At 33.4% G+C, this 72,089-nt stretch overlaps 2 protein-coding genes across 2 annotated transcripts; one reads left to right on the top strand and one right to left on the bottom strand.

Annotated features, from left to right (window-relative positions):
* Positions 1 to 49,094: 49,094 nt before the first annotated feature.
* Positions 49,095 to 51,277, bottom strand: LOC139901184 (uncharacterized). Its single transcript, XM_071883917.1, has 3 exons — positions 50,518 to 51,277; positions 50,035 to 50,433; positions 49,095 to 49,165 (listed from the first exon to the last, which is right to left on the bottom strand). Exons 1-3 carry the CDS (start codon positions 51,275 to 51,277, stop codon positions 49,095 to 49,097), a joined length of 1,230 nt encoding a protein of 409 aa, XP_071740018.1.
* Positions 51,278 to 58,594: 7,317 nt separating this feature from the next.
* Positions 58,595 to 61,420, top strand: LOC139901183 (uncharacterized). The gene is made up of 3 exons (XM_071883916.1): positions 58,595 to 59,258; positions 59,991 to 60,946; positions 61,203 to 61,420. The coding sequence occupies exons 1-3, from the start codon at positions 58,595 to 58,597 to the stop codon at positions 61,260 to 61,262; spliced, it is 1,680 nt and encodes a 559-aa protein (XP_071740017.1). The 3' UTR covers positions 61,263 to 61,420.
* Positions 61,421 to 72,089: the final 10,669 nt, after the last annotated feature.

Genomic DNA, 72,089 nt, shown 5'->3' with positions numbered 1-72,089 from the left:
AAAACGATTGTTAGGACTATCCACCCTCGCGGCGAATACTTGTATGACGTGAAGAGTCGCTCTCCATTGAGAATTTAGAATAAGGACCTCCTGAACCGGAAGTACGAGGGTGATGCAAGAGAAGTTTCCGCCCCGATGTGAGCATAACGAGTAAATTGTAGTTAGTCAATAAGACTGTGCGAGGACGAGCTAGTATACCCGTGTGACATACGGTTGAAGTCGAATGGAATCGGTAATTCATTCGGAAGCATAAATATAATTTGACAATAATTGAAGGTGTGTCCCCGGTATGGTTGTTATAAATATTCTCGGAGTTTTCGGATGTCCAACCATGAAAAGATGAAGTCATGCACATGGCACATGGTGGTGTTTAGGTTGATCGAGTCTAACCACCATCACGCGTCACTAGAAATTTGGTATGTCTTACCGTAATATAACCACGTTGATCGAGTGTCGTTATATTACGCTAACTCATACCTCCATTCCCACATCACTCCATAGATTCAAGTTCGTGTCATCGTGAAGACCTAAAATGAACAAAATGTAACGACGTCTCAAACGTGACTCATATTAAATCGAAAGAATTTCTGCAAATCTAAGGAAGCGTTTCCCCGTGGGAAGTGTATAAATGATTGTTCACGTCAAATCGGTTCGATTCAAACAATATTGTATTTAGGTATGAAAAGAGTAACGAGTCATGATAACAAGTAATACGCAACCGTAGCGATAAATGTTGATGACGATACTCACCTAGAGTAGTGATGGTAGTAACACCAAAAAGTAGATAGTAAGAAACACCAGTGGGAAACCGATAGTAAGTTGAAACGGTGGCAAATAACAATCCGGGAGACAGAGTTCTCGAACAAGTGTGACTAATGAAGTCGTCGTCATCCATACGTGTATGAATCATGAATTTACGTGTGTTACCAAAAAGTGGCGGAATACGAGTTCGTATGATGAAGGTTGGGTACCATTAAAAAGTTTGCCTAAGAATGATTCAAGTATAATGCACAAGTAGTCAAGTAAGTGCTATCTATAGCAAATGTATGTCAGAATGCAAATGCTAACTATCCGGTTGTAGTCTAGACTCACTAATGCGTCCTAACGACTCTGTTAGACACACTAATGCACGTCCTAGTTCCCTACAACCAACGCTCTGATACCACTTGTAACGACCCGACCAAAACCGTTATTGACGGCGCCGTTAACTTAGGTCCCGTTGCGTGGTCGTAGTCCCTATATGAGACTCGTTTGACCAAAATTATGTCGCGTTCATTTGAAAGGTACAAAGTTTAGTTTACAAAGTTATAAAGTATGAATGAAATAACTTGCGACATAATTAGTTTGAAACCACAGTTGCTATAAATAGCGTAAGTATGTAAACAATATGTTTGAATCCAAAGGTGCTATCACTAGCGTATGCACGTATGTATGCTTGACTCCAAGCATGAAATCAGAGTGTATGCATGTATGCTCGACTCCAAGCAAGTATGAGTGTACGCGGAAGCATGTATCAAATAGCCAAGTATGAACCTGAGAAACATATAGAAAACTGTCAACGAAAAACGTTGGTGAAATCATAGGTGTTTGTAATAAACGTTGTTTTTGAACCAAAAGATTTAGTATTCCCATAGTTGATTATCAAAATCGTTTGCATTCCAAAAGTATTGTTCGCGAGCACCCAATTATCAAGACTTAACGTTTCCTTCCATAGAACCCCATCACAATAGTGTTAGAACATACACTGTTTCCCGAAAATATATTTCATCCGTAGACGGTAGCGAACCGTCCGAAATGAGGGTTTGTCAAACCCGTATGGCCACACAATATAAGTTCTCGCTTACACCCTGCAAGTGTAACTAATGATAATCGAATTGAGGATTTTTGTTCTAACTCGCTGTGGAATGTTTGTTTTCCTTGTACTTGTGTTCAAAGTGTAAAAGCAAGTAGTACAAAATGTAACAAAGTATATGTTTCTCAGCCCACAATGTAAAAGTATAAAAAGTTGTTGAAAAGGTGGGACTATGATCTCACCTCGAGTGCACGAGTATAAAAGTACTTCACAAAGTAACGTATGCATGAAAGTTGCTTAGCCTTGACCTAAACAAGTAAGTTATATCAATTAACCGGTTACGACACAAAGTCGGGTGAAATGTGTTCAATTAGTCCTATGGCTCGTTACGACTCGATTAAGTATAGCATGTGAATCACGTTGTCAAGTTTCATACAAGAAACAAGTATAAAAGCATGTTAGAATGATTGTATAAAAGTTTGGTTAAGTTTGACTAAAAGTCAAACTTGGTCAAAGTCAACGAAAAAGTCAACACGTTCGGGTTCGGTCCCGAACTATTTTTCTGAGGTTTTTATTCATATATAAGCATATTAGAACAAGTTTCATGTGAATCGGAGGTCGGTAGCTAGTCAAACATTTCGCGTGAAATGTGACAAAGTGAGCAGAATCTGGCCAGGCGATTCTGCGCGCCGCGCGGGGATGTGGCGCGCCGCGCCACTACCTGGGCAGAGAATTCTGGTCAGTTTTTCCAAGTGTGCACGAACCAAAACCTTTTCCAACCCAATTCTTGACCCGCAAACACTTATAATGCCTATCATATATCGTCGAAAAGGTATTTTGACGAGAAATACAACTAACCACATATCATCAATCAAAAACATCATTTACCATAACCGAAAACTCGTCAATTGATCAAGAAAGGTTTATTTTCAAAGTTTCAAGTTCGTAAAACGTATTTTGAGTTCCGGGAATCCAATTCACACATATGATATGCCGTTTTGAAGGTAATGAAGCATACATTACTACTAAACACTAACAATTAACATTCCATGGCATTTAAGCATCCAAAAGTTCATGTCAAGAACTATCAAACCCTAGTCAAACATCACAAAATCATTAATCGGGTTTTTGAAGTTTTCTTAATCAACCTACACATCCAAATGTGGCTAATGATACTAGTAACACAATTAAAACATGCACTTTAACAATCTAACAACATTAACTCATCCAAAATCAAGGATTAAGCAAACCCATTTCAAAAACTCAAACTAGTTACTCCAAACCACAAATCGAGCAAACAAAACATATATTCATGTTACACACGAGCCATAGACACTAACTAACACAATTTCAAGTATATAAAACGAATTTAGAGAAATTTAGTGTTTTAGAAATGTTACCCAAATTGGATGAAATTGGTACCAAATCGAAGAGGATGATGAGAGGATCACGAATATGTAATTTGTTTTGAAGTTTGCTTCCCGATCCGAATTTAGATGATGAATTATGTTTGTGTTCTTGAGAGAAAAAAAGAAAAAAAGAGAGAGAGAGGGAGGGATTGAATGGTGGTGATTGGGGTGGACTAGTTGACCTAGTCAACTAGTTTGCCCCGTGTCAATTTTAGTCCCTCGAGTTTAGAAGCGGGTGCGGGATTTAACCAAACGAATATTTTAAAAACGCTCGAGTAGACGAGTGATGTTATAATTAAATAACGAGAATATTATAAACGTTAGTCAACGGAAATTGGGAATTTAAATAGCGAAAGATATTATTTAAAAAAAAAGACGGTGTTAAAAATAAATTTAACGGAAAAACGCGGGATGTTACACAGACGAGCCTTGTAGTTGATCAAATAAGTCGTCGATTCTCGGTAGTGGGTAGCGGTTCTTGATGGTAAGTTTGTTCAACTCTCGGTAGTCGATACACAACCTGAATGTACCATCTTTCTTCTTGATAAACAAAACAGGAGCTCCCCACGGTGATGTGCTTGGTCGAATGAAACCACGCTCTAAAAGTTCTTGTAATTGGCTTTGCAGTTCTTTCATCTCGCTGGGTGCGAGTCTGTAAGGAGCACGAGCTATTGGTGCAGCTCCTGGTACAAGATCTATTTGAAATTCAACGGATCGATGTGAGGGTAATCCCGGTAATTCTTTCGGAAATACATCGGGAAATTCTTTTGCAATGGGAACATCATTGATGCTCTTTTCTTCAGTTTGTACTTTCTCGACGTGTGCTAGAATAGCATAGCAACCTTTTCTTATTAGTTTTTGTGCCTTCAAATTACTAATAAGATGTAGCTTCGTGTTGCCCTTTTCTCCGTACACCATTAAGGGTTTTCCTTTTTCTCGTATAATGCGAATTGCATTTTTGTAACAAACGATCTCTGCTTTCACTTCTTTCAACCAGTCCATACCGATTATCACATCAAAACTCCCTAACTCTGCTGGTATCAAATCAATCTTAAATGTTTCGCTAACCAGTTTAATTTCTCGATTCCGACATATATTATCTGCTGAAATTAATTTACCATTTGCTAATTCGAGTAAAAATTTACTATCCAAAGGCGTCAATGGACAACTTAATTTAGCACAAAAATCTCTACTCATATAGCTTCTATCCGCACCCGAATCAAATAAAACGTAAGCAAATTTATTGTCAATAAGAAACGTACCCGTAACAAGCTCCGGGTCTTCCTGTGCCTCTGCCGCATTAATATTGAAAACTCTTCCGCGGCCTTGTCCATTCGTGTTCTCCTGGTTCGGGCAATTTCTAATAATGTGGCCCGGTTTTCCACATTTATAACAAACTACATTGGCATAACTTGCTCCGACACTACTTGCTCCGCCATTACTCGTTCTGACACCATTTGTTCCTTTCGTTCTGTTAACCCCTGGTCCGTAGACCTCACACTTCGCCGCGCTATGACCATTTCTTTTACACTTGTTGCAAAATTTGGTGCAGAACCCCCGAGTGATACTTCTCACATCTTTGGCATAGCTGCTTCTAATTGTTGTTGTTGTTGCGGTTATTATTGTTGTTGGGATGATTGTTGTAGTTGCTGTTGTTGTTATTGTTGTTGTTGTTGTTGTTGTTGTTGTTGTTGTTGTTGTTGTTGTTGTTGTTGTTGGGCCGTTTGTTGTAGTTGCGATTGATGTTGCGATTGTTGGGATAATTATTGCGATTATTGTTGTAATTGCTGTTGTTGTTGTATTGGTGATTCTTATCACCGTTTTCCTCCCACTTTCTTTTGACTTGCTTCACATTGGCCTCTTCAGCAGTCTGTTCTTTAATTCTTTCTTCAATCTGGTTCACTAGTTTGTGAGCCATTCTACATGCCTGTTGTATGGAGGCGGGCTCGTGTGAACTTATATCTTCTTGGATTCTTTCCGGTAATCCTTTCACAAACGCGTCGATCTTCTCTTCCTCATCTTCGAATGCTACCAGACACAATAGGCACAATTCTGTGAATTGTCTTTCGTACGTGGTAATATCAAATCCTTGGGTTTGTAACCCTCTAAGTTCTGTCTTGAGCTTATTGACCTCGGTTCTGGGACGGTACTTCTCGTTCATCAAGTGCTTGAATGCTGACCACGGTAGTGCGTACGCATCGTCTTGTCCCACTTGCTCTAGATAGGTATTCCACCATGTTAACGCAGAACCTGTGAAGGTATGCGTAGCGTACTTCACTTTGTCCTCTTCAGTACACTTACTTATGGCAAACACCGATTCGACCTTCTCGGTCCACCGTTTCAATCCGATCGGTCCTTCGGTTCCATCAAATTCCAAAGGTTTGCAGGCAGTGAATTCTTTATAGGTGCATCCTACACGATTTCCTGTACTGCTAGATCCAAGGTTATTGTTGGTATGTAGCGCAGCCTGTACTGCGGCTAAGTTTGAAGCTAGAAAAGTACGGAATTCCTCTTCATTCATATTCACGGTGTGTCGAGTAGTCGGTGCCATTTCCTTCAAAATAGTCAAATGGAACAAGTTAATCATACAGAATATTAAGAATAGTTAATAGTATTTCGTAGCATAATATGAACTCATTTATAAAAGCTTTTTCTTCATATTAGCGTTTTATAAGTTTAAATTCGGGTAGTACCTACCCGTTAAGTTCATACTTAGTAGCTAATATACAATTCAACTACTACAATTCTATATGAAAAACTGATTATAATTATATTTCGCGTTCAAACTTTTACACAATATTTTACAAACTTACAATACCGCTTATTTTACATATATCATGAAATATAGCACACAATAAATTTGATACAAGATGGTTGTGAAGATAATTCTAGCTAGTACACAAGTCGTTCAGCAAAGGCAATAAAGACACGTAATTCATACGTCCAGAAACAAGTCATGCATTTTGGTTTTACTAGGATTACTTCCCATCCTTGGTCTTGTGGAACATAACCGTTATGGCCGTTGATAAGATAGCGTGTTGTAACGTCGTCAAAGGGACGAGGGTTACGTAATGTCCAATAGTCCCGTAACAATCTAAAAACCTCATTTCTTACCCCAATTACCGACTCCGTCACTTGTGGAAACGTTTTGTTTAATAGTTGTAGCCCGATGTTCTTGTTCTCACTTTGGTGAGAAGCGAACATTACTAATCCGTAAGCATAACATGCTTCTTTATGTTGTATGTTAGCCGCTTTTTCTAAATCACGAAGTCCAATATTCGGATATATTGAGTCAAAATAATTTCTTAACCCATTGCGTAAAATAGCATTTGGGTTCCACGCAATATATGCGTCAAAGTAAACACATCGTAACTTATGGATTTCCCAATGTGATATCCCCCATCTTTCGAACGAAAGCCTTTTATAAACCAAGGCATTCTTGGAACGTTCTTCGAATGTCTTACAAACTGATCTCGCCTTAAATAGTTTTGCCGAAGAATTCTGACTGACTCTAGACAAGATTTCATCAATCATGTCTCCGGATAGGTCTCTTAAAATATTGGGTTGTCTATCCATTTTGTGTTTTTATACTGTAAAATAGACAAGAGTTAGATTCATAAAAAAAAAATACTTATTAATACAAGCAATTTTTACATATATCATAAAGCATAAGCACACTATATTACATATATTACACCACACGAATACAACTATCTTATTCCGACTCGCTTGTTTCTTCTTCTTCGGTTTTGGTTCGTTTTGCCAAGTTTCTAGGGATATATGATGTTCCCCTAATACGAGCCATAGTTTTCCACATTGGTTTAGAAAAACCTGGTGGTTTAGAGGTTCCCGGGTCATTGTTACAACTTAAGGACTTCGGGGGTTGACGATACATATAAAGTTCATCGGGGTTGGAATTAGATTTCTCTATTTTTATGCCCTTTCCCTTATTATTTTCTTTTGCCTTTTTAAATTCAGTTGGGGTAATTTCTATAACATCATCGGAATTCTCGTCGGAATCCGATTTATCGAAGAATTGGTAATCCTCCCAATATTTTGCTTCCTTGGCGGAAACACCATTGACCATAATTAACCTTGGTCGGTTGGTTGAGGATTTTCTTTTACTTAACCATTTTATTATTTCCCCCACCGGTTCTATTTCTTCATCCGGTTCCGATTCTTCTTCCGGTTCTGACTCTTCTTCCGGTTCCTCTTCGGGAACTTGTGAATCAGTCCACGAATCATTCCAATTTACATTTGACTCTTCATTATTATTAGGTGAGTCAATGGGACTTGTTCTAGAGGTAGACATCTATCACATAATTGATGGAATTCAATATAACAACATGTTCTTAATGTTAACATAATTACTAAACCAATTTAGTAAGATATATGGCAAGCGGAAGCATGATTTACAAAGAAAACAAGTGTATATATTTAACCATTTATTTGAATTCCAAGTGGATATCAAGTCTTGAAATATACTTACAAATAAGATTAAGGAAGAAGTAGTACCTCCTCAAGTAAATTGAGGGTAGTTTACTAGGTTGCAAGATGATGAAACAATGTGGTAAACCCTAAGCCTTTGATGCACCAACACCACCCTTAAATATGTTAGGATTTAAGACTCTTAATCACCTTAAACCAAGCTTGAAACACTCTCCTTTTGCACCCAAGAAATCTGGACAGCAGCTATGTCAAGAGATGATGATGAATGAAGCCTCAAAACTATGAAACCTCAAGTTGTTATACCCCAAACTTATCACCAACACCCTAGCCTTTAGTTAGGATTTAATGATACTTGAAAACAAGCTTGCAAAATAAGAAATGAACTCTCTTTTGCTGCTCTAAAACTCACGACAGAATGGACAGCAGGAAGCTGAATTTTCTGTTTTGTTTTAGCAGTTTTTGATATGTAAATTGCATATATTTTTCCCAAAGTGAGTCAAGATGCATGTTATAGGAATTGGGAAAGCATGGGCATCAAATGGAATCTCTAGCATGCTTCTTAAACTCCCAATGCCACTACAAGAATCATGTTATAATATACATAAAAAAAAACTGATTTTATAAAATCAGTTTTTATAAAACTTAATTTTATAAAACACATTATATAAACATGTATATTATTTGTTATGTATATTTATAAAACCAATTTTATAAAATGTAACATAACTTAATTATTTAACCTATAAATAATTAAATCCTTGTTGTATAAGTTATTCCATAACTTATATATAAACATATCAAGTAACATTATTTAAGAAACCGTTTCCTTAAAGTTCAAGTATCGTGTATTTAATCAACGATCCAACTGCTAAAATCAAATACGAATAAGGTGTCGGTAAGTTTGTTATTGGGTATGACCCGACTTGGATCAAAACATATTAGCCACGTTAATTTAATATGTCTCTCGGGCATACGAAATACTTTCAATCTCCCACTTGCACGAGAAACATAAGAAATTAATGCAAGTGATGGATACCACCTAACGACCGTCCATCACCCCTAATATGTTATGACTTAGTGCCATTCAATAACATCATCCCTTTCGAGTTCCCATCTCGAATATGATTAGGTGAATCTTTCAATATATCCTTTTGTCCTAGATGTCATGTTAAATCCAAGAGACATAGAATGATCACTCTCTTATAGATTTAACTTTATCAGGCCTTAGACATCTGACTCTCAACGAATAAGAGGGACAAATTCCATCTTGGCTACATACGTCCTAGACACTACACTTCGTACCATACCTGAAGCCTCCCTTAAGAGCTACCTTTTCAGAATAGCGAAGGAAAGAATCAAGGCACAATATTTGGTGAATATCCGAACCCAATATGTGTCTCAGGTCAGAGGATATAATGATATTCTCCTTTACTCAAGATTACATGTGATCAACCACAAAGGCTCCATACAGTAAATCTTGAGAGCGGGTCTTCCAATATTTGTGTCCCACAAATATCTATGAACCTTGGTTGCAACCTTGCCCCACATTCACCATTTGAATGTTAACCAATCCAAGTTCATAATAGTCTAGACCTCACACTTGTTCCCACAAATGTAATCAACTACGGAATTTAGAATAATTATTTATTCATGGATAAAATATGCAAAATTGGAACATAACTCAAAATTAAATTAATACCATATTTATATTAATGAGTTTGAACTAATTCGTTCCTTTACAATACATAAAATAGATCATTTCCAATCACTAGAATATCGAAGCCCTAATGCACAAACATGTCCCTCATGTTTTGGCCCATGTAAAAGCTTCGTGAGTGGATCCGCAACATTTTGATCTGTGTGAACTTTGTGAATACATATCTTTCCTTTTTCAACCTCATCCCTAATGTAGTTGAATCTCCGCTCAATGTGACGAGTCTTTTGATGAGCACGAGGTTCCTTGATTTGAGCAATCGCACCCTCGTTGTCACAAAAGATCTCAAGAGGGTCCTGAATGGAAGGGACCACTCCTAAGTCGTCGATGAATTTCTTCATCCATGCAGCTTCCTGAGCTGCCAATTGTGATGACCCGGGAATTTCCGACCAAATTTAAACATAATCTTATATGATTCGACTCGATAAGCAAAGTCTATTAAACCGAGTCTCATTATGTTTGAACTATTTCATGATAACATTTGACCTTTAACTATTTCCGACGATTCACGAACCTTTAATTGTAACTAAGAATGTAAATATAAATAATTATATATAAAACTAATTATATTAGTATTAATGAACTATTAAGTAATTTTGTTATTATAAAAGATAACATTTAATAACTAAAGATTTTCGTTTTGAATATATATAGTATATTGTATATAAATGATTCAAACATATTTTACCAACGTTATCAAAATATTAAATGTACAATGTTATACTTTGTAGTTAATTGTTTAATATACATAATTAATCATCTACTCAACATTTAAAACATGATTTTATATATATGGTAGTATACATATATACATAAATATAACTATATATATGATTTTATACATAATTATTATATTATGTATATGTAGAAATTTATAATATATCTATGATGAAATAATGTACTATTTTAATAAATATATATAATACTTACATATATAAAACATTTATATTTTTCATAATTACATACATAAGTATAATATAATTAGTATGTAAATAAATATTATAATATATTTATATTAAAATGCATAAATATATAATATTCAGTATATGTTACAATACATATTACATAATTATTAAATATTACATAATAATAGATGATATTAATAAATTAAATTTAAATACAAATATAGTTGTTGTAGTAATGTTATTTGTATCGTCAAATATCAATATTTGTATTCATAATATCACTTTATATCATATAAAGATGAAATTGGATGTATAAATTAGATTATTATTACTAATATTATTATTATCGATAAAATATTAATATTATCATAATTAGTATGGTATTATTATTATTATTATTATTATTATTATTATTATTATTATTATTATTATTATTATTATTATTATTATTATTATTATCATTTTTACAATTATTATTATCATTAATATTATATTTATCATTATTATTAATTTTATTAATATTATTAGATATTAATAGTATTGTTATTATATATTATTATTATTAATTAAAAAAACAGTAGGGATCTATATTATACGTTTGACCTCTGTATCCTTTATCTCTATTATTATTATTTTTTTTGTTTCTTTCCTGCTCCAAACTCGTGAACTTGTGTTGACATTTTCTCCATTTTTTATCAACCGATCTCTATTATTACAAAATGATTATGTATAATTGCAAATCAAATAAAAAGGAAATCCAATGGGATTAAAGAGCACAGCGATATTTTTTTTTTCTTCTTCTCTGCACGCTCCAATTTTTTTTTCTCTTAATTCAATTTCGAATAAAGTTTCAAAATCTAAAAATGCAGAAAGGTTAGAAATCTTTCTTTGAATCTATCTGCAAAATCTCAACTCTCAAATCTTTATATCGATCTTGAATTTTGAAGTCAAAGTTTAGTTTAAAAAAAGTCAACAATTGTTCTTGAGACAAATTCGCGTTCGTGTATATGTTTCTGATCAAATTGACGATTCCAGTAGTTTTTATACATGTTTAGAAAACTATTTCGTGTTATAAACATTATCTATAATGTTATCTATTACGAAATCAATTTTTTTTGTTTTGTTCCAAGAACCGACGCTGCAGTAGGCCTTTAGTGTTTTTTTTTTATTTTAGAACCCAAATTATTTTTTTTTCTGTAATGTTTTGAAGCTTTAAAAGGAACCCTGATTTTTTTTTTTTTTTTTTTGGTTATTGATGTTTTGTTGAATCCATGAGACTTGTGGAGAAGAAGAGGAATAGAAGAAAAATAGTTTATATATAAAATTTAAATTCGATATTAGTACAGAGAATCAGAATTGGTGGGATGGTCGAGAGTGTTTGCGTGTGAGCATGTGGTCACGAGATCGAGTCCAGAGGACGGTAGTTTCTTTTTTTTTTGAAACTCTTTTCATGTGAGGTAGTTTTCTTTTCTAATTTTATTATTGTTATTATATATTAATATTAATTATTATTAGTATTATTATTATTATTGTGATTGTTTTGATTGTTATTGTTATTGTTATTATTAGTATCATACTTGTTATCATATTTGAAAGTATTATAGACATTACTATTATTATTATGATAGGTATTAATAATATTATTATTAGTAATAAACTTATCATTTTAGTATTTTATCATCATTAGGATTATGATTATCATTATTATTATTATGAAGGAAATAAAAATATATTATTATCATCAATATTAGAATTTGTACCGGTTTATAAATAATAGTATCATCAGTACATTTACAATTAATAATATCATATTTATCAGTATCATCATTAATATTTACTAGTATTATTATGATTATCATTTATCATTTTATAAATATTAGAACCCTTATTATTAACATAAGTATGGTATTAGTATTAATATTATTTTAGAGTTATTATTATTAGTATCATTAACAGTTATCATTTTCATTTTTTTTGCTATTAGTATTATCATTATTAATAAAATTATTATTATTATTAGTAAATCATTATTATCTAAATTATTATTTTAACAAATAAATCTTTTGTACACTATATATATACTTATGGTATATACTAGGATTGTATTAATAATTCACATAACAAACTAATAAAATTTCATAAATACAATACTAACCACAAATATATGTATATAAATATATTAATGTCACTATTTATATAAACGTAAATCATTATAGATATATATACATAAAATCGATATATATATAAAATATAACTTAAAATATAATATAAGTATACGTTTTAAAATAAAGGTTAGAATAAATTCTACAAAACTATAATATATAAATAATACATATTAATAAATGAAATTTTGTAACTTACATTATACGTATTAATATATACACAATTGATATAGGTTCGTGAATCCGAGGCCAACCCTGCATTGTTCAATGACGTCATATGTATTTTTACTACAAAATACAGTATCGTGAGTTTCATTTGCCTTTTTACCCTTTATATTTTTGGGCTGAGAATACATGCGCAACTTTTATAACTGTTTTACGAAATTGACACAAGTACGTGAAACTACATTCTATGGTTGGATTATCGAAGTCGAATATGCCCCTTTTTATTAAGTCTGGTAATCTAAGAATTAGGGAACAGACACTCTAATTGACGCGAATCCTAAAGATAGATCTATCGGGCCCAACAAGCCCCATCCAAAGTACCGGATGTTTTAGTACTTCGAAATTTATATCATGTCCGAAGGAGGATCCCGGAATGATTGGGATATTCTTATATATGCATATTGTTAATGTCGGTTACCAGGTGTTCAATCCATATGAATGATATTTTTGTCTCTATGCATGGGACGTATGTTTATGAGAAATGGAAATCTGAAATCTTGTGGTCTATTAAAATGATGGAAACGATTGTTTAAGTTAAACTAATGAACTCACCAACCTTTTGGTTGACACTTTAAAGCATGTTTATTCTCAGGTACGAAAGAAATCTTCCGCTGTGTATTTGCTCATTTTATAGATATTACTTGGAGTCATTCATGGCATATTTCAAAAGACGTTGCATTCGAGTCGTTGAGTTCATCAAGATTATTATCAAGTCAATTATAGTTGGATATATTATGAAATGGTATGCATGCCTGTCAACTTTCGATGTAATGAAAGTTTGTCTTTTCAAAAACGAATGCAATGTTTGTAAAATGTATCATATAGAGGTCAAGTATCTCGCGATGTAATCAACTGTTGTGAATCGTTTATAATCGATATGGACTTCGTCCGGATGGATTAGGACGGGTCTTCACAGTTGGTATCAGAGCGGTGGTCTTAGCGAACCAGGTCTTGCATTAGTGAGTCTAACTGATAGTCGTTAGAATGCATTAATGAGTCTGGACTTCGACCGTGTTTGCATGTCAAAAGTTTTGCTTATCATTTAGTGTCGAAAAATTATTTGCTTATCATCCTTAAAGTCTAAGACACGTCTTACTGCCTTTATTGCATAGACAGTGTATAGTTAAATTCATATCTTAGCGTATCTGTTATTGTTACCTTTGCCTGACAGCTTCCGTAGATTCCTCCGTAGCTTATGGGATTTTAGTATTATATATGCATATGTAAATTATGTATTGCAGGGTACTAATCTACATCCTATAATCTATTTCTTATCGAAAATCCTTCATCTGATCGTACGAGATGAATCCCTCAACCAGTTCGAGTCCATCTGATTTCGATAGCTATTTCGATAGTTATTCCGACAGCTATTTCGATATGGATTTCCACTCGAGCTCCGAAAGCAGAGTAACCGGAATGAATCGATCAATTAGCCATCATCTATTCTGAATGAATTGGAGATGGGTTCGTAGTCGACTTAATCAATGGAAACGCGAAGAAGGCGATCATTTCCACTAACCAAATTCACCTCTTGACAATGGACCTAAAACGTTTACCGGCGAACCTGTTCGAGACACCATTTTCTCTCTCATTTCCAAAGTATCTCATCACGATCATATACTATCTCAGATTCTAAACCTCATTCATCCGCTCGTCCGAACCGACAATCATCCCGGTGTAATAGAAGAAGTTAACGAACTTCGCGCATAAGTTGTAGTCTTGGAAAATATGGTGCAAAACGTACCAGCTTCATCCAAATCACCGGCACCAACGGTACCACCAACAACCCAAATTTCAATATCACATGCCTCAACATCTCAATCTATACCTCGAGTATAATCATCATTCTACATGACATTCTACATCAGTTATCTTCGTTCGACATGGTGATTATGTAATCTCTAATGTTTTAGAGATTATTTATTCTAGTTCCAACTGAAAACTAAATGAGTTTAATATCATGTTAACTCATTAAATTCATGATTACATCTGAAGAAAATATATATGTATATATGTTTTCATAAAGATTGTAATTAAAAATTCTTTTGTACAAACTGTTAATAATAAAAATATTTTAACGGGTAGGTAATACCCGAGGAATATTTAAATTTCACATTAATAAGTTACACTGTATATTCTTCGAATCTGATTCAACAGTTATTCACTATCCTATTTACAACCACCGGGATACTTATCCGTTCACCAAAGAATAACTATTTTCATTCAAATTCAATTTCATATTTGAATTTTGACCTATCAGAATCCAACAAGTGGCATAATGAAGAAATAATGGACACAATAAAAATTGATTAGAAACAGACTAATTAACAATATTAAATTTTATTAAGAAACCACGCTAACAAAATCCTAGCTAACTGTTCCTAGCTAACTGTTAATTCCGTATTACATTTTATTTATCGCAATTTATTTATCGCAATTTATATTCTAGCAATTTTATTTATTGTCATTTAATTTCTGTTATTTACTTTACGCACTTTATTTATCGTCATTTAATTTCTGTTATTTATTTTACGCACTTTAAATATCGGGACACGTATACAAGGTTTTGACATATCATATCGACACATCTATATATATTATTTGGAATCACCATAGACACTCTATATGCAGTAATGATCGAGTTCTCTATACAGGGTTGAGGTTGATTCTATAATAATATATATACTTTGAGTTGTGATCGAGTCTGAGACATGTACACGGGTCACGATACGTATTAATTAATTCAAATATTATATATTAAACTATATATGAATGATTGCACTGTCAACTGTGGACTATCGACTGTGGACTAATAACATTGGACAATTAAAATGAATTAAAATATTGAATATAACATATGAAACTAAACAATTCTTCAAGTTTGCCACTTGATTTCGTCTTAAACCTCATTTGTATCTTCACGATTACATTCTGCGTTCAAACCTTTCATGATTCTTGAAAACACCTCAATCGATAGGATGAATCAACCGCACTTCATCTACGGAAGGAAAGATTTATGCATATAGTTATGCACCTGAGAAACTCTCGGCAATTGAGTAAAAGTTCAACACGTAGCCGCGTCAGATCCTTTGGCATTTATTAACAAAAACAACTTTGCGATCCCTTTTCAAAATTAGCCAATTTTGTCACAACTCCAACAAGTCAACTTCGACTTTTCGTACGAAACAACCTTATTATAACGTTTATATATACGCGTGCTCTTTTATTGTTACCAGGTAACCTTTCATATTCCATCATATTACCATCAGCGTTTAATCATTTAAAAACACAATTCTCCTGAAACCACCTCGGATTAATAACCGATGATTCAGATATCATAGCATTAAATGCAGAGGAAACAGAAAAATGGTAGATGGTCTAAACGGACAAAAGTTTGATGATAAAGAAAGGAGTGTTAGGAACGCTCGATAGAAAATTGGGTATTGAAAAACAGATTGAGTTACCCATGAAGGAGACCAAGGACAAATACAAGGACCAAATCCTATATTCAAAGGATTCAGGTAATTCTGGATCCGTTGAAATCTTTAGAGAATATCTTGCTCCGAAGTCATGTTAAAATCTTGCGGAAAATCTTTCTCCATCAACCGTCGAACTTAGAAATTCCAAAATATCATCATCAATATCTTTGATATTTCTGAGGATATTTTCATAAATATTCTCGTCCGAAATTATATACCTCTTCGTGCTTCCTGTGTATCAATATATTGGAAACATTCAATAGAAAATATAGTACCGAAAAGCAGATTATGCGAAATTATGAAGAAAGCCGTGGATAAATCACAAAGAATAAGTTTGACTTCAAAGAATCCAAATAATTCAATGTCTGCTAAAGTCTATAGTGAATAACTTGCTCCTTACTCTAAACCCTTGCAGACAATAGTTTCTATCATCCTCTGATCTTAGATATTCTGAGATATTATCGTACCTTTCATTATAAATATCCTCCATATTTCTGGAGATATTTTTATAACTATTCTTATCTGAAATCATTAATCTTTTCGTGCTATCAGTATTACATCATATAGAAACTGTTAGTTTCTATATTCTGTAAATTTTCAAGCTTAAAATATGAATGTTATTGTAGTAATGATGGGAACTGATGCATGAGTTAGTATAATATAATGACACTTGATCAACGTGATTATATTACAGTAAGTCATGCTGAGTTTCTAAATGAAACGTGATGATTCACAGATCATAACGTCATCATGTGCCATGTTACATAACTCTTTCATCCTACTTAACTCCGTAACAAATCAAGAAAATGTATTCTTGATGGTTCTATCTTCCGTGATGTTGATAAATTTGAAAATCAAATCGTGCTATCACGTTCCTTCATGCTTAGAACATTATAATCATTCGAAACTCTATATCTATAAATTCTGGACCATTATTCGCTTGACTTGAAGTCGGGAAGAGAAAACAAAAGCATAGAGCTTTGAAATATAAGGGAGAATATAAAGTCCGATAACAACACATAAATTACAAACCGTGTATATCAATGTTTATCGCAACATAAAGACACGGGAGAATTAAAAACATTATAATCCCGAGGGCGAAGTAGAAGAAAGCAGATTCCTCTGGTGGAAGTTGGAAAAGGAGAATGATTGTTGCGATAGTAAGGATGAGGACAAGGATCAGAACTGGATTAATCATTTTCAGAATCTTTTGGATGTATGAACTAAGAAAGAAAGTATAAGAATGGTGAGAATAATGGAAAAGAAGAGCTTAATTTATACTGGAAATATCAGACGTAGTAATCGGGGCAGATCACCGTATTTAATTAAAGAGATCTTAATTTCCATAAATCCCGAAGAATCAGATTTTATAGATCTTCAAGATTTTCTTTAAATCCCTTAAATTCCGGAATTCAACCAAGGCAATGTCAAAAGTTAAGACGCGCCTTATTTTCTAAATTCAAATCTGACTACGTCAAAAGTTAAAAACAAATCTTTGTTTCTCATTTCATCCTTTTGTGAATAGCTTCATTCGCACTCTTCGAATAATTGAATTATTTTTATCCATATTACTCAATGATGATAAAACTCAAGTTATCAACGCATATTCGTCAGGAAAACATATTTATTGTTAGCTATGACGACCTCACTCAAATTTCGGGACGAAATTTCTTTAACGGGTAGGTACTGTGATGACCCGGGAATTTCCGACCAAATTTAAACATAATCTTATATGATTCGACTCGATAAGCAAAGTCTATTAAACCGAGTCTCATTATGTTTGAACTATTTCATGATAACATTTGACCTTTAACTATTTCCGACGATTCACGAACCTTTAATTGTAACTAAGAATGTAAATATAAATAATTATATATAAAACTAATTATATTAGTATTAATGAACTATTAAGTAATTTTGTTATTATAAAAGATAACATTTAATAACTAAAGATTTTCGTTTTGAATATATATAGTATATTGTATATAAATGATTCAAACATATTTTACCAACGTTATCAAAATATTAAATGTACAATGTTATACTTTGTAGTTAATTGTTTAATATACATAATTAATCATCTACTCAACATTTAAAACATGATTTTATATATATGGTAGTATACATATATACATAAATATAACTATATATATGATTTTATACATAATTATTATATTATGTATATGTAGAAATTTATAATATATCTATGATGAAATAATGTACTATTTTAATAAATATATATAATACTTACATATATAAAACATTTATATTTTTCATAATTACATACATAAGTATAATATAATTAGTATGTAAATAAATATTATAATATATTTATATTAAAATGCATAAATATATAATATTCAGTATATGTTACAATACATATTACATAATTATTAAATATTACATAATAATAGATGATATTAATAAATTAAATTTAAATACAAATATAGTTGTTGTAGTAATGTTATTTGTATCGTCAAATATCAATATTTGTATTCATAATATCACTTTATATCATATAAAGATGAAATTGGATGTATAAATTAGATTATTATTACTAATATTATTATTATCGATAAAATATTAATATTATCATAATTAGTATGGTATTATTATTATTATTATTATTATTATTATTATTATTATTATTATTATCATTTTTACAATTATTATTATCATTAATATTATATTTATCATTATTATTAATTTTATTAATATTATTAGATATTAATAGTATTGTTATTATATATTATTATTATTAATTAAAAAAAACAGTAGGGATCTATATTATACGTTTGACCTCTGTATCCTTTATCTCTATTATTATTATTTTTTTTGTTTCTTTCCTGCTCCAAACTCGTGAACCTGTGTTGACATTTTCTCCATTTTTTATCAACCGATCTCTATTATTACAAAATGATTATGTATAATTGCAAATCAAATAAAAAGGAAATCCAATGGGATTAAAGAGCACAGCGATATTTTTTTTTTCTTCTTCTCTGCACGCTCCAATTTTTTTTTCTCTTAATTCAATTTCGAATAAAGTTTCAAAATCTAAAAATGCAGAAAGGTTAGAAATCTTTCTTTGAATCTATCTGCAAAATCTCAACTCTCAAATCTTTATATCGATCTTGAATTTTGAAGTCAAAGTTTAGTTTAAAAAAAGTCAACAATTGTTCTTGAGACAAATTCGCGTTCGTGTATATGTTTCTGATCAAATTGACGATTCCAGTAGTTTTTATACATGTTTAGAAAACTATTTCGTGTTATAAACATTATCTATAATGTTATCTATTACGAAATCAATTTTTTTTGTTTTGTTCCAAGAACCGACGCTGCAGTAGGCCTTTAGTGTTTTTTTTTTTATTTTAGAACCCAAATTATTTTTTTTTCTGTAATGTTTTGAAGCTTTAAAAGGAACCCTGATTTTTTTTTTTTTTTTTTTTTTGGTTATTGATGTTTTGTTGAATCCATGAGACTTGTGGAGAAGAAGAGGAATAGAAGAAAAACAGTTTATATATAAAATTTAAATTCGATATTAGTACAGAGAATCAGAATTGGTGGGATGGTCGAGAGTGTTTGCGTGTGAGCATGTGGTCACGAGATCGAGTCCAGAGGACGGTAGTTTCTTTTTTTTTTTTGAAACTCTTTTCATGTGAGGTAGTTTTCTTTTCTAATTTTATTATTGTTATTATATATTAATATTAATTATTATTAGTATTATTATTATTATTGTGATTGTTTTGATTGTTATTGTTATTGTTATTATTAGTATCATACTTGTTATCATATTTGAAAGTATTATAGACATTACTATTATTATTATGATAGGTATTAATAATATTATTATTAGTAATAAACTTATCATTTTAGTATTTTATCATCATTAGGATTATGATTATCATTATTATTATTATGAAGGAAATAAAAATATATTATTATCATCAATATTAGAATTTGTACCGGTTTATAAATAATAGTATCATCAGTACATTTACAATTAATAATATCATATTTATCAGTATCATCATTAATATTTACTAGTATTATTATGATTATCATTTATCATTTTATAAATATTAGAACCCTTATTATTAACATAAGTATGGTATTAGTATTAATATTATTTTAGAGTTATTATTATTAGTATCATTAACAGTTATCATTTTCATTTTTTTTGCTATTAGTATTATCATTATTAATAAAATTATTATTATTATTAGTAAATCATTATTATCTAAATTATTATTTTAACAAATAAATCTTTTGTACACTATATATATACTTATGGTATATACTAGGATTGTATTAATAATTCACATAACAAACTAATAAAATTTCATAAATACAATACTAACCACAAATATATGTATATAAATATATTAATGTCACTATTTATATAAACGTAAATCATTATAGATATATATACATAAAATCGATATATATATATAAAATATAACTTAAAATATAATATAAGTATACGTTTTAAAATAAAGGTTAGAATAAATTCTACAAAACTATAATATATAAATAATACATATTAATAAATGAAATTTTGTAACTTACATTATACGTATTAATATATACACAATTGATATAGGTTCGTGAATCCGAGGCCAACCCTGCATTGTTCAATGACGTCATATGTATTTTTACTACAAAATACAGTATCGTGAGTTTCATTTGCCTTTTTACCCTTTATATTTTTGGGCTGAGAATACATGCGCAACTTTTATAACTGTTTTACGAAATTGACACAAGTACGTGAAACTACATTCTATGGTTAGATTATCGAAGTCGAATATGCCCCTTTTTATTAAGTCTGGTAATCTAAGAATTAGGGAACAGACACTCTAATTGACGCGAATCCTAAAGATAGATCTATCGGGCCCAACAAGCCCCATCCAAAGTACCGGATGTTTTAGTACTTCGAAATTTATATCATGTCCGAAGGAGGATCCCGGAATGATTGAGATATTCTTATATATGCATATTGTTAATGTCGGTTACCAGGTGTTCAATCCATATGAATGATATTTTTGTCTCTATGCATGGGACGTATGTTTATGAGAAATGGAAATCTGAAATCTTGTGGTCTATTAAAATGATGGAAACGACTGTTTAAGTTAAACTAATGAACTCACCAACCTTTTGGTTGACACTTTAAAGCATGTTTATTCTCAGGTACGAAAGAAATCTTCCGCTGTGTATTTGCTCATTTTATAGATATTACTTGGAGTCATTCATGGCATATTTCAAAAGACGTTGCATTCGAGTCGTCGAGTTTATCAAGATTATTATCAAGTCAATTATAGTTGGATATATTATGAAATGGTATGCATGCCTGTCAACTTTCGATGTAATGAAAGTTTGTCTTTTCAAAAACGAATGCAATGTTTGTAAAATGTATCATATAGAGGTCAAGTATCTCGCGATGTAATCAACTGTTGTGAATCGTTTATAATCGATATGGACTTCGTCCGGATGGATTAGGACGGGTCTTCACACCAATGAGGCGGCAATGTACTCCGACTCTGTAGTGGATAACGCAACAACTTCCTGTTTCGCACTGATCCAAGAGACCGCACCGCCATTTAACATGAATACATAACCGGATTGTGATCGAGAGTCATCTCGATCAGTTTGGAAACTCGCGTCCACGTAACCTTTTACAGCGAGTTCCTCCTCACCAGACCCATATATTAGAAACATATCCTTAGTCCTTCTAAGGTATTTCAATATACATTTAACCGCAGTCCAATGACTATTTCCCGGGTTATTCTGGTATCTACTTGTCAAGCTTAGAGCGCATGACACATCCGGTCTAGTACATATCATTGCATACATGATAGACCCAATAGCAGATGCGTATGGGACTTTCTTCATTCTCTCTTGTTCATCTTTGGTGGTAGGACACTGAGATGAACTGAGAACGGTTCCCTTTTGAATAGGTACCAAACCTTTCTTAGAGTTTTCCATCTTGAACCTTTTCAAGATTTTATCAATGTATGTACTTTGGCTTAAACCTATCAATCTCTTGGATCTATTCCTATAGATTCCAATCCCCAATATGTATTGTGCTTCTCCAAGATCCTTAATGGAGAAGCAACCTTTTAACCAAGTTTTGACCTCTTGCATTGTGGTTATATCATTCCCAAATAATAATATATCATCCACATATAGCACAAGGAACATTATGGAGCTCCCACTAGCCTTCTTGTATACACAAGCTTCATCACCATTTTTAATGAAGCCAAATTTCTTTGCCTCTTCATTAAAACGATGATTCCACATTCTCGATGCTTGCTTCAATCCGTAGATTGACTTCTTTAACTTGCATACCTTCTTAGGATTTTTCGGATCATCAAAACCTTCGGGTTGTACCATATAGACATCTTCCTCAAGATATCCATTTAGGAAAGCGGTTTTGACATCCATTTGCCAAATTTCGTAATCATAATGAGCAGCGATGGCAAATAATATCCTAATAGACTTTAGCATTGCCACAGGCGAGAAAGTTTCATCATAGTCAACCCCTTGAGTTTGAGTGAAACCCTTTGCTACAAGTCTAGCTTTGTATGTATCCAAGTTTCCATGTATGTCGGTTTTCTTCTTGAAAAGCCACTTGCAATCAACTAGCTTAGAGCTAGGAGGTTGCTCAACAAGTTCCCAAACTTGGTTTTCATACATGGATTGCATCTCGGCGTTCATGGCTTCCTGCCATTTATCTTTATCAATCCTTGATAAAGCATCTTTGTAGTTTGTCGGTTCATCCAAATCAACCGTATAACAACCATCCACGAGAAACCCATATCTCTCGGGAGGATTACTAATCCTACTAGATCTTCGAACGTCTTGTGTACCTTGATCATCCACTTGATCATTTTCAACATCCTCATGTTGAGTACTAGTGTCAACCAATTGTGTATCATCGACTTGATCTTGTACCTCTACAAGATCTATCTTCCTTTCACCATCACCCTCCATAAGGAACTTGGTTTCTAGGAATTCCGCTTTCCGAGCAACAAATACCGTTTGCTCGGATGGATCATAGAAGTAATATCCCATGTCATCTTTAGGATATCCTATGAAGATACACTTAGTGGATCGAGCATGTAGCTTATTTGCTACATAACGCTTAGGATAAGCTTCACATCCCCATACTTTCAAGTATGAAAGAGAAGGAGGTTTTCCAAACCACATCTCATGAGGAGTTCGTTCCACTTTCTTGGTTGGGGCCATATTTAAAATACGAGCCGCGGAGCTTAGACAATAACCCCAAAATGATAGAGGTAATGAGCTTCTTGCCATCATAGATCGAACCATATCCATTAGGGTTCGGTTCCTCCTTTCGGAAACTCCATTAAGTTGGGGTGTTCCGGGTGGAGTAAGTTGTGAGATGATCCCACAACTCCTAAGATGATCTTGGAAAGCATCGCTTAGGTATTCACCTCCTCTATCGGTACGAAGTACCTTAATTGTCCTATTGAGTTGATTTTGTACTTCGTTTTGATATTCTTTGAATGCTTCAAACGTTTCGTCCTTGTGTCTTAGTAAATAGACATATCCGAAACGACTAAAGTCATCAATGAAAGTAACAAAGTATCTTTCACCATTCCTAGTCATGGGTTTAAAGGGTCCACATACATCCGAATGTATTAATCCCAATAAATCTTTAGCCCTCTCATAAGTCCCTTTGAAAGGTGCTTTTGTCATCTTGCCTTGTAAACAAGATTCACATACATCAAATGAGTCCATTTCATTTGATTTTAAAAGTCCATTCTTTTGAAGTGTATGCATTCGGTTCTTGTTTATGTGACCAAGGCGACAATGCCATAAGTAGGAATCACTCAAATCCCTTTTGAGTTTCTTGGTGCTAGTATGGTATATAGAGCTCGATGATGCGTCATCATGAACCAATTCATAAATTCCATTTGAAGGCGAAGCCTTGAAATAGAATACATTATCTTTAGAAATATGAATGTCATCATCAATAAAATTAACAACATAACCACATTGTTTTAAGTGAGAAATAGAAATAATGTTTCGACATAAATCCGGTGCATACAAAACATTTTCTAAAATAAGCTCCAATCCACTTGGAAGCTTCAAAACAAATTCTCCTTGAGCTTTAACATGCACCTTTGCACCATTGCCCATATAGAGATTTGATGTTCCCGCCATACGATCACTTCTTTTGAACCCCTGCAAAGAATTGCAAATATGAGTTCCACATCCCGTGTCTAATACCCATGTATTAGAAGAAGTAATACTAAGCTCTATATATACCATATATATATTACCTGAGGTTTGCCCTGCATCCCTCTTGTCCTTCAACTCCTTAAGATAGACAGGACAGTTTCGTTTCCAATGACCCATCTCACCGCAACCGAAACATGGGTCTTCCTTGGGGTTTGCCTTCTCGGCTACCTTTTGCTTCTTAGCCTTGTTGATGGTTGGGGTAACCATCTTCCCCTTCCCTTTGCCTTGATGGGCGGGTCCTTTTCTCTTAGCCACCTTTGGCTTAGAGGTGTTACCTTTGGACCCACCTTGATCGATTGCTAACACGGGTAAAGCCCTTTTACCCATGCTAGTTTCCGCCGTTCTAAGCATACCGTGAAGCTCACCTATGCTCTTATCCATCCCATTCATATTGTAATTAATTACAAATTGATCAAACCTTTTTGATAGGGAGTTAAGGATAAGATCGGTGGCTAACTCATTTGATATGTTTAGGTTTAGACGGTTAGCACGATCAATAAGGCTTTTCATCTTAAGCACATAAGATGAAACCGATTGGGTATCGTCCATACGACAAGCATGTAGCGCCCGAACGGTCTCAAAACGCTCGACACGCGCTTGTTGAAGGAACATCTCCTTCAATTGCGTTATCATGTCGTATGCACTATGATGCTCGAAATCCTTTTGGAGTTCGGGAATCATAGTCCCAAGCATTAGGCATGAGACTTGAAGGGAGTCGTGGCAATACTTATCGTAAAAGGCCATTGCCTCCACATCATCCTCATCCGGTTGATCGGGAATGGGGTCCTCAAGTACATACGCTTTATCCTCTTGTTTGAGGACAATCTGAAGATTGCGGAACCAATTCATAAAGTTGGTATGGTTGAGTTTGTCTTTCTCGAGGAGAGACCTTAACGATAGGTTGTTTAGGTTAAGTGGTGCGTTTTGCATGTTGTTGTTGTTATTAGCGGCCATCTACAAAATTCAACAAAGTCCTTTTAAGTATCGATTTTAAATTTAATAAACAATACCCTTTTAATTTGTTTTATTAAATATTAGAATCCAACGGTAAATCAAATTTCGGTTAGGTGACCTTTATCCCGTCATTTGATTTAGCTAGGTAGTCTTAATGACAATTGCAATCCTTTTGCAACTTCTAATTTATGGGATCATGCAATCCTTTTGTATGGCATATTTATCCCATCAACACCAATTTGTTCCTCATGCTTCGGTGACCCTAAGTTCATGATTCCCAAATCAAGTCGTCCTACTTGTGTTAACATGTAAAACTAACATACAAGTGGTTAGGTGACCTTTATCCCACAAGCATGTGAATCTTACCTTAACCATATTAGTTTGCTCATAACGGTTAGGTGACCTTTATCCCATTATGAGTTCACTACTATGTTCAAGTGTTCCACAATAGGATGGCGTTTAACTTGTTTTCCTTGTTTTATCTAAAGGGATTTTATGTTTTCTACATTCTAGTTTTAGAAAACAAAGTGCTATATACCAACATGCATTTGGTGTGTAGTATATTTATGAAAAACCCATTTTCATGTCCTTTTAGTAAACCAATTACTAGTTATAACCATTTCATTACCTTTCAAATAAACCATTTTATTTAAATCTAATAACCAATTATTAGTGTCATTTTGTTATGTTTTATTATAACCATTTATAAAGTATTATGCAAGTTGTAAACATGTGATGATCTTGTATCAACCAAACATACAAACATACACAAACATGCATAACAAAGTGTTCACAATCAAGAGCCATTTTGGTGGACATTTGTTTAGCCAAAAAACAAATGCCACTTAAGAGGGTAAACCAAAGTAAGAGATTTTTAAACAAAATCTCCCAATTAATCTTGTAATCTTCAAATCTTCATCTTGTAATCTTCATCATGAGTCTTCATTTTCATTTTACAAAATTATATCCTAATACAATTTTTCTAGAAAATGAAATAACAACCTATTCTATTTTACAAACCAAATAGAATAAATTACATCAACAAATTACAAGATTAATAATAACTTATTACAAACCAAAATTACAAAATATTACAAACCATATGAATGAATATTACAACCATGAATAATAACCAAATCATCCAAACATTCAACCACACGGTCTAGGCTCGATTGTGAACAACAACATAACAATAATCTTGGCCAAACTTGAAGTCCCAAACCCATTTTTGGGACCCCAATAATTCGGCCATCCCATGACACCCACCAAAACTCAAAGTTTTTACATTCTACTTTCATGCATGTTGGTAGATTGTAAAATAAATGAGTTTACTAGCCAAAAACAAGAAGCATATTAACAAGACTTTGGCTCTAGATATCATTGATGGAATTCAATATAACAACATGTTCTTAATGTTAACATAATTACTAAACCAATTTAGTAAGATATATGGCAAGCGGAAGCATGATTTACAAAGAAAACAAGTGTATATATTTAACCATTTATTTGAATTCCAAGTGGATATCAAGTCTTGAAATATACTTACAAATAAGATTAAGGAAGAAGTAGTACCTCCTCAAGTAAATTGAGGGTAGTTTACTAGGTTGCAAGATGATGAAACAATGTGGTAAACCCTAAGCCTTTGATGCACCAACACCACCCTTAAATATGTTAGGATTTAAGACTCTTAATCACCTTAAACCAAGCTTGAAACACTCTCCTTTTGCACCCAAGAAATCTGGACAGCAGCTATGTCAAGAGATGATGATGAATGAAGCCTCAAAACTATGAAACCTCAAGTTGTTATACCCCAAACTTATCACCAACACCCTAGCCTTTAGTTAGGATTTAATGATACTTGAAAACAAGCTTGCAAAATAAGAAATGAACTCTCTTTTGCTGCTCTAAAACTCACGACAGAATGGACAGCAGGAAGCTGAATTTTCTGTTTTGTTTTAGCAGTTTTTGATATGTAAATTGCATATATTTTTCCCAAAGTGAGTCAAGATGCATGTTATAGGAATTGGGAAAGCATGGGCATCAAATGGAATCTCTAGCATGCTTCTTAAACTCCCAATGCCACTACAAGGATCATGTTATAATATACATAAAAAAAACTGATTTTATAAAATCAGTTTTTATAAAACTTAATTTTATAAAACACATTATATAAACATGTATATTATTTGTTATGTATATTTATAAAACCAATTTTATAAAATGTAACATAACTTAATTATTTAACCTATAAATAATTAAATCCTTGTTGTATAAGTTATTCCATAACTTATATATAAACATATCAAGTAACATTATTTAAGAAACCGTTTCCTTAAAGTTCAAGTATCGTGTATTTAATCAACGATCCAACCGCTAAAATCAAATACGAATAAGGTGTCGGTAAGTTTGTTATTGGGTATGACCCGACTTGGATCAAAACATATTAGCCACGTTAATTTAATATGTCTCTCGGGCATACGAAATACTTTCAATAATATCAAACGCGTTAAGAGATTAATATATCACATAATATTCACATGTTAAAAATATATAGTTTCCAACAAAATTTGTTAAGCAATCATTTTTCAAGTAAACACGGTCGAAGTCCAGACTCACTAATGCATCCTAACAAACTCGATAAGACACACTAATGCAAAATTCTGGTTCTCTAAGACCAACGCTCGGATACCAACTGAAATGTCCCGTTCTTATTGATTAAAAACGTTCCATATTAATTGATTTCGTTGCGAGGTTTTGACCTCTATATGAGACGTTTTTCAAAGACTGCATTCATTTTTAAAACAAACCATAACCTTTATTTCATAGATAAAGGTTTTAAAAAGCTTTACGTAGATTATCAAATAATGATAATCTAAAATATCCTGTATACACACGACCATTACATAATGGTTTACAATACAAATATGTTACAACAAAATAAGTTTCTTGAATGCAGTTTTTACACAATATCATACAAGCATGGACTCCAAATCTCGTCTTTATTTAAGTATGCAACAGCGGAAGCTCTTAATAATCACCTGAGAATAAACATGCTTAAAACGTCAACAAAAATGTTGGTGAGTTATAGGTTTAACCTATATATATCAAATCATAATAATAGACTACAAGATTTCATATTTCAATACACATCCCATACATAGAGATAAAAATCATTCATATGGTGAACACCTGGTAACCGACATTAACAAGATGCATATATAAGAATATCCCCATCATTCCGGGACACCCTTCGGATATGATATAAATTTCGAAGTACTAAAGCATCCGGTACTTTGGATGGGGTTTGTTAGGCCCAATAGATCTATCTTTAGGATTCCCGTCAATTAGGGTGTCTGTTCCCTAATTCTTAGATTACCAGACTTAATAAAAAGGGGCATATTCGATTTCGATAATTCAACCATAGAATGTAGTTTCACGTACTTGTGTCTATTTTGTAAATCATTTATAAAACATGGATGTATTCTCATCCCAAAAATATTAGATTTTAAAAGTGGGACTATAACTCACTTTCACAGATTTTTACTTCGTCGGGAAGTAAGACTTGGCCACTGGTTGATTCACGAACCTATAACAATATATACATATATATATCAAAGTATGTTCAAAATATATTTACAACACTTTTAATATATTTTGATGTTTTAAGTTTATTAAGTCAGCTGTCCTCGTTAGTAACCTACAACTAGTTGTCCACAGTTAGATATACAGAAATAAATCGATAAATATTATCTTGAATTAATCCACGACCCAGTGTATACGTATCTCAGTATTGATCACAACTCAAACTATATATATTTTGGAATCAACCTCAACCCTGTATAGCTAACTCCAACATTCACATATAGAGTGTCTATGGTTGTTCCGAAATATATATAGATGTGTCGACATGATAGGTCGAAACATTGTATACGTGTCTATGGTATCTCAATATTACATAATATACAATACAAGTTGATTAAGTTATGGTTGGAATAGATTTGTTACCAATTTTCACGTAGCTAAAATGAGAAAAATTATCCAATCTTGTTTTACCCATAACTTCTTCATTTTAAATCCGTTTTGAGTGAATCAAATTGCTATGGTTTCATATTGAACTCTATTTTATGAATGTAAACAGAAAAAGTATAGGTTTATAGTCGGAAAAATAAGTTACAAGTCTTTTTTGTAAAGGTAGTCATTTCAGTCGAAAGAACGACGTCTAGATGACCATTTTAGAAAACATACTTCCACTTTGAGTTTAACCATAATTTTTGGATATAGTTTTATGTTCATAATAAAAATAATTTTCTCAGAATAACAACTTTTAAATCAAAGTTTATCATAGTTTTTAATTAACTAACCCAAAACAGCCCTCGGTGTTACTACGACGGCGTAAATCCGGTTTTACGGTGTTTTTCGTGTTTCCAGGTTTTAAATCATTAAGTTAGCATATCATATAGATATAGAACATGTGTTTAGTTGATTTTAAAAGTCAAGTTAGAAGGATTAACTTTTGTTTGCGAACAAGTTTAGAATTAACTAAACTATGTTCTAGTGATTACAAGTTTAAACCTTCGAATAAGATAGCTTTATATGTATGAATCAAATGATGTTATGAACATCATTACTACCTTAAGTTCCTTGGATAAACCTACTGGAAAAGAGAAAAATGGATCTAGCTTCAACGGATCCTTGGATGGCTCGAAGTTCTTGAAGCAGAATCATGACACGAAAACAAGTTCAAGTAAGATCATCACTTGAAATAAGATTGTTATAGTTATAGAAATTGAACCAAAGTTTGAATATGATTATTACCTTGTATTAGAATGATAACCTACTATAAGAAACAAAGATTTCTTGAGATTGGATGATCACCTTACAAGATTGGAAGTGAGCTAGCAAACTTGAAAGTATTCTTGATTTTATGTAACTAGAACTTGTAGAATATATGAAGAACACTTAGAACTTGAAGATAGAACTTGAGAGAGATTAATTAGATGAAGAAAACTGAAGAATGAAAGTGTTTGTAGGTGTTTTTGGTCGTTGGTGTATGAATTAGATATAAAGGATATGTAATTTTGTTTTCATGTAAATAAGTCATGAATGATTACTCATATTTTTGTAATTTTATGAGATATTTCATGCTAGTTGCCAAATGATGGTTCCCACATATGTTAGGTGACTCACATGGGCTGCTAAGAGCTGATCATTGGAGTGTATATACCAATAGTACATACATCTAAAAGCTGTGTATTATACGAGTACGAATACGGGTGCATACGAGTAGAATTGTTGATGAAACTGAACGAGGATGTAATTGTAAGTATTTTTGTTAAGTAGAAGTATTTTGATAAGTGTATTGAAGTATTTCAAAAGTGTATAAATACATATTAAAACACTACATGTATATACATTTTAACTGAGTCGTTAAGTCATCGTTAGTCGTTACATGTAAGTGTTGTTTTGAAACCTTTAGGTTAACGATCTTGTCAAATGTTGTTAACCCAATGTTTATAATATCAAATGAGATTTTAAATTATTATATTTTCATGATATTATCATGTATGAATATCTCTTAATATGATATATATACATTAAATGTCTTTACAACGATAATCGTTACATATATGTCTCGTTTAAAAATCATTAAGTTAGTAGTCTTGTTTTTACATATGTAGTTCATTGTTAATATACTTAATGATATGTTTACTTATCATAGTATCATGTTAACTATATATATTTCCATATATATGTCATCATATAGTTTTTACAAGTTTTAACGTTCGTGAATCACCGGTCAACTTGGGTGGTCAATTGTTTATATGAAACATATTTCAATTAATCAAGTCTTAACAAGTTTGATTGCTTAACATGTTGGAAACATTTAATCATGTAAATATCAATCTCAATTAATATATATAAACATGGAAAAGTTCGGGTCACTACACCATTCGCCTGTGGATGCGCAACGGATGTAAAAGTTTGCTTAATATTAAGCTCCGCGCACCAACTGCGAAAAGGATCCCCCGCAAACTGTGTGCCGTTATCGCTAACAATTTCGTTTGGTATGTCGAATCGACAGACAATGTCTTCCCATACAAAATTTTGCACCCTTTTTCCTGAAATTGTTGCCATCGATCTTGCTTTAACCCACTTCGTGAAATAATCAATTGCAACAATCAAAAACTTAATATTCCCTGCATGCGTAGATGTATGCGTAAGATACTGATGTAAGTAGCATATGTTAGAATATAAATGATTATATTTCCTCAGCCTTTTGGAAATGGTCCGACTATGTCAATTGCCCATTTGCAGAATGGCCATGGTGAGGAGACTGGAATCATTGGGTGCGCAGGTGCTCTGCTGATAGGTGCATGTATTTGGCAGGACTCGCAGTGCTTAACTATATGTGCGGTATCTGCGTACATGGTAGGCCAATAATAACCCAACCGCATAATCTTTGACACAATAGATCTGTGCCCTGAATGAAGAGCGCATGCACCCTCATGCACTTCGCGTATAACCTCCTCTGCTTCGTTTGGACCAATGCACCTTAAATGTGGTCCTAAATAATTCTTTCGATACAGGACGTCACCCTCAAGGGCATACATTGGTGCCTTGGTACAAACTTTCTTTGCTTCAACAGAGTCTGCGGGTGATGTGCCATCCCGCAGGAAAGCAATGATAGGTGTCATCCACGTTGAGCTGGATTCCTCAACAGGTGCCACTAAGGGCATTATAACAATGGATTTCGCGTGTAGTTCTTCTATGAGAACTCTTTTCCCCAGATAATCAAAGGCCAATGCAGCCAATTTGCTAAGCGCATCCACCTTCTTGTTTTGCCCTCGCATTACATGGAAAATTTGAAAAGCCTCAAACTGGTCAGCGAGGTTATGAACAAGCGATAGATATTGTTGCATGGCTATGTCATGTGCTTCAAAATCTCCACTAACTTGGCTGCATACCAACTTTGAATCCACATAAGCGTGCAACACTCTAACATTTAATTTATGCGCAATCCGCATACCTGCTAACAAAGCTTCGTATTCTGCTTCGTTGTTTGTAACAGCAAAATTAAACCGCAGCGCATATGTATGCTCTTCGCCATCCGGGCCAGTTAAAATTATGCCTGCACCCGCGCCAGCGGCGCTACAGGCACCATTGGTGTATAACTCCCATGGTGTCAAATTTGGTGCAGGCGTATCCTGATGTTCGGCCGATGCTTCAACATCCGCAGGTAACTCCGCTCGGTAATCCGCAAGTATTTGACCCTTAACCGCGCTTCGCGAGAAAAAATTTATTTCGTGTTCGCCTAACTCAACTGCCCATTTAGCCATTCGGCCAGAAATCTCAGGCTTATATAGCACTTGAAAGAAAAATGATTGCGTTAGTCAATACGGTATTCCTGGACATTGCCGCAAATTAGGTGTTTACCAACCTCTTTTGATTAGCTGATCAGTTAGTACCATAATTGGATGTGCTTGAAAATACTGACGCAAACGTCACGCTGTGTGGACTAGCGCATACACTAGTTTCTCCATTGGTGAATAGTTTACTTTGCTTAATTTCAGCGTCTTGCTTACGAAGTAGACCGGCATTTGCGTCTGAGAAAACCTCAGCGTTACGAAATAAATAATTCGTAAATAAAATAAAATAATGGATTACCTTTCCGCGGTCCGCGATAAGAACCGAGCTAACAGCCTCTTTTGATGCTGCAAGGTACATCGTAAGCGTTTCTCCTGACACTGGCGCGGTGAGCGTTGGTAATTCGGCAAGTAACTTTTTCATCTCTTGAAAAGCTGATTCTGCTTCCTGAGTCCATACAAAGTCTTTTTTCTTTAAACAATTCTTCAAAGTATTGAAAAATGGAAACTGCCTTTCTGCGGCTTTTGACAGAAACCGTATAATCGCCGCGAGCTTTCCGGTTAGACTCTGCGCGTCTTTCTTTATCCTTGGAGATGGTAAACTATCAATGGCCTCAATATTTTTGAGATTCACCTTGATTCCCCGCGCCGTCACCACATGACCTAGGAACTTGCCTTCCTCTTCCCCAAAACTACACTTGAGCGGGTTAAGTTTCATGTTGATCCTGCGTAAAGACGCAAATGTTTTCAGGATGTCTGCGAGCATTTCTTCTTCGGTGTTACTTTTAATTACCAAATCGTCGACATATGCTTCATGTCACACCCCCAAATAAGGTCGGGGGTATTTGTGACTAAATATATCAAATCAAGCAATTGTATAATGAGAACGACTCTATATGAGACGTTTTATATAACTTTTATTAAGTTTTTTCAGCGGAAGATAAATAGTCATTATATTTTATTGAATGAATAAAGCATTAAATGTTTTTAAATGGAATGATAAGTAATGCATGAAGACTCCAAGCATAGCAAGCAATCATCATCAAAGCAGCACATCAACAGCTTCTAATTACCTGAGACAAACATGCTTAAAAAGTCAACACGAGGTTGAGTGAATAACATAGGTTTAATTTTGAGTAAGTTTATTAGACCACAAGATTTAAATAAAGTCGATATATCATGTATATCAAAAGTATGCCATGAGCGTATAATATCAAAACTAAACGATTTTACCCCGTAACAATACATATGTAATTGTCGAGATCATTATTATACCACCAATTGACCTGAGGTCAACAGTGCGGGACGTTACTCCCAATAGCGCTATCTATAATAATTCAGTTTTCCACTTTAATTCATCTAGCAATTAATGATATTACAAAGCAGGGATTTGTATGTTTCAAATGAACATAATAAAATACTCATGTTGGTCGCATAATAAGTTTGTACTTGTGTCTAGCATGTAAAAGTATTTAAAATAAAGAATGTGTCTCACCCCAATGTAAAAATATAAAAATGTAAAAACGGGGCTATGAAATTCACCTTAAATAGCAGTTGAAGTATTCCACGCAAGAAGGAAAGTAAAGCAAGTAAGTGATCTGGATATCAACCTAGAGGTATTACGTTTGATTAGTTAATGTCTAACTTGACATAAAGTATGTTTATTAATATAGCAACTATATTGACAGTGACGGTTTTCGAGAAAAGTTCATATTTCTCAAAAGTTTCTATTTTTGAAAACCTACTATTTATGGAAAGCTTCCACTTATAGTAAGCTTCTAGTTTAAGAATGTTCGGGTTATAATTCTTAACAAAGATGTTCTACAATCTCGCCCAAACTTCGTTGCTAACATGCAAGTCACTCGAATGATCTATTGTTACCGAGCGGCCCAGGATCTCTTTACCAGAATCTAAGTCTTGAGATCTACAAGTGTCCTATAATGGTAACAAGGATCACCCTAGGCCACAAGTAGCGGTGATGTTTGTAGTATTTGTACGCAATCTTTAATTATAACCTTCACGTTAGGTGCGTATATACATATATATTCATTAATTCGATTTTAATTATAATTCCTATATATTAATTCATAAAAATACTTTTATAATTTTTAGTAACATATATTACTAATTATAACATGTTATTTATTTTAATTTTAATTGCATATAATTTATAACATTATTTACATGTTTCGGTAAAAAAAATAAACTGAAGTAAATAGTAAAAAGTAAAAAGTAAAAAGTAAGAAAAGAATACTTACTAGTAGTAATTCTTCAAAGAGAGAATGAGAGAAATTTTGGTGTGAGTTTGAATGAGAAATGAGGGGTATTTATACTTGAAAAAATTAGGTAAAAAGAATAAAATAATTAAAAGAAAAAGAAATATTTTAATTTTTAATGGGATTTTAAAATTCAAAAGTATTAAATGTTAGGTCATGGGATAATGCACAAAATAAAATAATAAAAGTAGTTTTCCATTATAATTTTTAATTAAAAAAGTAATTTATTTTTTTATTTTTTTAAAAATTCGTTTATTTTAAGGATTTATATATATATATATATATATATATATATATATATATATATATATATATATATATATATATATATATATATATATATATATATATATATATATATATATATTTTAAATAAACAAATTGATTTAGTACTTTTCCAAGAATATTTGTCAATATTTTTTTATTTTTATTTAATTAATAAATACGAGTTTTGCATAAAAATAATAAATAATTCAAAATTTTGTATTTTTAATAATAATTATGATTTTAATTATTAAACTATGGTTTTAGTAAGTTTGTAAATATTATTACATTTATATATAATTGGATTTATTATATAGTTAAATATATAATATATTAACTAAATAAGAAAAGTGATACAAAGTTTATATACTTAGTTAAATTATGTCAAATTATATAAATTAATAATATATTATTTATTTAAGCGTACGTTGTTGACTAAAAATTACTATTCGGTCAATATTTAATTGTATATAACAACCCTTAATACATATAGTCAGGCAGATAACACTAGGGTTAATTCAGTAAATTTAGAAGTCGAAAAGTGAGGGTTGTTATAGTACCTCCCCGTTAATAAAAACTTCGTCCCGAAGTTTTAGGTAGACTTCTCGGATGCATCAGCGATTGAGAAGAGATGAGGATATTTCTGTTTCATTTGGTTTTCACGTTCCCAGGTATACTCGGGGCCACGTCGTGAATTCCAATGGATCTTAACAATATGTATGGTGCTTTGTTTCAAGCGTTTAGCAGATCAGTCCATGACTTCTACAGGTTCCTCTATGAAGTGCATTTTATCATCAATGCGAATGTCATCCAAAGGAATAACGAGAGTGTCATCAGCAAGACACTTTTTAAGATTCGAGACATGAAATACGTCGTGTACGCTGCTAAGTTCAGCAGGTAATTCTAATCGATAAGCCACGGGTCCGATTCTTTCAGTAATCTTGAAGGGTCCAACAAAATGCGGACTTAGTTTGCTTCGTTTACCAAAACGAACGACGCCTTTCCAAGGGGATACTTTCAACATGACTTTTTCACCAACTTGAAATTCCAAATCTTTCCGACCTTTATTAGCATAGCTTTTCTGTCGACTGCGGGCAGTTTCTATTCGTTTCTTAATCAGAACTATCTTTTCGGTTGTCTCGTGTATGATTTCAGGACCGGTTAACTGTCTGTCCTCTAATTCATCCCAACACAGTGGGTATCTACATTTTCGTCCGTATAAGGCCTCAAAAGGTGCAGCCTTAATACTTGAGTGGTAACTATTATTGTAAGAGAATTCAACCAAAGGCAAATGTCTATCCCAGCCTTTGTCGAAGTCGATAACACAAGCACGAAGCATATCTTCCAACGTTTGAATGGTTCGTTCACTTTGACCATCGGTTTGCGGATGATAAGCAGTACTCATGTCGAGTTGAGTTCCAAGAGCAGTTTGTAAGGATTTCCAGAATCTGGAAGTGAATCTACTGTCGCGATCAGATATGATTGATATAGGAACACCATGACGAGAGACAATTTCTTTGATATACAGTTGTGACAATCTCTCCATCTTGTCGGTCTCCTCGATTGGTAAGAAATGAGCAGATTTAGTAAGACGATCTACTATGACCCATATAGTATCATTGCCACTAGAAGTCTTGGGCAATTTAGTAATAAAGTCCATAGCGATACATTCCCACTTCCACTGCGGAATATCCGGTTGTTGCAGTAAACTAGACAGCTTTTGATGCTCGGCCTTAACTTTTAAACAAGTAAGACACTTGCTCACATATTCAGCAATATCAGATTTTAGATTAGGCCACCAATAAAATTCTTTCATATCGTAATACATCTTATTGGAGCCTGGGTGAATAGAATATCTAGTCTTATGTGCTTCATCCAAGACTAGCTTTCGCAGATTTCCAAATTGAGGAACCCAGATACGGTTGTTGTAGTACCGTGTTCCATTCTCCTTGATTTGTAATTGGTTTTCAAATCCTGAAGGTCCTCCATGTTTGATATTTTCTTGCTTTATAGCTTCTAGTTGTGCTTCCCGAATTTTAGCTGTCAGATTTGTTTGAATGATCATATTCAAAGCTCGCACTCGGATAGGCTTGACTCGATCCTTTCGACTGAGTGCATCAGCAACAACATTTGCCTTACCAGGATGGTACTTGAGTTCATAGTTGCAGTCATTTAGTAATTCGACCCAGCGTCTTTGTAACGACCCTACTTTTTCCGTTATCTTTTACCGTTAATTATTTAACGACCGTTAATTGTTATTCATTCCACATCATTTCTATGATCTATATTATTATTTTAGTAATAATATATTAATTATTTTGTGTTATATGAATATTTGTATTCATATTTCAAGTTATACGTTTCTACGTGTCGCGGATTTCTATCCGGCGAATCTTTTCGGTTTTCAAACTAACGGGCAAGCTTTTGGGATTTTTAAGTCCTAATTATTTTAAATATGATATTTTAATGTCATATGTTTATATTTAGTGTTTATATATTTTATTCATCGCGTATTTGTTATCTCTCCGAAAAATCAATCGCGTAGTAGTGTTTTCGTGTTTCGGACTTCGATCGGGCATTCGGGCCACAAGCTAATTGACTTTTTATCATCTTGGAATGGTGGGGGCCCACCCCTTGCTGATTTTGGCCAAAAATTCCCTTAAGGAGGGGGGTGTTTTGTAACTTTTGCAAACTAGTGGCTATTTGATCAAAAACACCATTACTTCCTCATTTAACCTAAGCATTTCTTTTTTTTGTTTTCTCCTTCCTCTTTTTTTCTTTGTTTGAGCCGTCCACCACCACCATCATTAGCATCATCATCTTCATCAATCAAGTGCTTGGAATTTAGGGCTTTCATCATAATCGGATTCATCTCTTCGATCTCTACACGTTCATATCATTCAATTCTCGATTAGGGTATAAACCCTAACCCTAGATTTTTAATTTTTCTTCATTTTTATGTATTTTGATGTTATATTGATAGTATGATAGTTACATGTTATTGTATTGATGATTGTATGCTTAGAATTGCTCGATTATATATATTTTCAGTTTTGATTAATTTGGGACAGCAGCATTTTCGTTCATTTCTGATTGTGTAAATGATATAAAAGTGAAATTTAAGTATCTAGATGAGTTCCTCTCATCAAGACATTAATTTTAAACTCCGGATTCATGTCATTTCGATTCCCGGAGCTTAAGATATGATTAAAATGGTGTTATGTGGAGATTAAACTATGAAAATGAATTGAACCAGGTTTGGTCCGAATTTGTGACCATTTTTAGAGTCCTTAGGGTGTACTAGTGTGATAGGATTGATGATGGGATGAACTTTCATGTTTGGGTCATCGAAATCCGAGCCACGGATCACCCGTTGTGACTAAAACACATTTTTGAGCGGATTAAAGGTCCAAACTGATTAAGAGCTGTAAGTCATGACTTGGTGACTGTTGTTGGGATGTTCTTGAGCACACTAATGTGTCGGGTGGGTTGGTTAGGAGAAGATATATATAAGGCTCGCCGAAAACTGATTCCCGGGGCTCAAGTTATGACCCGATGAACTTTTGATTAAAACTTATGGTTATTAAACAAAACTTATGATATAAATAATGATTTTCATTATTATTAAATTACTTATGATATAAAAAGTAATTATTATAATTTAAGACTTATGATATATATTTATTATATCATTTAATTATTACTTATGATTTAATTAAACTTTTAATTAAACTTATGATTAATAATACTTTTATTATTAATGGAAAATACTTATGATAAGTATTAAACTTATATTATGAAATTATTATAATAAGACTTATAATAAGGATTAATTAATTATTTAATTATTATAAGGCTTAGTTATTATTTAATTATAATTTAATTATTAAATACTTATGATTTAATAATTATAATTAGAAACTTATGATATGATTAATAATTCATTATTAATTAATAATACTTATGATATGATTTAAATTTTATTATTAATTAATAATACATATATTATGACTAATATTTAATTAATTAATTAAATATTTATGTTATATTTAATATATCATTTAAACTTATGTTAACTTTAATAATTCATTTTAATTTAATTAAACTTATGTTATGACATAATTATACATAATTAACTTTAATTAACATTATAACTTATATTATTATTATAACTTATACTTTTAAAATTAATGTTGACTATGTTTGACCGGGGTTGACTTTTGAGTTGACTTTCGGTTGACTTTGACTTTCAGTTGACTTTTGTTGACTTTCTAAATAAGGAAACTTTTCTAACTTAAAACTTTCTAAAAATAGAAACTTTCTAAATTTGGAAACTTTCCAAAAATAGAAACTTTCCAAAAATAGAAACTTTCCAAAAATGAAAACCTACTAAAAATAGAAACTTTCTAAAAATAGAAAGTGTGTGTCCGTACGCTGTTCCTATCAAACCGATGCATGTTGAGTATTGTTCTATGTCTACTTGCAACATGTACAATAGCTATCATACTAAGACTTGACCTAAGTTAGTTATTTATATCGACCTGCTTTATTTATAGGTAGGCGTTGTGATCATTCCTGATCACTTTACTTCGATTGTTGTTCGCTTATTTGTATGGTTACTTCGTTTGCTATTAAGGTGAGTTATAGTCCCATTTTTCTATTTTAAATCTTCTGGGATGAGAATACATGCAATTTATTTTATATTTTTGGACACATGTGGAAGTTGGTTTAAATTATTCATTGTGAGTTGAACAAAAATATTTCCTAGTCTGGTAACTGTAATCACTAGTTTCTACTGGTGAACGCGAATCCTACGGATAGATCTATCGGGTTTGACAACCCCATTTCGAGCTAGTCGCGCTAGCAATTTATAATCAAAATGTTTAGTACTTCGTATTTAGTTGAAGATACACTTGTTCGGTGTATATTATTTATTATGTTTGGCAAGGGTAAATAAATGGTTAAGTGGTTACCAGGTGGCTCACGAAAAATGGAATAATGTTTTATATGTTTTCTAGCATATAATTTTGTGGTCCAAAAAGGGGTTTTTATGTTTTCAAACATAAATTTTTATGGTTTAAATTAAATATTGTTTGCAATATTAAACCTATAATTCACTCAACATTTTTGTTGGCAGTTACTCGCATGTTTTATTCTCAGGTTCATGATTGATTGCTTCCGCTGTGCTTAGAGAGTCTGCATATTTATGATGGCAGCTTTTGTTAAACAATAACTTGCATTCTATTTTGATACATTTAATAGTGGATGTTGTTGACTTTGTTTTGGTCAAATTTTGGTTAAGTAATAATGTATGGTTTTTCTAAACTTACATATTTTAGTAGATTTCCTTTATAGGAAATCATTTTTAAACAAAGAATGCAAGGTTATTTATTAAATTCATATAGAGTTATGATCAAGCTGTGGGACCAAGATAACGATGTTCTTCAAGTGTACTTTGACTGGTCGTTAAAGTTGGTATCAGAGCGTTAGTTGTAGGGAATTATGCTGCATTGATGTCGTTACCCAAGTCAATAGGGTGCATTAGTGAGTCTAGTCTACAGCCCGACCTATAATATATTATTATATGTGATTATTTGTATCATATTGGTATGTATATAGTTCTCATATACGTACATCTCCTTCATATGTTCTGAATCCGGGAGGAACTTCCATTCTGATTTAAACGTATACTCCGACTCATGCGAGTTTATCGTTTATAAGAACACGTCGGTTAGTGAAACCGAGGAATGCCATTCTTACCTTCTGGAATTTTCGACATTTCTATGTCATCTATTATGGTTATGTATATAACGTTTGAATTATATTACACGAGATGTCATTCTTGACTTCTAAAGGCTCGGCATTTCAATGTCAGCTATTATGTTTAGGTATATAACATTCTTGTTATATTACGTGCCTTTGTGCCGTTGTGCCTATGTGCTTTGGTTTTTGAACCGGAAGATGTCATTCTTGACTTTTAGAGATTCTTGGTACTTCGAAGACATTTTTATGTCATTGTTACTCCTATCCATTACTTTTGATGTTTTTGTCTCTTGTGCTATCCTTAGCACACTGTTTAAGAAATTGTTTTAGAGAAAGTGTGTAGAAATTCGAGGTTGATCGTGTGTCCTGACCTCATGTAGTGCTATTGGAATGGAACTATGAATTAGTGAAATATAATGGCATCAGGCCAACGTGATTATATTACGTTAATTCATAAAGAAGTCCTAATATTGTGACATGAGGAATAGAAAGTGAGCCAAAGGAAATTTTTACACTACTCATTCAGAAATTCCGATGTATTACATGGGTAGGGAAGATACTCATTTTCTTAATTGTTGAGATACGAGAAACTCGTTTTATCCCATGCTTTTATCATTCATAACTCGCTTGTTAGTAACAGCTTCGCTCGGGAAGAGTTTTGGCCCAAGGACTTATGTTCTAATAATAGTCAAAACAATATTTAACTCATTGGTTTTCATGACCTCGTAACATTTGTTGGTCAAATGTCGCACGACGATTCAAGTCCTCTACTCGATCTTCCACGATCTTACTTCAACTTGTAACCTTTGAAATATATATACTCTGTTTATCATCGAAAGTTTTACACATTCGTTTAATTGGGTGGTTCTCACGGGATTTATGGGCGAATAGAAGTAATGAAATATTTTGTCATGTATACAATTTATAAAATCGTATATGTATGTATGGATTCAAATGAATAAATTTACCTTTACCTATTTTGGCTAGTATATACTAAATCATACCTTCAAAATTATTTTAAAACCACTCATTTATTGAGCTGTTTGATTAAGTCAATTTGTTTTATAAAAAAATGGTACACGTTGTACATACTTCTAAATTTACTGAGAACTTCATTCCGTTTATGTTGGCACATCAAACGTTTAAAGCTTTTTCAAAACTCCTTTGATTGATTTTATCAAATTTTCGCATTACTCTACAGAGTGTTTGGATCACAGTTCTTCTCATCCTCCGTTTAAGGATGAAACTTACCATTAAGTTCATTGATAAAAACTCTTGCACCACTTTGGATGCCGGTTTATAAAATTTGTTGGAAAGTCTTTGCGCTCATAAAAATTTCCCTCTTATGGTTGGACATGGCCGAAATGCGGATCGATAAATCAATTTTCTGGGGTACACTCGGTGGTCACCCTATTTTAGAAAAGGCGCTAGGTGGGTTTCTACCCCAACTGTTGTATAGTGGGTATCATGGATATATATTACACTAGACCGTTTGAGGATTTTCTACTCTTAAAATTCGTTGTTAACCGCAACACCCTCGTAAACATCAATCCTAGGATTCAATACTTTGAGGTACACGAAATTATTTTTGGAGATTCATCTCACCTGGAGTCGACCATTCTTTATAACCCATGATTGGCGTTCTTTTCATCCGCACATAAATTTAAGAATATGGATGAATCCTAGATTTCCTCGCTCATTGTACAAGGAAGTTCACTCTCGTTGAAATATCACACCTTTCGTACGTCTTCCTATCGGAAATGTAATGAAAATTTTCTTTGAAGTCCATGATCCTCATTATCTCCTTTGAGAGAATTGCCTTAAATACCTATGCCACCGATGTGACTACTCCATATATTTCTTCCTTCATTGTTGCAACTACATTTCATTCGTCCCAGTTCATCCCCTTGGGGAGCTCCTGTTTTGTTTGTTAAGAAGAAAGGTGGTTCGTTCCGATGGTGTATTGATTATCGCGAGTTGAACAAGCTTACAGTTAAGGACCGTTACCCTCTTCCAAGAATTGATGATCTGTTCGATCAACTTCAAGGTTCGTCCATTTATTCTAAGAATGATCTTCGTTCCGATTATCACCAACTGCGGGGCTAAAGAAACTGATATTCCGAAAACCGCTTACCGTACCCGTTATGGTCACTGTGAATTTCTTGTTATGCCGTCCGGATTGACTAACGCACTTGCTGTGTTCATGGACCTCATAAATCGTGCGTGTAGCCTATATCTGGATAAATTCGTTATCGTTTTCATCGATGATATCCTTATCTATTCCAAGAAGTGATCAAGAGCACGAAGATAAGTGCTTGATTTGTTAAGAAAAGAAGAGATGTATGCTGAATTTTTCTAAATGTGCGTTCTGGTTGAAAGAAGTTCAATTCCTTGGGCACGTTGTTATTAAACAGGGAACTCAAGTTGATCCTGCTAAGATTGAGGCAATTGGAAAATGGGAAATTTCCGAAAACTCCTACTCAAATTCGCCAGTTTCTAGGATTAGCAGGCTATTATAGAAGGTTCATTCAAGATTTTTCACGAGTAGCGAAACCTCTGACTGCTTTAACGCATAAGGGGAAGAAGTACGAGTGGAAGAGTGAACAAGAGTCTGCTTTCCAAACTCTGAAGAAGAAGTTAACTTCTGCACCGATATTATCACTACCTGAGGGTAGTGATGATCTTGTTATCTATTGTGATGCTCCGTGTCAAGACTTTGGTTGTGTTTTGATGTAACGAAAGAAAGTCATTGTTTACGCGTCACGTCAGTTGAAGATTTATGAACAGAATTATACAACCCATGATGTAGAATTGGGAGCTGTTGTGTTCGTACTCAAGAATTGGAGACATTACTTATATGGGGTCAAAAGTACTGTGTACACTGATCACAAAAGTCTTCAACATATCCTTGATCAGAAACAGTTGAATATGAGGCAACGAAGATGGATTGAGATATTGAATGATTATGATTGTGAACTTTTATATCATCCGGGGAAGGCTAATGTTGTGGCCGATACGTTAAGTCATAAAGAGAGGACTGAACCTCATAGGTTTAGGGCCTTAAATATGACCATTCGAACAAAACTCGCAAGGCAGATTCTTGAGGCACAACAAGAAGCCTTGAATGAGGAGAATTTTGTAACGGGAAGGTCCGAGGCTTGAGTAAACAGTTAGAGGTACGAACCGATGGTACTCGGTATTTTACGGGACGCCTTTGGGTTACGAAGTTTGGTGATCTGCGACAACTTGTTTTAGATGAGGCTCATAAGTCTAGGTACTCTATTCATTCCTGGTTCAGGAAAGATGTATCATGATCTTAAGGAGTTGTATTGGCGGCCTCATTTGAAGGCTGATGTGGCTACATATGTGGCTAAGTGTTTGACCTGTGCTAAGGTTAAAGCTGAACATCAGAACCGTCAGGACTTTTGGTGCAACCTGAAATTCCCGAGTGGAAGTGGGAAGGTATTACGATGGACTTTATTACGAAGTTACCGAGAATTGTGGGTGGTTATGATACCATTTGGGTGATTGTTTACCGACTCACTAAGTCAACTCATTTCTGGCCAATTAAGGAAACAGATTCAATGAAGAAGCTTACTCGTTTGTATTTGAAGGAGATTGTTTCGAGACATGGTGTTCCCGTATCGATTATTTCGGACCGAGACAGTTGATTTACATCGAGGCTTTGGCAGTCCTTACAAGATGCTTTGGGAACTAAATTGGATATGAGTACCGCTTATCATCCACAGTCGGATGGTCATAATGAAAGGACCATCCAAATGTTGGAAGGCATGTTGAGGGCATGCGTAATTGATTTTGGTAATGGTTAGGATAGATACTTGCCGTTGGCCAAATTTTCTTATAGCAACAAGTTATCATGCAAGTATTAAAGCTGCACCGTTTGAAGCTCTGTATGGTAGAAAGTGTAGGTCTCCTGTCTGTTGGAACGAGGTTGGGGATGCTCAACTCACAGGTCCAGAAATTATTCATGAGACTACCGAGAAGATCGTACAGATTAAGGGAATGTTGAGAACCGCCAGAAGTCGGCGAAAGAGTTATGCTAATAAGAGAAGGAATGATATTGAATTTCAGGTTGGTGATTGTGTTATGTTGAGGGTATCACCTTGAAAGGGCGTAATACGTTTTGGTAAAAGGGGAAAGTTGAGTCCTCATTTTGTTGGACCGTTTGAGATTATTGAGAGAGTTAGACCCGTGGCTTATCGTTTGAAATTGCCACAAGAACTCAGTGCTGTTCATGACGTTTTTCATGTATCGAATTTAAAGAAGTGTTTGGTCGAGGCTGATAAGACTATTCCTCTGGAGGAGCTTCATGTTGTTAAGCAACTAAATTTTATTGAGGAACCTGTTGAAATTATGGGTCGAGATGTTAAGACTCTCAAGCAGAACAAAATTCCTATTGTTCGAGTGAGATGGAACGCCAGATGCGGTCCCGGGTTCACTTGGGAGCGTGAAGATCAGATGAGGCATAAGTACCCGCATTTGTTCCCAGATGCCGAGTCAACCCTTGCACCTGCTTAAATTTCGGGACGAAATTTACTTAACGGGAAGGTACTGTAACGACCCTACTTTTTCCGTTATCTTTTACCGTTAATTATTTAATGACCATTAATTATTATTCATTCCACGTCATTTCTATGATCTATATTATTATTTTAGTAATAATATATTAATTATTTTGTGTTATATGAATATTTGTATTCATATTTCAAGTTATACGTTTCTACGTGTCGCGGATTTCTATCCGGCGAATCTTTTCGGTTTTCAAACTAACGGGCAAGCTTTTGGGATTTTTAAGTCCTAATTATTTTAAATATGATATTTTAATGTCATATGTTTATATTTAGTGTTTATATATTTTATTCACTGCGTATTTGTTATCTCTCCGAAAAATCAATCGCGTAGTAGCGTTTTCGCGTTTCGGACTTCGATCGGGCGTTCGGGCCACAAGCTAATTGAATTTTTAACATCTTGGAATGGTGGGGGCCCACCCCTTGCTGATTTTGGCAAAAAATTTCCTTAAGGAGGGGGGTGTTTTGTAACTTTTGCAAACTAGTGGCTATTTGATCAAAAACACAATTACTTCCTCATTTAACCTAAGCATTTCTTTTTTTTGTTTTCTCCTTCCTCTTTTTTTTCTTTTTTTGAGCCGTCCACCACCACCATCATTAGCATCATCATCTTCATCAATCAAGTGCTTGGAATTTAGGGCTTTCATCATAATCGGACTCATCTCTTCGATCTCTACACGTTCATATCATTCAATTCTCGATTAGGGTATAAACCCTAACCCTAGATTTTTAATTTTTCTTCATTTTTATGTATTTTGATGTTATATTGATAGTATGATAGTTACATGTTATTGTATTGATGATTGTATGCTTAGAATTGCTCGATTATATATGTTTTCGGTTTGATTAATTTAGGACAGCTGCATTTTCGTTCATTTCTGATTGTGTAAATGATATAAAAGTGAAATTTAAGTATCTAGATGAGTTCCTCTCATCAAGACATTAATTTTAAACTCCGGATTCATGTCATTTCGATTCCCGGAGCTTAAGATATGATTAAAATGGTGTTATGTGGAGATTAAACTATGAAAAAAAATTGAACCAGGTTTGGTCCGAATTTGTGACCATTTTTAGAGTCCTTATGGTGTACTAGTATGTTAGGATTGATGATGAGATGAACTTTCATGTTCGGGTCATCGAAATCCGAGCCACGGATCACCCGTTGTGACTAAAACACGTTTTTTAGCGGATTAAAGGTCCAAACTGATTAAGAGCTGTAAGTCACGACTTAGTGACTGTTCTGGGGATGTTCTTGAGCACACTAATGTGTCGGGTGAGTTGGTTAGGTGAAGATATATATAAGGCTCTCCGAAAACTGATTCCCGGGGCTCAAGTTTTGACCCGATGAACTTTTGATTAAAACTTATGGTTATTAAATAAAACTTATGATATAAATAATGATTTTCATTATTATTAAATTACTTATGATATAAAAAGTAATTATTATAATTTAAGACTTATGATATATATTTATTATATCATTTAATTATTACTTATGATTTAATTAAACTTTTAATTAAACTTATGATTAATAATACTTTTATTATTAATGGAAAATACTTATGATAAGTATTAAACTTATATTATGAAATTATTATAATAAGACTTATAATAAGGATTAATTAATTATTTAATTATTATAAGGCTTAGTTATTATTTAATTATAATTTAATTATTAAATACTTATGATTTAATAATTATAATTAGAAACTTATGATATGATTAATAATTCATTATTAATTAATAATACTTATGATATGATTTAAATTTTATTATTAATTAATAATACTTATATTATGACTAATATTTAATTAATTAATTAAATACTTATGTTATATTAAATATATCATTTAAACTTATGTTAACTTTAATAATTCGTTTTAATTTAATTAAACTTATGTTATGACATAATTATACATATTTAACTTTAATTAACATTATAACTTATATTATTATTATAACTTATACTTTTAAAATTAATGTTGACTATGTTTGACCGAGGTTGACTTTTGAGTTGACTTTGACTTTCAGTTGACTTTTGTTGACTTTCTAAATAAGGAAACTTTCCTAACTTAAAACTTTCTAAAAATAGAAACTTTCTAAATTTGGAAACTTTTCAAAAATAGAAACTTTTCAAAAATAGAAACTTTCCAAAAATGAAAACCTGCTAAAAATAGAAACTTTCTAAAAATAGAAAGTGTGTGTCCGTACGCTGTTCTGATCAAACTGATGCATGTTGAGTATTGTTCTATGTCTACTTGCAACATGTACAATAGATATCATACTAAGACTTGACCTAAGTTAGTTATTTATATCGACCTGCTTTATTTATAGGTCGGCGTTGTGATCATTCCTGATCACTTTACTTCGATTGTTGTTCGCTTATTTGTATGGTTACTTCGTTTTCTATTAAGGTGAGTTATAGTTCCATTTTTCTATTTTAAATCTTCTGGGATGAGAATACATGCAATTTATTTTATATTTTTGGACACATGTGAAAGTTGGTTTAAATTATTCATTGTGAGTTGAACAAAAATATTTCCTAGTCTGGTAACTGTAATAACTGGTTTCTACTGGTGAACGCGAATCCTACGGATAGATCTATCGGGTTTGACAACCCCATTTCGAGCTAGTCGCGCTAGCAATTTATAATCGAAATGTTTAGTACTTCGTATTTAGTTGAAGATACACTTGTTCGGTGTATATTATTTATTGTGTTTGGCAAGGGTAAATAAATGGTTAAGTGGTTACCAGGTGGCTCACAGAAAATGGAATAATGTTTTTATATGTTTTCTAGCATATAATTTTGTGGTCCAAAAAGGGGTTTTTATGTTTTCAAACATAAATTTTTATGGTATAAATTAAATATTATTTGCAATATTAAACCTATAATTCATTCAACATTTTTGTTGACAGTTACTCGCATGTTTTATTCTCAGGTTCATGATTGATTGCTTCCGCTGTGCTTAGAGAGTCTGCATATTTATGATGGCAGCTTTTGTTAAACAATAACTTGCATTCTATTTTGATACATTTAATAGTGGATGTTGTTGACTTTGTTTTGGTCAAATTTTGGTTAAGTAATAATGTATGGTTTTTCTAAACTTACATATTTTAGTAGATTTCCTTTATAGGAAATCATTTTTAAACAAAGAATGCAAGGTTATTTATTAAATTCATATAGAGTTATGATCAAGCTGTAGGACCAAGATAACGATGGTCGTCAAGTGTACTTTGACGGGTCGTTAAAGTCTTTGTCTCATCTTCAGTTGCTTTATGATCGGTGAATATGGTGAATTTTATTCCATAAAGATAGTGTCGCCATATCTTTAATGCGAGTACTACAGCTCCTAGTTCTGAGTCGTGGGAAGTATAGTTCTTCTCATGCTTCTTTAATTGTCTGGATGCATATGCAATGACTTTCTGGCGTTGCATTAACACACACCCAAAATCTTGGTTTGAAGCATCATAATAGACTACGAAGTCTTCAGTTCAGTCGGGTAGTGATAAGATTGGAGCGGTAGTCAGCTTTTATTTCAGGGTCTGAAATGTAGATTCCTGTTCAATAGACCACTCAAACTTCTTATCCTTATGAGTCAACTTGGTGAGTGGTTTGGCAAGAATGGAGAAATCTTTGATAAATCTCCGATAGTAACCGGCAAGTCCTAGGAACTGACGAATGTGTATCGCATTCTTAGGTATTTCCCAGTTCTGAATAGCCGAGATCTTCGCGGGGTCGACATGTATTCCATTACTGTCAACTACATGCCCCAAAAACTGAACAGTCTTCAACCAAAACTCATACTTGGAGAACTTAGCATACAACTGTTCCTTCTTTAATAACTCCAGAATTTGTCGGAGGTGTTGTTCGTGTTCTTTCTCACTCTTAGAGTAGATGAGAATATCGTCGATGAAAACAATCACAAACTTATCAAGATAAGGCTTGCATACAAGGTTCATGAGATCCATGAATACAGCAGGAGCGTTAGTTAACCCAAAGGGCATTACCAAAAATTTGTAATGTCCGTAATGAGTTCGGAAGGCAGTCTTGGAAACATCGGATTCCTTAACTTTAAGTTGATGATATCCAGATCTCAGGTCGATCTTGGAATAGATGCTTGATCCTTGTAACTGATCAAACAAGTCATCGATTCTAGGAAGAGGATAACGATTCTTGACCGTCAACTTGTTTAGTTCGCGATAGTCGATACACATCTTCATTGAACCATCTTTCTTTTTGACGAACAATATAGGTGCTCCCCACGGTGATGAGCTAGGACGAATGAATCCTTTCTCCAGAAGCTCTTGTAGTTGCATAGATAGCTCTTTCATTTCTGATGGAGCTAGCCGGTATGGTGCATTTGTAATAGGTGCAGCACCGGGGATCAAATCGATTTGAAACTCAACTTGTCTTTGTAGTGGAAGACCAGGGAGTTCATCAGGAAAAACTTCAGAAAAGTCTTTAACAACAGGAACGTCTTCAATACGTCGTTCATCTGGCTTGACTTCCTTTATGTGAGCCAAAATGGCTTGACATCCTTTCATAAGGTACTTTCGGGTTTTGATGCATGAGATAAGATTAAGTTTGGAACCACTCTTATCTCCTTGGATAACAAGAATTTCACCAGTTTCGAGAGGAATATTAATTGTCTTATCAAAACACTGGATACCCACTTTCATCGGGGATAACCAATCCATCCCTAAGACTACATCAAAGCTTCTTAGTTCAACAGGTAATAAGTCAACCTTGAAGGTTTTATTGGCTAGAGACATATTACATTTCTTGTAGATCCGGTCAACTTTTACAGATTTACCGTTGACCATTTCTACAAGACACTTAGTGTATAAGGTTTGGGGTTCCTCGTCAAATAAGGCACAAAATTCAGTAGACACATAACTTCTATCAGCACCAGTATCGAATAAAACAGAAGCATAGCAGTTGTTGACAAGAAACGTACCAGTGATGATGTCCTCGTCGTCCCTAGCTTCTTCAGCAGTCATGACGAATGCTCGGCCTTTAGCCTTGACATCATCTGCATTCTTAGTGATATCCTCCTTCTTAGGACGATTGGGTTTTGTATGTCCTATTTCACCACAAGAATAGCAAGTAGGAACAAAGGGCTTGTCTTTAGTTGCAGGAGTATATGTTGTAACAGCAGGAAGTCTACAATTTTTGCTCAGGTGACCCATCTTCTTACAGTTTCCACATTGAATATTACACTTCCCATTGTGATGTTTTTCACATCTGGAGCAGTAGGGAAGTTTACCAGCATAACCACCTGTTGTAGTATCGCCAACTTTCTTGTTTGAATTCTGACCTGAACCTTGAGTAGGCTCAAACTTTCTTTTGTTATCAGTAGTCTTCACTTCATTTTGTTTTTCCTTGGCATTTCTTCTAGCAGCCATAACCAGATTTTGAGTCATCAACATTGTAGCCTCAATGGTTTCTTTACCAGCAACTATAACATTCCCCTGAATCTGAGGTGGAAGACCGAGGATATACTTTTCAATCTTCTTGCTCTCAGGAGTAACCATACTAGGGCATAAAGCAGCTAGCTCCAAAAATCGATTGTTGTATTCCTCAACTTCAAGATTTTTCATTCTTAACTCCCAGAATTCGACTTCAAATTTTTGGACTTGATTCCTAGGACAATACTTGCCAGCCAGCATGGTTTTTAATATTTCTCAAGGTATGGCTAAAGCAGCAGTCCATCCAACTGTACCAGCATATGCAGTCCACCAAGTTAAAGCTCCACTAGATAGAGTTCCAGTAGAATACTTGACCTTGTCAGCTTCACCGCAGTTACACAGACGAAATACAGATTCCATCTTTTAGAACCAACAGTTTTGTTCAATTGGTCCTTCGGTTCCTTTATAGCTTGGTGGCTTACAACTCATAAATTCTTTATGTGAGCATGAGTTCGGAGAGTTTCGGTTTCCGTTGTTGTTGTTTTGATTATTGTTGCTGCCTTGAGGGGCAGTAAGGAGTTGTTGAAATTGTTCATTTGTGAGAATAACGTTAGGAGTGTTGGTGTTGTCATTTGGTTATCGTCCTCTAGCCATTGTTCTTCAATACATAATTACAGTATTAGTTGAAGAGTTATGGTACAATAAATATAATTTGTAATAATAATCACATAATCACACACATATGGCTAAGGTAAGATAAGTCAAGATATATAACCGCTTAACTTGTTATTAACAACGAATGGATAAATCATCCTTATTACACAAAGGAAATGAGAAGTACGGTAGGCAATGCCTTTACATAAATGAAATAGACATAATGGACGAAACGAAAATCCTGAGGATTATCAGTCCTTATTTGAAATGGAGGGTTTGTGTTGATCCTTTTTCCCATTCGGGTATTAATGCTTGTGGTGGCCTACTCCTCCACATATATTGCAAGTAGGAATGGTTGCATTAGCTTTGGTTGTAGAAGTTTGAGTTGAGGGAATCGTAACTCTACAATTTTTGGCTATGTGACCCACCTTCATACATTTGGAGCACACATCGTTACATCTCCTAAAGTGATGTTTCTCACACCTTTGGCAACAAGGAATGGTTCCTTTATAGCGTTTGTCGGGTTCACCCTTAGAGTCTTTTTGCTCTATCTCTTCCCACTTTCTTTTAGAATCTCCTTTCCTCCCAGGTTTGTTGATTAGCTGGTTTGCCATACAAATGGCTTCTTGTATGGTCCTTGGGTTTAATACGGCGACGCCCCTTCGAAGGCCATCAGGTAACCCATTGATGTAGTGTTGGATCCCTAGATACTCGGGAGTAGTCATGTGAGGATTCATGAAAGCAAATTCTTGGAATCGGTTGGTGTAGTTTATGAGATCAGCATCTACCATTTCCATGTTCCCAAACTCAGGTCTTTCAATACCCTTGTATGTAGGGAGCTGGTAGTTCATGAAATTCTGATATGAATAAATAGTCAGAAGATTTCGCGGTGCGCGGTTGTTGCCATTGCTTTGTGCCGCAGCCAGCAGTTGTTGGAATTGGGGAGATGTCAAGGTGACGTTTGGAATTGCGTTGCTTAATTCGCCGTGAACCATGTTTTTTCTAAACACAATAAGGTTAGCATTCTAAGGAAGACGTAGGACAAGAAGTAAAAGTATGGATAACAGATAGCAAGATAATAAGGAATAGGCAATTAAAACTAAAGCAGAAAAGGCTATAGTCCTAAAGATTGCTAAGGCACCCTAGCTAACACATAAGGCACACATAAAATGCAATCCTGGTTCTCTATAACAAACTACTCTGATACCAATCTGTCACACCCCCAAATAGGTCCGGGGGTATTTGTGACTAATTATATCAAATCATGCAATTGTATAACGAGAACGACTCTATATGAGACGTTTTATATAACTTTTATTGAGTTTTTGCAGCGGAAGATAAATAGTCATTACATTTTATTGAATGAACAAAGCATTAAATGTTTCTAAATGGAATGATAAGTAATGCATGAAGACTCCAAGCATAGCAAACAATCATCATCAAAGCAGCACATCAACAACTTCTAATTACCTGAGACAAATATGCTTAAAAAGTCAACACGAGGTTGAGTGAATAACATAGGTTTAATTTTGAGTAAGTTTGTTAGACCACAAGATTTAAATAAATTTGATATATCATGTATATCAAAAGTATGCCATGAGCGTATAATATCAAAACTAAACGATTTTACCCCGTAACAATACATATATAATTGTAGAGATCATTATTATACCACCAATTGACCTGAGGTCAACAGTGCGGGACGTTACTCCCAATAGCGCTATCTATAATAATTACGTTTACCACTTTAATTCATCTAGCAATTAATGATATTACAAAGCAGGGATTTGTATGTTTCAAATGAACATAAAAAAATACTCATGTTGGTCGCATAATAAGTTTGTACTTGTGTCTAGCATGTCAAAGCATTTAAAATAAAGCATGTGTCTCACCCCAATGTAAAAACATAAAAATGTAAAAACATGGCTATGAAATTCACCTTAAATAGCAGTTGAAGTATTCCACGCAATAAGGAAAGTAAAGCAAGTAAGTGATCTGGATATCAACATAGAGGTATAATGTTTGATTAGTTAATGTCTAACTTGACATAAAGTATGTTTATTAATATAGCAACTATATTGACAGTGACGGTTTTCGAGAAAAGTTCCTATTTCTCAAAAGTTTCTATTTTTGGAAACCTACTATTTATGGAAAGCTTCCACTTATAGTAAGCTTCTAGTTTAAGAATGTTCGGGTTATAATTCTTAACAAAGATGTTGTACAATCTCGCCCAAACTTCGTTGCTAACATGCAAGTCACTCGAATGATCTATTGTTACCGAGCGGCCCAGGATCTCTTGACCAGAATCTAAGTCTTGAGATCCACAAGCATCCCATAATGGTAACAAGGATCACCCTATGCCACAAGAAGCGGTGATGTTTGTAGTCTTTGTACGCAATCTTTAATTATAACCTTCACGTTAGGTGCGTATATACATATATATTCATTAATTCGATTTTAATTATAATTCCTATATATTAATTCATAAAAATACTTTTATAATTTTTAGTAACATATATTACTAATTATAACATGTTATTTATTTTAATTTTAATTGCATATAATTTATAACATTATTTACATGTTTCGGTAAAAAAAATAATAAACCGAAGTAAATAGTAAAAAGTAAGAAAAGAATACTTACTAGTAGTAATTCTTCAAAGAGAGAATGAGAGAAATTTTGGTGTGAGTTTGAATGAGAAATGAGGGGTATTTATACTTAAAAAAATTAGGTAAAAAAATAAAATAATTAAAAGAAAAAGAAATATTATAATTTTTAATGGGATTTTAAAATTCAAAAGTATTAAATGTTAGGTCATGGGATAATGCACAAAATAAAATAATAAAAGTAGTTTTCCATTATAATTTTTAATTAAAAAAGTAATTTATTTATTTATTTACTTATTTTTTAAAAATTCATTTATTTTAAGGATTTATATATATATATATATATATATATATATATATATATATATATATATATATATATATATATATATATATATATATATTAAATAAATAAATTGATTTAGTACTTTTCCAATAATATTTGTCAATATTTTTTTTATTTTTATTTAATTAATAAATACGAATTTTTCATAAAAATAATAAATAATTCTATATTTTGTATTTTTAATAATAATTATGATTTTAATTATTAAACTATAGTTTTAGTAAGTTTGTAAATATTATTACATTTATATATAATTGGATTTATTATATAGTTAAATATATAATATATTAACTAAATAGTAAAAGTGATACAAAGTTTATATAATTAGTTAAATTATGTCAAATTATATAAATTAATAATATATTATTTATTTAAGCGTACGTTGTTGACTAAAAATTACTATTCGGTCAATATTTAATTGTATATAACAACCCTTAATACATATAGTCAGGCAAATAACCCTAGGGTTAATTCAGTAAATTTAGAAGTCGAAAAGTGAGGGTTGTTATACTTCAAGATTTCTCCCAATTTGGTGTTTGTAGGCTGCGTCAATTACGCGCTGATAGGTAACACCTGCATTCTTTAATCCGAAAGGCATCTTAGTATAACAATAAATAGCCTGCGGCATATGAAAAGTAGTTTTATCCTCATCTTCCGCAGCCATGAGGATTTGGTGATAACCCTTATAAGCATCCAGAAAGCATTTGTATTGAAAACCTGACAACGACTCTACCTTCCAGTCAATCTCCGGGAGATGGTAATTGTCTTTAGGACACACTTTGTTAATGTCCTTAAAATCAACGCACATCCGCCAGTTACCATCAGCTTTTTTCACTAACATAGGGTTAGCAACCCATGTCTGGTACCGCACTTCCCGCAAAATGTTTGCTCTGACAAGATTATCAACTTCTGCGCATAACCAATCACTGCGCTCAAGAGCCATGTTCTGCTTCTTCTGCCTGACGGGTGTAAGTGACGGATTAACATTCAACTTATGTTCCGCAATGTCCCGCGGGACCCCTGTCATGTTTGATTCTTGCCATGCGAAAACATTTGCGTTAGCGGACAATATACCGTGCAATTTAGCCTTAGTTTCGGCTGACAAGCCTGCGCTAATTTTGATTCGCTTGTCCGGATGCAAGCGGTTAGCTATGACTGCACTGCTTTTAAGCTGTTCTCCTATGCTGGGAATGCTTACATGCACAACTGAACCACATAACTCGGTTGCTTGATGTGACACAATTGTAGCAATTCCACCCATGGTAGGAAACTTGATCAAGCCATGCACTACTGAGGGTATAATGTTAAAACGCCGTATGAAATTTCTCCCTAGAAGCGCATTGTAGCGCGAAGTCGAACGGACCACATAAAAGTCAATTAACTCGCTTCTAACCAACTACGGATTCTTGTCATCCGCAAGCTCTACTACAAGTTCTATGCGGCCAAGCGGCCATGAGCTTTCCCCAGAGAATCCTGATAGCGTAATATCGGGCTGGCGTAACTGCGTTTTGACTTCTGCGGGAAGAAAACGATAGCAATGTTCGTACATAATGTCGACACCACTGCCGGTATCAACATGCATGCGTTTGATCTGTATACCGTGATCAGGAATGCGATACTTGATGATGACTTGTTCATTAGCTGTGTCGATTGACATTACAGGAGGGAATGAAATTGGAATGAGTTCCCAATCCTGGTAATCATTGCACTTTCTTCGTTGACCGACTCTTTATGTGTCAACCATATTGATGGTTACATCAGTGCTTTTAGCTTTATCTGCTTTTTGTCATGAGAACGTTTTGGATTTTGAACTCTCTTTCGCGGCCTTTCCCTTATCTTTCTTTGGCGGCTTGAGGTGATCTAATTTTCCTTCGCGTAGCGCTTCCAACACTCGCTCCATTAAATTTTTACACCGATTGGTGTCATGGCCGTGATCGTCATGGAACTCGCAGTATTTTGTTCAGGAAGTGCCGCCTGCATAAATTGGCTTGCGAGATTCGCCTGCCCCTGAATATTTTGCCAAGGTTGCCCCGGCGTCTGCGGATATAACCAAGGTTGCTGCGTTGGAAAAGAAGGCAGACTTGACGGCGCAGAGTATACAGGTGGCTGAAAGGGTGCCGAAACCTGTGGCGCAGATGCATGTGAGACTTGAGGATATGCTGTTATGAGTCCAACCGTATGTGCAGTGCTTTGCTGTTCTGCGGTTATCGGCGTCCAATGAGAATTGGCGTCTGAAATGACACCGAATCCCCAACTACTAAGTAATGCCTGCGCATCTGCAGGGGTTAGAAACTGTGAAATTGGGCGCGGCGGCTGCCAAGGCTGCAGTGGTGTAAATGACGTATTCTGCAGACAACCATGCGTCTGCAGAGGGATTGAAACCGTGGTGCTGTAAATAGGCACCTGGCCGCAGCATACTACATGCGGGCCTACAGTTTCGCCGCTAGTGCCTGCAAAGATAACTCTTGGATCCACTGCAGAAAAATCTAGCCGCGTGGTTGTAACAGGCGAGTTTGCCCTTGGCGGTGTAATTCCATCCGGGAATATCGGCTTATACCTTTGGAAAGGTTCACCGGACACGGGTGGGGGGTAAGGCGTGTATCCCGCCCCCGTAGTCATAGCTTGCGTCTGCTGATTACCAGACGACGTGTTTTTGTTGTCCGTTTGAGTACGTTCCGATGATTCCCCGGAAGTCATGATTCTGTTAAAAAAAAAAAACAAGAAATTCGAGAATTTTGTGAGTAATGAGCTTTATAATTCCAAACTTTTAAAGAAAAAACAATTAAACACGTCTTGAATTAGTTCAGCTCTCAATGAAAGCACCACTTGATCGTGCATATATTTTCCAAGAGGTTAATATGCATGTTCAATACGTTTAAAAGAGGTTTAAGGATCTTAGAACTTAGCTCTCCGGTCCGGCTACCGTGAATAACCCTGACTGACATGATGATGTCGGCGGGGTGGCTAGGTGATTAAGTCCACCTTCGATGACGGTCGTCGATCGAAGGCCCGAATAAGGTTGTAGGAAACCGTCGAGAGTGACTAACCTGTTAACCTTTGATGAATGACGATCATGATTACGTATTGTGAGCCACGTAAATGTGATGTCCCTGGAATGATAATTAGGGTTAGTATATATAGGCAAACCCTAATTCTAGAATCATCCAAGGTCATGATAATTCTTTCCATAACAAACTCCTCGAATCTCGGATATAATTATGGAAAAGATATTTAGGCTTGATGGCCAAGTAACCGCCATTCCGGGAACAAATGCATTCAATACGCTACCGCATACCGCATATAAAGTACATGCGTACACACGCTAGTGATTGCCCGCATATGTATAGAATGCGTATGCGGGTTGCGGTATCATTATCTATAGAAAAAATGCTATTATTCTTGGAAATGAATATTAATCGAATTATTAAATGGCATAATAAGCTTATTATCCTTTTTTTTTTTAAAAAAATAATATTTTTTTTCTTTTATCAAATTCCAATATTTTTATCAAACGCTGCCTAAAGATTCCAATATTTCTTTTTCACAATAAACTAATCCAAGACCATACAGATAATCTATCTGAAAACAAATATATTTAAATCTAAATTCAAATTCTTATGAGTGAATAAGGCAAAATTTAATATTTTAATATTGTGTTACGTATCACATTCGTAAAATTGAAAACAAGAGTAACATAATACGCTGGCCAAACGAGAAGCCGTTATCAGAAATTCATAAGATATGAATTGCACGTGCCTCGTTGATAACAATGCTTCGTGTTTTCACTCTCAAACAAAATCATTATTTTAATTTTATTTTTCACATTTAAAATCACATAAAAATCATTTCTTTTGCCGTTGGGGGTCCTTTTCTTGATATCATTTTCTCAAGAATCAAAGTGGGGTTGTGTGTATACAATAAAGCAACAATTTTTATGCAAAAAAATCATCAACCAAACAAAACCCTAAAAGATGATGAACAGGCGTTTCTGGACAATTAATACTTTGGTGGGTGCGTTTCTTGATCTTTACATTGCATTTTTCTTACTTTTTGGATCAACAATTGCTTTAATTTCTATTAGATTTCTGGGTTTATTTGGTTTTAGCTTACCGACTGATTATAATCCTGAAAACCCTAATTCTGAATTCAAATCTTTGTTGGTTGATTACCCAACTGATAAGGTCTCTGCTGTTCAATACTCTGTTACTAGAAAGTTCCCTTTTGATTCCATTTTCTATAGGGTTAATGAAAGTAATAGTTTAAATTTGGAACGACATAATGATAACGTTAATATTGGTAATGTTAATGGTTATACTATTGTTAATGATGATGCGGTTAGGGAATTAGAAGGTGAAGCATCATGTAGTTCGAAATCGGATGCTCGAAAACGTGTTATAAACGAAACCGATTATTCGGGTATTAGGATTGAAAAGGAAAAAGAAAAGGGGATTGATGTGAAAGGAAAAGGGGGTTTCAATTATAGATTAAGAGGCGGTTTTCGACATAGAAGAAACGGTAGTCTTGATAGTGGTAGACACTCTTCTATATCGTCTTCAACGAATTGGGTTACTTGTGTTGATCAACAAAGCAACAATCAGAATAAAATTGGTAGAGGATTTGAAGAAACTTGTAATGGTGAGTATTTCAATTGGTTTGTTTGCTTATATTAATTGCTTCTTTGCTTAGGGTGTTATTAAAAGCATATATACATTTGAGTTCTGTGAAGAATTCTGTACTTGTGCTTATTTGCATATTTTAGGTGAAATATGTAATTTCAGTAACTAAATCTGAGAATTTTTTTCTATATTAAAATGGTTCACTGTTGTAAAAGTCGGCCGACGCCGATGCATCGGTTTGGGGACTAGCCCGTCTCAACTAGCCCGTCTCAACTAGCCCAAAAGCGCTTTAAAGTTGGTTTTACAGTCGGTTTTAAGGTCAGGAGTCGGGTATGAGTCGATCAAAGTCAAAGTTAGGTCAAAAAGTTCTATAATTTTTTAAAAATTAGAATTTGTTCCATATATTTAAGTTTGAAATATTTATGTTTTATGCTTGTTATATTTATGTGTAATATATATACGTTTAAATTATCTTTTACTAAAAGTCAACGTTGGTCAACCCCCAACTCGCCAGTTCCGGATCGACTTGTCCCCGACTCGCGACTTTTACGACCTTGAATATGATTATTTTTTGATGGACTAAAATGTTCAAATCTTTCGTTAAAATTAAGTTCGTATGTTGGTTTCAGTTAATTTGATAATTTTTTTCTTTAGCATAAGCAATTAACTAAGCAAAATTCCAACTTTTTTTTTTTATTTTTTTTTATTTTACCGGAATTCGTGTTTGATTCTATTGTTTGATTGGCTATAGATGAAGGAGAGACCTCAATTATAGTGAAGTTAGATAGCCCAAGTGATACCTTAAAAAGGATACCAGTTGATGAAGCTGATAAAGACAAACTTATCATTTCATTAAAACGTGAATTGGAAGAATCACACGCTATTCGCGCAGCCCTTTACATTGAACTCGAAAAAGAAAGAAATGCATCTGCAACTGCTGCTGATGAGGCAATGAATATGATTCTCCGTTTACAAGAAGAAAAAGCATCGGTTGAAATGGAGTCACGTCAATATCAACGAATGATCGAAGAAAAATCGGCTTACGATGCAGAAGAAATGAATATTTTGAAAGAAATCGTGTTACGTAGAGAACGTGAGAAACATTTTTTAGAAAAAGAAGTTGAAGCGTATAGATTAATCGTTCATGGCGAAAATGAAAAAGATCAAATTAGTAATCAAGATTTGAATGAAGATCCTGATTTGATGTTACATCAGTTATGTATCAACATTTCAAAAAGTCAAGATGTTGACTTTATAAAACAGGAGGAACCGGAAAAAAAAATAGGGGAAGAAAAAGATTTGGAAACAGAGTCTGCACCTGTATATGATGTTTATGTGGTTGACCAAGACCAAAAACCAAAGTCAAGTAAAAAGTCAAAGGGGGATAAAAAGAAAAGTGGGAGTGGTTCGGAGACTAGTGGTATGGGGTTGCCACCTGTCATATCGAGGAGTAGTTTAAGAAGGAATTCCACGTCAGCGTTGGATAATGAACGAACGAAACTCGATACTGAAGTCGAGTGGCTAAGAGAAAGGTTGAGGATTGTGCAAGAAGGTAGAGAAAAACTAATCGTTTCGGTTGATAATCGTGAAAAAGAAAGTTTGCAGGTGCAACTTTTGGAGGATATAGCGTGCCAACTTCAAGAGATTCGTATGTTGACTGAGCCACGTACGGCCCGCCAAGCTTCGCTACCTCTTTCGTCTTTTAAGGTGCCAAAGATTTGTACTTTTTGATGGTTTGACTTTCTTTGACTTTATTATTTGCATGCATGAATATACTCATATGAAAGTTCATGCGATCCTTAATTATAGTAATTGGATCATGGTATGAACTTTTCGTGTACCCATATCGACATTTGTTTGTGTGCTGCTTGTTCTTGTTATGTTATCTTTTATTATATTGCATATAATATATAAATATGTATTACAATTGAAGATTTGACGAAAAATGATCATAATTTTGCAGAGTTCGACAAAGAAAAGACGAGGTCGAAGTGCTTCTACAGGACCAGCAAAAAGCTCTTGAAATGCTCAGGGAGATTTTGAAAGGTTTAACTGAATGATGTAAAAAAAAAACTTGGTAATTTTGGTTTATTAGAGTTTGTAATGTCATATTATCTTGTGAATATTACTGTAGATATTAGATTTACTTGCAGTGGCATGTATTGAATAAAACCTTTTGTAAATGGCCCAACTTTGGGTAAGAAAAATAGTTTATTCCATAATTTAATTCTGTGTCAATCTTCCGTCTTAACTATGATTTTTAAAAGTCATAATCTGTTTCTGTGAATCACATCTGTTGGCACGTGATGTGTTTGCAAGAAAATTCTTAATATCAATGATTATTAGTTATTTAGTTTATTCCATAAGTTTCTCTTTTCACTTCTCTATTTATTACACAAAATTATGCGGTTGGTACGTGATTGGTCACCGTGGTTTGCATGAGTTACGTGGTTGGTCCTTAACACTAATATCCGTTAGTAAAATGCCGTTTAATTGACTCTGTGTGTGCTAGTGAGGATATTTTATCAATTTCATTTTTAACCCTACTAGAAAATAATAAAAAACGCCTTTAAAAAAAAAGAAAAAATAAAAATACTCTAATTTATTCATTTTTTCAAACTTTCAGTTCAAAACAAGTAACAAACCATCACATATTTTGCCATTGGTTCTTAATGTTTTCGTAAATTCATAAAAAGACCTAAGTAAGTTTTTTTTTTTTTTTTTTTTTTTTTTTTTTTTTTTTTTTTTTTTACGTAGAAGACTATAATATTTGAAGAAGTTGTGTCGATGGTTTTTGAAGATAACGAACGTTAGTTCCTCAAGAGGCGCCTACAAGGTGTGTTTAGTCTTTTTACACCAGCAGTTTATTAAAACAGATTTACTCATTCAGTTTCATTTGTAACCCTATCTTTATTGTTGTTAGTCTAAGGACCCTAATTTGATTCCCAAATTAGTGTTACAAACGAAAACGAATGAAGTAAATATGTGATAATAGACTGCTTGCGTAAAAAGACTAAACAACCCTTGTGTACACCTCACGCGAGGCAGACAAATGTTGGCAAACTAACGTCTGTAATCTTCGAGGACCAACAACGCAACCTTTTCAAAACATTATGTTCATTCACATCTAAAACATATTTTATGTCCATTCATGAAGCTTTGAGCGAACATTAGAGACCAACAGCGTAATTTTGTCTATCACATAACAAAAATTTATCCTAACGAGCGAGATATGACCCGCACGTTGCTGCGGAATAATAATTTCATTATATGTTCTTCACTATAATATTTTACGTGTAGTGAGTATAACCGAAAAAAATAATGGATAATATTATATTAGGAGATGAAAAGATAAAAGTAATGCATGATGATTGGATGATGCAAAAAGTATACAACTTCATTACTAATTGGATGTGTTGTAATTTAGTAGTTAGTAACTACTTTCATGACATATATTATATAAGATTAGAAACTTCTGTACTATATAAAGCGTAGAATATGAATGGAGAATAAGAGTAACACTTGTGTTTGAAAAATAATGGTACATTGTTTGCTTACACTTGATGGATATTTATACTACAATACAAATGCTATATGCGTTCAATTTTCAATGAGGAATAGTAAAAGATATGGAGTGATATAATTGATCATTCAAATCTTGGACTTTAGAGAGGACATATATCTTGACTTTTAGGATACTTGTATATTCAAGATATTATAACACTCCCCCTTGAATGACAATTTTATTATAGAGTAACCATTACTGCTTCGTTAAAAACCTTGCTAAAGAAAACCCAGTGGAAAAAAACTTTAGCTAAGGGAAAAAGAGTGCAACATAGAGTTGGTTCCCCCTCATGTAGACATTGCTGAGCTGTTACATCTTTTGAACATGCCTCATGCCAATATTGTGAGTATGCGTTCTAAAAATAGAAGTTTGAAGTGCTTTGGTGAAAAGATCAGCAGAGTTTTTGCTGGATTGAACAGATCTCATTTCAATCTAGTTGTCCTTAATGAGATCTTGAGTGTATGAGAAGAATTTACGAGTAGGATCGTTATGCATGATTATTACTAACGATTTTCTTGTAAAGCTTGGCGAGACTCAAATTGAAGCTTTTGTTAACAATAAGCATGAGGAACGAATCGTGGGACAAACGGAGTCTATTACCTTAGGTCCACATGGTTTGTTATCCTTTCAAGGACGAGTGTGGGTGCCTAAAATGGGTGATTATCGGCGAGTGCTACTTGATGAAGCACATAAATCGAAGTATTCCATTCATTCGGGCGCGACGAAAATGCACCTTGATTTGAAAAAGGAGTATTGGTGGCCGGGCATGAAACGTGATGTCGTAAAGTATGTTGAATAATGCGTCACGTGTTTGCAAGTTAAGGCCGAGCACCAAAAGCCGTATGGTAAGTTACAACCGTTAGAAATCCCGAAATGGAAATGGGAGCACATTACCATGGATTTCATCACAAAGTTACCAAAGACGGCGAGAACCCAATTTGACTCGATTTGGGTAATAGTTGATCGATTGATGAAGAGTGCCTTGTTTCTTCCCATTCGGGAAGCGATATCATCGGAGACTTTGGCTAAGTTGTTTATCAAGGAGGTGATAGCGAGATACGGGGTTCCTATATCTATTATTTCGGATCGAGATACCCGTTTCACATCTCAATTTTGGGAGAAGTTTCATGAAGATATGGGTACACAATTGAAATTGAGCACGGCGTATCATCCTCAAACGAATGGTCAAACCGAATGTACGAATTAAACATTGAAGGATATGTTACGGGCGTGTATTATTGATTTCAGTGGTAGTTGGGATGAGCACTTACCTTTGGTGAAATTCTCGTACAATAATAGTTATCATACTAGTATCGGGATGCCACCTTACGAGATGCTTTATGGGCGGGGGTTCCGAACTCCGATTTGTTGGGGTGAAGTTGGTCAAAGAGAAATCGGGAGTACCGATTTGGTTTTAGAGACGAATAGCAAGATTGATATGATTCGGACTCATTTGAAAAAGGCCCAAGATAGACAAAAATCTTATGCCGATAAGCGAAGACGACAAATTGAGTTCCAAGAAGGTGACATGGTGATGCTTAAAGTTTCGCCATGGAAAGGTGTTATTCGATTTCGAAAACGGGGAAAGTTAGCTCCTCGGTTTATTGGTCCTTTTAAAATTTTAGCTCGTGTTGGTGAAGTGGCGTATCGTTTAGAATTACCCGAAGAGCTTGCGGGGATCCATAATACATTTCATGTTTCCCATCTCCGTAAGTGTCTTGCGGATGATTCATCGTGGGTACCTTTAGACGAGATTGAGCTAAACAATAAGTTAGAGTATATTGAACTCGATGAGAAGGTCAAACGGTTGAGGAATAAAGAGGTGAGAACTTTTAAAGTTCAATGGCGTCGTAGTAAGGGTTTCGAGTTTACATGGGAGCCCGAAGAGTTTGTGTTGGTTTATCTTCCCTCTTGTCATGCGGCTTGGACCGCGAGGACGCGCTCCGATTCAAGTGGGGAGAGTTGTAAGACCTGAATAATAATTGTACAGTGGTGTAAATAGTGTACATTAAGTGTGGGCTGCAGTGTGTAATTAAACTGGGTCAGAAGCGGTTCAGACCACTAGTGCGCGCCGCGCACTATTAGGGGTGCGCGTGGCGCACTGCACCTGGGCCAACATTCTGCTTTTTAATTAAAAGTTAAATGAAGGGTATTGTTATCTTTTAACATGAGGACGAGTTGGGGCTATAAAGGCCAGTTGTGTGGTGGTTGAAAACACATTCAACACTACACCAACCTTATCTTCAACCCCAAATCAAATTCTAGAGAGAGAAGTGTGTTCTTGAGAGAGAAAGCTTGAATCAAGGAGGAAGAAGCTTGATCCGGGTTAAAGCTCAAGTATTAAAGTTGTTCATCTAGTCTTTTGCTACGTTTTGGTTGTAGTAGTATGTTCTAACCTTGATTTCCCCTATTTTAATTTGTTAAGGGTTAGGGTTTGGGTTAGTGATGAACACAAAACCCATATTTGGTGACTTTGGGTGTTCTTGGGTAAGATTGAGTCATGAAGACTCAATAGTAACTAACCTAGGGTTTTAAATGGTTAATTGGGGTTAGTTAATTACTAGCACACCTAGATGTTTGGTAAATGGGTGTTATGTGGGTTCGTGGATGACCCGAAATGGGTGTGTTGATCTTAAAGTGGTTAAATGGGTGATAATTGACCTAATTGAAATAGATGGGTATGAAACACCCAAATTATGTATTAGTTTAGTGTTGTTAGACCTAGATCACAAAGCTTTTAGTGATATGTGGTGGTTTTGACCTTAATGATCGGCTTTGGCGAAAAGGGGGCATTTAATGCATTAAGTCATTAAATGCACATGTGTAAGTTGTTGGCTTTTAGCCCAACTAGTTTGTGTGTTGATCGAGTACTTATTGTATTAGGTACTTTGAGGCTTGCGAAAGTTAAAATCGTCACCGAATCGTTAAGGTGAGTGGAATAATTATACGTATATGTATATGGCATATTTATTTGTGAATGTTATGGTATGAACCACGAGCCGGTAGTACCATAGCATGTATGTGATGTATCATGATGTGAACCACGAGCCGGTAGCATCAAGTGTGAACCACGAGCCGGTAGCACTATAAACAAGTGTGAACCACGAGCCGGTAGCACTATAAACAAGTGTGAACCACGAGCCGGTAGCACTATAAACAAGTGTGAACCACGAGCCGGTAGCACTATAAACAAGTGTGAACCACGAGCCGGTAGCACTATAAACAAAGTGTGAACCACGAGCCGGTAGCACCATAGCGTTATGGTTAATCATATTATGTTGATGGATATTGTTTAGCATGCTATATATATATATATTGTGTTGAGTATATGCTAATGTGATGTTGTGATAGTGTACGAGTTGTTGGCATTATGAGTAAGACGGCATGCTATTTGAGTTATATTCTCGTATGAGGTATTTGGTGGATGCGAATGCAAATAGATGGGTTATATATGTGTATGTATAATTGTTGCACTTACTAAGCTTTGCTTACCCTCTCGTTGTTTATCTTTTTATAGGCTCCGGCGGAGACAAGGGTAAGGGCATTCGTATGGATTAGAGATCCCTCTTGGTTTGTAGGGGGCGCTTTCGGATGTTATAGCGTTTGGAGATTGACCGAGATTTGGGTAGTTTAACCCCCAAACACCATGCTCATAGTGTCATTTGGAATTTAAACTCTTGTAGTCGAACTTGTATGTTTTGAACGAAACTCGTAAAACGGCCGATGTGGGCCCCGTTTTGTAAAACTCATTTTATGATTGAATCGTATGAGTTTTTCATATTAGAACATGTTGTGAAAAGCATTTCGTCTAAAAATGTCAGAAAGTGGGAGATCTTTTTACGGAAAATGGAAAAAGTGGACAGCGGGTTGCCAGGCCCTATGCGCGCCGCGCACCCCATCTGGACAGCCCTGTTCAAAAAAAAAAATTTATTCCGCGTTTTTGGTTGGTTAACGGGTTGGGTTGTTACAGCTGCGCTTTTCATCATATGCGCTTTTCATCATATGCGCTTTTAATCATATGTGCTTTTCGGTGCTACATAAATATTTCTCATTTCTGTTATCATTGACTTATAATCATATCCATTATGATATATATATATCAGAGAAACTTAACAAATTTCTCTTTGATTTGGGAGAAAACAAGCATTATTTATCACAAAATTCATACCACTTGGTAACATGAATTTTGCCTTTTCCGTTCCTTTTATCAAGTTTGTGGTACCTGATATAGTATTTATAATTCCTTCATTTGATTTAAATCAATGAAATATTTCTTAGATTTGATCATATTGTGTATGTTACCACTATCTGCAATACATAGGTCTTTACCATTTAATTGATGTTGTATTTCAGCAGGATTCATACTAAAACTTCAAATAAGATAAGCAAATAACGAGTTATATTTCAGCAAGATAATCAAATTATATTACCTGCAAAAAAGTTACAATCTGAAGTACATAAAAGATAACACTTAATAAAACATATGCGTTATGGTCTAAAACCATTTATTTATGAGTGATACATAACAAGCTAGGCATCTTAGAAAATTCAAACCATTCAAGTCTCAAGGTAGCTCAGGGTTTATTTAATCAAGATTTTTCAACAGATTCACTCTCGTTTTCTTTTCTTTTGGGACTTATTTGTAGAGCTAAACAAGATGTTCATGTATTCAATAAATACTAGACTGATGATCCACGTTACCAGATCATTAATAAGAATCTCTGGGATTCTTATAAGGGCGTCTACTAACATCTTCAATTTTATTCTTTCATGGATCACCGTTATTTCTTGATAATTAATATCATATCTATTTTTGAGTATTTTCCATAATACACTTGGATCTTCGATTATATAATATGTAGATTCTAAAGACTCGTCAATATGTTTGCTAAGAAAAATACTTGTTATTGCTTTCTCTTGTTCGGAACAACTGTTATTTTCATTCAGGGTTTCTAAAATACCGATTGATTTGAGATGTTTTTCTACATTCATAACCCATGTTAAGTAGTTTTTCCCACTTGATTCTAAAGGAGCAAATTTAAGCCTTTTCAAATTCGACATTTTCTATTATCAAAAAGATGAACAACATAAATCATAATCATAATCAACTTCTATTCATAGACAAATAATAAAATAAAATTAGAATCATTTTAAATTCATAAGTAGCAAACAACAGAATAATAGCATGATTACAAATGATAAAATCACATGGGCAAGATATAATATAGGTTCACCAGGTGGTATATTAGCAACAATGATGATAGTTAGTAAGACCAATACAATAGGAAAAATCATCCTTGTGTGAATCATCTTTACATAAAAAAACTTTTTGAGAGTGGTAATCTGAGAAAATGAAGATTGATTTGTGAAAATGTGAAAACGGAGATTTTTATTTTATATTTGAAAAATATAGTCGTTGTAACGTCGTCAGTTGACCTTAACAACCGTTATGTATATATGACTATTGTAACATCGTTAGTTGACGTTAACGACTATTATGTACTCGTTGTATTATTAATAATTTTAATAAAAGATTTTTATTAGTACAAATACGATTACTATAAATACATTTAGTATAAATACGTTTAGTATAAATACGAAGATTAAGAGAATAAACATATTATGCATAAATAATAAATTTTAAGAATAAACATTAGTATGCATGAACATTAGTATGCATGAAATATATAATGATTAATCGCATAAGTAATCATAAATGTTAGATAACATAAATATAAATGTTAGTGAAGTTAATAAGAGTTAGATTACAGAAATATAATTCAGGCGGTATAACCGACCATATATAACTTAAATAGCATAAATATAAATGTTAGTGAAGTTAATAACATAAATATAAATGTTAGTGAAGTTAATAATGAGACGACCCGTCCTAATCCATCTGGACGAAGTCTTCAACAGTTGGTCCCATTACGAGGTACTGACCTAATTATGCCATGGACTGTGACAACCCGGAAATTTCCAACCAAATTTAAACTTTAATCTTTATATGTTTCCGACACGATAAGCAATATTTGTTAAGTTAAATTTCAAGAATTTTAAACTATGTTCATACATTCATTCAACCTCGACCAAGTTCCAACGATTCACGAACCATTAAACGAATATGATTATATATGTATATGTGTATATATATTATAACTTAAAACGTAAAAAAAATATTAGATTAAATACTTTATATGATTGTATCTGTTTCAAAATGTTTATCAATGGAATTAGAAGATAAGATCAAATGATTGAATTATCAGATATACTGAATTATGATTACAGGTCTCTGTTGAAAGGCCCACGTTGATTTGAGAAATCTTTCCATTTTAACAATATTCGGAAAATGGTAAAGTGATTTATAAATAAGAACAAATTGTCAATCATTGAGAACTAGATAAAGGATAGTGGAAGATTGAATCTCATAAAGACTCGATTGATCTATTTAGTTTCAAACGTACAAAAACGTTTTCAGTTTAAAAAGAACTTTATTATTAAAATGTATATAACTTTTATAAATATCTAGAACCACTTTTGACAACTCATTACTTAACTTGTATGATAAAGATAACGATATTTATATTTTATTTTATTAAATATATATAACGATTTAAATTAATATTATATATATTTATACGCGTATTATACGTACATAGTTTTATACTTTTACTATACTTAAACTTTACCTTTACTTTATTTTTACTTTACTTTAACTTTAATAATTCACTTTAATAATTCATACTTTAATAATTCACTTTAATAATTCATACTTTAATAATTCACTTTAATAATTTATACTTTAATAATTCACTTTAATAATTCATACTTTAATAATTCACTTTAATAATTCAAAAATCTATTATAAATAGAATTCAATAGGTTTCATTATTTCATAGAAACTTGAAAATATTTTTCTCTAAACTCTTTCAATCGATTTACATATATATATATATTTACTCCGTATTATTTCAAGATATTATTAGTATACATAAAATATTACGACGGAGTGCTATCCGAGTGATTTCGAAATTGTTTTTCGAGTAGGATAGGATTAAGGAAATTATGGGTTATAGCTATGGAGGTGATTGAGTATGGTTCATGGGTATGCTCGTGAGGTCAATATAGTGTTTATCATTTCCGTTGCGTCTACGTACCTTTCCTGCAATATTGAATCTCAATATTGATACGTGAGTACTCATAATTTAACTTTTACATACTAATAGTGTATCCCTGACTAGTGCTCGAGTATTTAGGATTATGCATGCTTGTACTTTTGATATTACCCTTAGACAGGTTAGGTTGAACCTTGAATTAGTTACACTTGCGGTTGAGATAAGGTATAAGATATGCATGTCCTTAGAAGGCTAGCGAAAAATTAAGAACTTTTCCTTTAGATATCGAATGGTTTCGATGAACGGATTAGAAGTTATAATCAATTGAATTTTCGATATTTTTATTAAAAATGATTATTATTATCGTCGTTTTTATCGTCGTTCTAGTTTTATCTTATTATTATCATTATTATTATCTTTATCAATAAAAGGGATTTATCATTAAAAATTGTAATTTTTTATTTATTATTACTATCGTTATTATCGTTAAAGTTATAATTAGTATTATTATTATTATTATTATTATTATTAGTATTATTTTTATTATTATCATTATTAATATATATATCATTATTTAAAAATGGTTATTGTTATTATTATTATTATTATTATTACTATATTATCATTAAGATAATTATTAGTATTATCGTTAATAATGTTATAGTAACTATCATTATTAATATTAGTGTAATTAAAACAAATATTTGTAACACCTAATTATTTTGATTACTATTATTATCATTATTATGAACACGATATAAAAGACGATTAAAAGCTATTAAACGAAACGATTAGGAAATAATGAGTAAGAGTATCATGATGAAATTAAAATATTATAAGATATTGATTTAGATAAAATTATCGTTCTTATTATTTTTATCATTACTATTATTATTAAAAGTATCGTTAGTATTAAAACTATCATTTTAACAAAAATTATCATTTTAATAGAAATGTCATTGTTACTATAAAATATCATTATTATTATTATTTTTTTAAATAGAATTATTATTTTAAAGATAATATTAAAAATTATCGTAAATATTAAAGTTATCATAATTAGAATTATCGTTTTATCATAATGTCATCTTAGTAATTATAAATATTGATATTTTTATAATAATAATTATTATTACAAAATAATACAACTTTTACTTACTATCATTATAGATATTATTTTATCAAATAAATATGTGATACAAACATATTTTACTACGTGTAATAACTTACTTTAATAATACCTATCATATTATCTTTATGATATTAAATGAACCCTATAAATTTTATTACTTAATATATATAAAAGTATATTTTATTATATAAATTTAATATAAAATTTTATTTATTAATAAATAAATTATATTATTTACTCTAATAAATCTTTTAAAAATATTTAAAAATATAAAACGACAATATTTAAACTATATATTAATCATGTATAGATTTTTGGAAATTATTTTGAGTCAAATTTACTTTTGTTGACTTTTGCATATTAGTCTCGAGCATTAGGATTGTGGTACACTATAACTTGACCTAATTAGTTAGACAAATATTGACCAACACATAAATATATATAATTAATTTAGGTTCGTGAATCCGAGGCCAACCTTGCACTTGTTCAATGACGTTATATGTATTTTTACTACGAAATACAGTATGGTGAGTTTCATTTACCTTTTTACCCTTTATATTTTTGGGATTGAGAATACATGCGCTTTTATAAATGTTTGACGAAATAGACACAAGTAATTGAAACTACATTCTATGGTTGAATTATCAAAATCGAATATGTCCCTTTTTATTAAAGTCTGGTAATCTAAGAATTAGGGAACAGACACCCTAATTGACGCGAATCCTAAAGATAGATCTATTGGGCCTAACAAACCCCATCCAAAGTACCGGATGCTTCAGTACTTCGAAATTTATATCATGTCCGAAGGAGGATCCCGGAATGATAGGGGATATTCTTATATGTATCTAGTTAATGTCGGTTACCAGGTGTTCACCATATGAATGATTATTTTTGTCTCTATGCATGGGACGTATATTTATGAGAACTGGAAATGAAATTCTTGTGATCTATTAAAATGATGAAAATAAATGATTATGATAAACTAATGAACTCACCAACCTTTTGGTTGACACTTTAAAGCATGTTTATTCTCAGGTG

The sequence above is a fragment of the Rutidosis leptorrhynchoides genome, chromosome 3, assembly GCF_046630445.1.
Source record: "Rutidosis leptorrhynchoides isolate AG116_Rl617_1_P2 chromosome 3, CSIRO_AGI_Rlap_v1, whole genome shotgun sequence".
Classification (NCBI taxonomy): domain Eukaryota; kingdom Viridiplantae; phylum Streptophyta; class Magnoliopsida; order Asterales; family Asteraceae; genus Rutidosis; species Rutidosis leptorrhynchoides.
Note: the sequence above shows the minus strand (reverse complement) of the source record. Positions and strands in the feature narration are given on the sequence as shown.

Coding starts and splice junctions, on each gene's coding strand:
- LOC139901184 (XM_071883917.1), bottom strand. CDS start 51,277: ATGCTGGCTGGCAAGTATTGTCCTAGGAATCAAGTCCAAAAATTTGAA. Junction 50,434..50,517: donor TTCTGTTTTATTCGATACTG/GTGCTGATAGAA, acceptor AGTGTCTTGTAG/AAATGGTCAACGGTAAATCT. Junction 49,166..50,034: donor TTTTCCTGATGAACTCCCTG/GTCTTCCACTAC, acceptor TCTATTGAACAG/GAATCTACATTTCAGACCCT.
- LOC139901183 (XM_071883916.1), top strand. CDS start 58,595: ATGATGAACAGGCGTTTCTGGACAATTAATACTTTGGTGGGTGCGTTT. Junction 59,259..59,990: donor ATTTGAAGAAACTTGTAATG/GTGAGTATTTCA, acceptor GATTGGCTATAG/ATGAAGGAGAGACCTCAATT. Junction 60,947..61,202: donor TACCTCTTTCGTCTTTTAAG/GTGCCAAAGATT, acceptor ATAATTTTGCAG/AGTTCGACAAAGAAAAGACG.